The sequence below is a fragment of the Primulina eburnea genome, chromosome 1, assembly GCF_022965805.1.
Source record: "Primulina eburnea isolate SZY01 chromosome 1, ASM2296580v1, whole genome shotgun sequence".
In the NCBI taxonomy this organism is placed as follows: Eukaryota; Viridiplantae; Streptophyta; class Magnoliopsida; order Lamiales; family Gesneriaceae; genus Primulina; species Primulina eburnea.
Genome location: NC_133101.1, coordinates 15,446,659 through 15,518,747, shown reverse-complemented (window position 1 = coordinate 15,518,747; position 72,089 = coordinate 15,446,659). Strand labels below are relative to the sequence as shown.

The 72,089-nt window shown below is 37.1% G+C and overlaps 2 protein-coding genes across 2 annotated transcripts; one reads left to right on the top strand and one right to left on the bottom strand.

Moving 5' to 3' along the window:
* Positions 1-26,820: 26,820 nt before the first annotated feature.
* On the bottom strand, positions 26,821-29,110 carry LOC140828305 (probable indole-3-acetic acid-amido synthetase GH3.1). The gene is made up of 3 exons (XM_073191296.1): positions 28,673-29,110; positions 28,469-28,570; positions 26,821-28,357 (listed from the first exon to the last, which is right to left on the bottom strand). The coding sequence occupies exons 1-3, from the start codon at positions 28,990-28,992 to the stop codon at positions 26,977-26,979; spliced, it is 1,803 nt and encodes a 600-aa protein (XP_073047397.1). The 5' UTR covers positions 28,993-29,110; the 3' UTR covers positions 26,821-26,976.
* Positions 29,111-52,067: 22,957 nt separating this feature from the next.
* On the top strand, positions 52,068-52,457 carry LOC140804880 (uncharacterized mitochondrial protein AtMg00300-like). Its single transcript, XM_073161040.1, has one exon. It carries the CDS (start codon positions 52,068-52,070, stop codon positions 52,455-52,457), a length of 390 nt encoding a protein of 129 aa, XP_073017141.1.
* Positions 52,458-72,089: the final 19,632 nt, after the last annotated feature.

Genomic DNA, 72,089 nt, shown 5'->3' with positions numbered 1-72,089 from the left:
TTTTTGTAACCTTGCTTTTGAGTAAGGTTTGTTACCCTTATATAAGAGCAACTGAGTTCAACGTCCATAAATCAGAATAGTCTTCAGATAGTCTGATAGAGTCAGCTATATTGCCAAAAGAAGTTCCTGCAACAAGACTGTAGAACAATCAGTTCTGTTTTATACCAAAATGGGTAAGGTGCATTAAATGATTCAGTATAGCAATTAATGCCGCAATTAATACTAGTACTTGGAACCCTTAACGGTAACATTAAAGAAGTAACGTTAGGCAACGTCTTCTACTGGTTTTGTATAACTATCTCTTCTATCTGATTTAGTTTTACTAGAACAGCAGCTAATGATAAATTAGACGTTTGATCTGGTCTGATGGTCTACTGGTTTTAGTTATCATCGCCACAATACAATTCATGTCTAACAATTTCCCCCTTTGTGGTGATGCCAAAACCTAATCAGTAGAAATTTGTTAAATAAAACAGATAATCATATAAATTGAATGATAATTGTCATTAAGGATTTAAAAGTATCAATTGATTCCAATATCCCTGAAAATAATTTCTTCAGACATCTTCTTCTTGATTTCCTCCTTGATCTCCTCTATCTGCCCTATGCCCTATCTTCCCCCTTTTTGGCATCAGCGGCAACCACATGAGCAAAGAGGTCATTCAATCGGCCTGAGATAATGTGAATGCCATCGGTTAGCATTTCCAGATACGGGGCCTGAGAAGAAATGCGATTATCCAGTGTAGCGATAGATTGATTTTGAGAATCAATCTTGGCATCCAAAAGTTCCACAGAAGTAGATAGAGATCGAAAGTGATCATCATGCTCAGTGAGTCGAGTAAGAATATTATTTTGATCACTGATGAGGGTGGCGTAAGATCTCGATATAGCTTGTCTGAAAATGGAAGTTTCAGCATACATCTTGTCTGTGGTCTCCTTAGTGAGATAGAGGTGTTTACCCATTGTTTCTCGGAAGGATTTAGCACCAGTAAATTCCGCAAGGTTTTCACAAGACATACGCTTCACTAACTCAGAGATGTTGTTGAGATCGTTTTGCAGACATAGAATTTGATGTTCGAGATTGAATGCATCGAATTCCGGGGAGGGAGTGCGTACAACCATGCGTTGTTTGATTTCAGAGACATTCAACGCAGTAGAAATGGGAGCAGCATCCAACAAAGCAGTAGTAGGATCAGGGTCTGCTGTGCTTTCTGCTGGAGTTGCAGAAAAAAGAGGAGCAACAACAACCAGAGGAGTAAATTCTGCAGTAGAAACGGCCAAGACAGAGGCCAACACTTCTTCCGGTGGTACAGAAACATCCTGTGAGACTGAGAGACCTTCAGTAGAAGGAGCAAGCTGCTGATTCAGAAGAGCTGTCATCTCGACTTGATGAGCAGCAGAGAATACCTCTAAATTCGGTAGCAAAGAGGGAGCATCTGAATCTACCAATTGTTGCCCTGGAGTAGGAAAGTCAGAAGGTGGCAACGAAGTAGCCGGTGCTGCTTCTTGAGTGGTTGAGACTGAAGGTATATTAGATTCAATGACTTCTTCAACCGAAGCCAATTCATGCACGGACAGCAGTGATGATGTCGGGATGTGTCGAGTCGGAGATGCAGGAGTACTGAGAGCAGAAGCCTTTGGTGAGGCTGTAGTCCTTTCCTCAACTGACTGTTGAAATACTGGAAAAATACCGACATGATAAACAGTGGGCTCTCCAAAGCCTTGTTCTTGAGCAAGAAGTTGCTCATTCATCTGCTTCAATTTGTCAGAGAGAATCATAATAACATTTTGATCCTGAACAGCGGTAGGAATAGCAGGATCAAAATTGGATTGAAGAATTTGCAGAACTGATTCTAACTTCTGACATTTCAGCTGAGCGAAGACAAAATCCCTTCTTCGCAAGGCCTCGATGATATTTTCTGTTTTGGCCAGCTGAAAAACCTTCCTTTCCGCATTCATCATTTTGGCAAAATTTCCTTTTGTCTTGAAGTAACTCAAGGAATGGAATAGTCTCACATGATGTCATTCATCACAAAAATTCATGTCATCATGAGCAGAGGTCTCAATCTCTGCGAGATGAAGATCAACGCCAGTAGCCACAGTGGTTTTGTGACTAATAACAGGTGGTTCTTCCACCATTTTTCCCTTGCCTTTGTCAGAAGATGACACAGGCACGATTGGTCGGAAAGCAGAAGACCCGCTTGCTGATTCCCGAAAAACAATTCCAGATGTTGGCTTAAAAACTGGAGCAGAAGGAGGTGCTGAAACGGACGTAGTAGCAAGTGCAGTTGAAGAAGCAGTGGTCCTAGCAGAAGGGACCGCTTCTGGAAAGACCTGTCGAATAGGTACTTTCTCAATCTCAGACAGTGCTGCTGTCTTCTTAATCTTAAGAATTGTGCGAGATTTCTTCTTAGCTGGGGTTGGCACTGCTGTTTGAACACCAGCAGCAGACTCTTCTGGTGCTGTGTCATCTGAATCCAACGAAATGATCAATCGTTTCTTTGATATTTTCTTCTGAGGTTTTGGAGCCTCAGAAGCAGTGTCCCCAATTTCCTTCTTCATCGCCACAAATTCTGCCACTGTTGGCTTAGGCCTTAAAGCCAACACATTCGCTGCATCAATCATGGTGATGGGAGTCGCATCTAGATCACTGGTGGATGCAAAGCCAGCATCCTTGAGCAAAACGCTAATTTGAACCGCGAAACCAGAACTTCGCCTGACAACCATGTCCTTCATGATTCTGAAAATAAAATGACTCCAATCCACCTTAATCCCCTTGGTGATGGCAGTCATAACTTGAACTTTTTCCTTAGTCAACTTATCGAATGTTCCAGCCTTGATCAAAATAGCTTTGGCCACAATATCGGCCAGAATCTGATACTCGATTTTTAGCAATTTCTTGTGACAGGAAGGAGACAGTTCTTCTCCAGAGGCTGAGAAAGAACTAAGCGCAATAGACATATCCAGCTTAGAAATGTCAGAGAGTTCAGAAACACCTGCAAGTGGAAGGAGGAAGACTGCTCCTAGATGAGCGGCATCAATGGAGATAGAAGCATCTCCTTGAGTATAAACAATCCTGCCTTCATGCACTGTGGCTTTAGCATAAAATTCCAGTAAATCATTTTTGTAGATGACTGCTGGTGCTTCCAGGAATTTGCGGAGTCCCGATTGCTCAAGATCCTGAAACATTTTCAAGAGATTCTCATCCTTGATGTTGTGAACCGAAGCAAAATTAACTTGATACGCGTTAAGAGTGTAAGCGTTAGCCATTCCTGTATGCAGATGAGATCAGACAAATTTGCAGTAGTTAGTGAAAGTAGAGAAAGCAGTAGCTGAATAGCGATAGATATGAAATAGTAAAGGTAAAAAGGTTAAATCTAAAAGAATATATACAGCCGTCACATAAACATAAAGACACGTGTCAGTATGTTCTTGGTTGAGTGTTCGAAAATTTTGCAGAAACTGTCAGATATTCAAATAATTTGAAAATTTTGAAAATGAGCGTGCTGTCCAGTTGGTTACTGAAAATCAGAAGGGGATTTGTCATTTTATGATAACGTCTGCTGGAAGTTTCAGGGTGCTGAGAATATTTCAGCACTTCAAAAAAAAAAAAGCAGACTCGAAGTTTTATCGAAAAGACAAACATCCTATCTGTTTTCTGAAAAGACGTCAAACTCTCAATCTGACTGAAAGACTGTTCCCCCTCGGTAACTGCAATTAATAAGTGGTCATAATTACGATAAGTGACGCTTGGCCATCTTTCAATCTGAGCCGTTGAAACTGAACAGTCGCAATCTTGCGATTCACAAGAGTCTTTGTTCCCTCTATAAATACCTGCACATCTGGAACGAAGCTAAACAAATGAATGTAAAATGAAAACTCAAGTAAAGAAAGAGTTAGGGTTTGATTCAGGAGTCGAAGCAAAGCTGTTCAGAGAGGAGTTTGAAGATGTCATTCTTCACGTAATGATCCTTGAAATACACTCCTGGATTTCCAGTATCCACCACCAGACGGATTTGATGCTTTCATTAGTATGGATATGTTGCATCCATTTCTTCCAGAAGCATGCTGATGCAATTTGTAGTAGCCCGAATTCCAAATTGGGTAATTAACGGAGTAATGGTGATTAAGAAGGTTTAAGGTGTAATTTTGGCTATGGTCATGATCGGACGGACCGAAGAGGGTTCGGAAGCACCGAAGAGTTCGGACGATCCGAAGTGTAGTTCGGTGAATCCGATCATAGGTGTCAAGTGTTGATCGACACGTCATTTTTTCCATGCATGTTCGGACGGTCCGAAGTGTATGATCGGAGGATCCGATCATGAGCTGTCAAGAGCCAATGGACACGTAGCGTTCGGACGTTCCGAAGTGTTGTTCGGAGGATCCGAACATGGCCTATAAATAGTGCTCGGATTTCTCATTTGTGACTTGCCAATTCATGATTTTGCCTCATAGTTGAGAGGATTTGGAAGGTTTCTAGGGTTAGTTGTTGGTCGAGCGATAGCCAAGAGCTGCCAGGAGTAGTAGCGTAGCGGCGCCTGAGTTTCAAGGCAATCGACATCAAAGGGCTGTCGACGGACGAAGGTAAACCCTAAACCTTTGGTAGTACTAGGGAGTACTGGTTTTGCTAGTCGAGCATGGTAGTATTGATTGAGTATGCTTTTGATGCGTAGGCTTGTTCTAGACCTGATTAGCGGTGTTGCGTAAGGCTAGGCTTGCTGTGATAGAGGTACGAAAGTACTATCCGAGATATCCTGGTTGAGTATACATTCATATATGTGTTGCATGAGTATTTGCTGCATTGTTATATGTCATATGATGCATGCTATTATGTCACGAGTTATGATGCATATTGCATATCATGTTGAGCCGTATCTCCTTCGAGATAGCCTTTACTGTTGAGCTGTATCTCTTTCGAGATAAGCTATATCTTGGGGCCGCTCAGCCCTGTCTTGTGGACGCATGGACACCGAGAGTACACAGTGGCCGACGGGTCGGGAGGGCTTCGGTGGTCCGGGACATTTTAGGTCCACGTCTGTCTTGTAGTGGATGCAGTGACCCAGAGGTTGGACCGCGCGGCACTATCCACTTGGCGCCTCTAGACTGAGCATTTTGAGATCCTTTGTGATTCCTGTTTCTTGACTACCCTGGTATCATATCATAGCATGTGCATTTCATATAGGTTTGTATACTCATACTTTTGTACTGGGCGTTCTTATCGCTCACGTCCTCGGTTTTGTTTATTCTTGGACACCCCATTCCCACGGGGCAGGCCTCAGGTTGGATGGCTCAGGAGGAGCAGGAGGAGGACGTTGAGTAGCTGGTTGGTTTAGTTTTCAGTGTTTTCCATTTGATTCGATATGGTTGTACTGGATATTTCATTTTGAGTTAGTCTAGACTTCGATTTCGATTGGGTTGTATAACTATTGTTGTTGGCCATATTTCCGCTGTTATCTCTGATTATAATTAATTAGGTTAATTGCATGCTTAGTTTTTGATTAGTAGGTGATTCTGGAACGGGTCACTACATTTATGGTATCAGAGCAAGTACCATCCAGGTTCTGCGAATCTCACAGCTGATGCGCTTAGTCGCAAGGTGAGAGCCTCTGCACTTCAGACTTGTGCTATGACTAGTGCCATCCAGGATAGTTGCTCGTTGGGGTTTAACTTCAAGCATCGGAAAGGTATGGAGAGCATTCGTGTTGCTACCATTTTATCTGAGCCCAATTTGTTCACTCGGATTCGAGAAGCTCAGATGTCTGATCTCAAGACTCAGAGATTAGCTCGGTTAGTTGGTGGTAATAGCAATTTTCATTATCAGTCCAATGGTCTTCTGTGCTTATCTAATCGGGTTGTAGTACCAGAGGATGACACTTTGAGGGACGAGATATTGTCTCAGGCGCATCGAAGCAAGTTAAGTGTTCATCCAGGAAGCAACAAGATGTATAGAGACTTGAGGATGCGGTTTTGGTGGAAAGGGATGAAGCGCAGCGTGTATCAGTTTGTCTCCAAGTGTCTAGTTTGCCAGCAGGTTAAGACAGAGCACCGTCGACCGGGAGGATTGTTGTTGAACTTACCTATTCCAGAATGGAAGTGGGAGCATATTACGATGGATTTCATTACTCACTTGCCATTATCTTCGAGGAACAGCGATGCTATCTGGGTAGTGGTGGATCGACTCACCAAGTCTGCTCATTTTCTGCCGTATAATCGTGATTTCACTTTCGATCGTATGGCTCGATTGTACATTCAGGAGATTGTACGGTTGCATGGAGTGCCTGTCAGTATTGTTAGTGACAGAGATCCTCGTTTTACCTCACGGTTTTGGGGTAGTTTCCAGTCAGCTTTGGGTACTACACTGAGTCTGAGTACTGCTTATCATCCGGAGACTGACGGTCAATCAGAGAGGACTATCCGTACGCTTGAGGATATGTTGCGAGCCTGTGTTATGGATTTCGGACCCGCTTGGCAGGATCATTTGCCTTTGATTGAGTTCGCGTACAACAACAGCTATCATCGTAGTATTGGTATGGCACCATTTGAGGCGTTGTACGGGCGACGTTGTCGTACTCCATTATTCTGGGATGAAGTCGGGGAACGACAGGTAGAGGGACCGGAGTTAGTCCAGCAGGCTATAGATAAGGTTGCAGTAATCAAGAAGCGGATTAAGACTGCTCAGGATCGACAGGCTAGTTATGCGAACACAAAGCGTCGACCTCTTCATTTTCAGCCAGGTGAGAAGGTGTTTCTCCGAGTTTCGCCTTTTCGCAGGATTTTGAGATTTGGTCTCAAGGGTAAGCTGTCTCCGAGATTTATTGGTCCATTCGAGATACTGGAATGTGTGGGAGATTTAGCTTACAGACTTGCGTTGCCGCCGTACCTATCAAGTATTCATGATGTGTTCCACGTATCCTTGTTGAGACGTTATGTAGCAGATGAGTCGCACATCTTACATCCATCTGAAGTTCAACTTGATACGGATTTGTCTTACGTGGAGCGACCAGTTCAGATTCTAGATCGCAAAGATAAGGTGTTGCGGAATAAGATCATTCCTCTTGTCTTAGTGCAGTGGCAGCGTCGAGGCACTGAAGAAGCCACTTGGGAGTTAGAGAGTCGTATGCGTTCGGAGCATCCAGAGCTCTTTTGAGTTGTGCTTTGTATAAGTTTGTGTTTTCAGTTGTAATCATAGTATCAGTTGTATTCAACAACAATTGAGATATATTAATGATGTTGTTATTTCGTTTTGTTCATTCTCTAAGCCTGATTTCGAGGACGAAATCTTTTAAGGGGGGGAGAATGTAGTAGCCCGAATTCCAAATTGGGTAATTAACGGAGTAATGGTGATTAAGAAGGTTTAAGGTGTAATTTTGGCTATGGTCATGATCGGACGGACCGAAGAGGGTTCGGAAGCACCGAAGAGTTCGGACGATCCGAAGTGTAGTTCGGTGAATCCGATCATAGGTGTCAAGTGTTGATCGACACGTCATTTTTTCCATGCATGTTCGGACGGTCCGAAGTGTATGATCGGAGGATCCGATCATGAGCTGTCAAGAGCCAATGGACACGTAGCGTTCGGACGTTCTGAAGTGTTGTTCGGAGGATCCGAACATGGCCTATAAATAGTGCTCGGATTTCTCATTTGTGACTTGCCAATTCATGATTTTGCCTCATAGTTGAGAGGATTTGGAAGGTTTCTAGGGTTAGTTGTTGGTCGAGCGATAGCCAAGAGCTGCCAGGAGTAGTAGCGTAGCGGCGCCTGAGTTTCAAGGCAATCGACATCAAAGGGCTGTCGACGGACGAAGGTAAACCCTAAACCTTTGGTAGTACTAGGGAGTACTGGTTTTGCTAGTCGAGCATGGTAGTATTGATTGAGTATGCTTTTGATGCGTAGGCTTGTTCTAGACCTGATTAGCGGTGTTGCGTAAGGCTAGGCTTGCTGTGATAGAGGTACGAAAGTACTATCCGAGATATCCTGGTTGAGTATACATTCATATATGTGTTGCATGAGTATTTGCTGCATTGTTATATGTCATATGATGCATGCTATTATGTCACGAGTTATGATGCATATTGCATATCATGTTGAGCCGTATCTCCTTCGAGATAGCCTTTACTGTTGAGCTGTATCTCTTTCGAGATAAGCTATATCTTGGGGCCGCTCAGCCCTGTCTTGTGGACGCATGGACACCGAGAGTACACAGTGGCCGACGGGTCGGGAGGGCTTCGGTGGTCCGGGACATTTTAGGTCCACGTCTGTCTTGTAGTGGATGCAGTGACCCAGAGGTTGGACCGCGCGGCACTATCCACTTGGCGCCTCTAGACTGAGCATTTTGAGATCCTTTGTGATTCCTGTTTCTTGACTACCCTGGTATCATATCATAGCATGTGCATTTCATATAGGTTTGTATACTCATACTTTTGTACTGGGCGTTCTTATCGCTCACGTCCTCGGTTTTGTTTATTCTTGGACACCCCATTCCCACGGGGCAGGCCTCAGGTTGGATGGCTCAGGAGGAGCAGGAGGAGGACGTTGAGTAGCTGGTTGGTTTAGTTTTCAGTGTTTTCCATTTGATTCGATATGGTTGTACTGGATATTTCATTTTGAGTTAGTCTAGACTTCGATTTCGATTGGGTTGTATAACTATTGTTGTTGGCCATATTTCCGCTGTTATCTCTGATTATAATTAATTAGGTTAATTGCATGCTTAGTTTTTGATTAGTAGGTGATTCTGGAACGGGTCACTACACAATTAGAGAGTGCTGGTGGATTGATGATGATGAAATCCCCTCTGATGCCCTGTAAGGCATCTAAAAAATAGATTAGTTCTAACAAGTCCCAAGCTTGTTAGATTCTTTCTAGGCCTTTCTTTGCTTAGAAAGTCTTGTTCGTGTTGAAGTGCTTATTAAGCAAATTACAGAGAACTTCTGAAGTCAAAAGCTAAAGATAACGCTACTGGATAAATAGCATTTAAGATCTACTGTTTTTACTTTTGCATGATGTAATGTACTGGAATGGTTTCTAATAAAATTTCATTTTCAGCACTTGACTATACTCTACTGCTTTTTTTCAAGTTCAGTACGATGAATAAGCGAATAATAAAAGTTAACCAAGATAATCAGAAAGTAATTAAGTTAAATCTATTAAACCAAGAGAGTTACGAAAGTAAGAAAACTTATTCTCTGGTAAGGGTTTCGTGAAGATATCTGCTGTTTGTTGATCAGTAGAGACATATTCCAGACGAATGTTCTTCTTCTGCACGTGATCTCTGATAAAATGATGTCTGATGTCTATGTGCTTCGTTCTGGAATGAAGTACTGGATTTTGAGTGATTGCAATTGCACTGGTATTGTCACAGAATATAGGTGATTCTGAGGCTTGAATCCCATAATCTCTCAACTGTTGTTGAATCCACAGTATCTGAGAGCAGCAGCTTCCAGCAGCCAGATATTCTGCTTCTGGAGTAAATGTGGCTATGGAAGTCTGTTTCTTGCTAAACCAGGATATCAGCCTATCACCAAGAAATTGACAAAAACCACTTGTGCTTTTTCGATCTAGTTTGCAACCTGCATAGTCAGCATCTGAATATCCAATAAGATTTAACGATGAGTCATTGGGATACCATAAACCAACATTTTGAGTTCCTTTTAAGTATTTCAAAATACGTTTAGCAGCAATATAATGAGATTGTTTGGGGTTAGATTGAAATCTAGCACAAATGCAAACAGCAAACATGATATCTGGTCTACTGGCAGTTAAATATAATAATGAACCAATAAGACCTCGATACTGAGTTACCTCTACTGGAATACCACTTTCATCTTTATCAAGCTTAATAGATGAGCTCATTGGAGTAGAAGCAGCAGAACATGCTTCCATTCCAAATTTTTTCAGAAGCTCCTTGGTATATTTGGCTTGATTTATAAAGATTCCAGTTTCTGATTGCTTGATTTGCAGTCCTAGGAAGAATGTTAATTCTCCCATCATACTCATCTCAAATTTATCATGCATCAATTTTCCAAACTTTGCACATAATTTGGGGTTAGTTGACCCAAAAATGATATCATCAACATAGATCTGTACTAAAAGAGTATGCTTATTCTTGACTAAAGTAAACAAGGTTTTATCTACTGCTCCAATGGTAAAATCATGATCAATAAGAAACTGTGATAGAGTGTCATAACAAGCTCTAGGTGCTTGTTTTAGACCTTATAGTGCTTTGTGTAATTTAAATACATGATGAGGAGAGAAATGATCGATAAAACCTGGAGGTTGTTCCACGTAAACTTCTTCTTGTAAAAGACCATTGAGAAATGCACTTTTCACATCCATTTGATATACTTTGAAATTTTTGAAAGCAGCAAAGGCTAAGAATATTCTGATTGCTTCGAGCCTTGCTACTGGTGCATAAGTCTCATCAAAGTCTATGCCTTCTTCTTGTCTGAAGCCTTGAGCCACCAATCTAGCTTTGTTTCTGACCACTGTGCCTTCTTCATTAAGTTTGTTTCTAAATACCCACCGAGTTCCAATGACAGCTTGGTGAGATGTTCTAGGTACTAGAAACCAAACATCATTACGCTTGAATTGATTCAGCTCTTCTTGCATGGCTTCAATCCAACTAGGATCCAGAAGAGCTTCTTCAATTTTCTTTGGTTCATCCTGAGATATAAAAGCAGCATGCATATATTCATTAAACATTTGCCTTCTGGTTCTTAAAGGCGCTGCTGGATTACCAATAACCAATGATGGAGGATGGGACTTTCTCCAGATAAACGGATTTAACTGAGCATCTTCCTGATTTGATACATTAAGATTGTTTTCCACAAAATCAGTAGTAGGCTCTAGAACATCTTCTGCTGGTATTGGTAGATCCAAAGTCTGTACTTCTGGTTCCACTAATGGAATGTCTGGTTCTGGATTTTGAAGATCCTTGGTATTAGCTTCTACATCATCTTCGCTGTCAATTTCCAGATGAATCCTGTCTAACCTGTTACTTAAATCAGATATGTTAGAGATTTCAGCACTGCTGTCTTCATCGAAGACAACATGAATCGATTCTTCAACATTAAGAGTTCTATTGTTGAATATTCTAAACGCTCTGCTTACAGCAGAGTAACCAAGGAATATCCCAGCATCTGATTTAGAATCAAATGCAGTCAAATGATTTTTGCCATTATTTAATACAAAACATTTGCAACCAAATACATGAAAGTAAGATATGTTAGGCTTCTTCCCTTTCCATATTTCATACGGAGTCTGGTTGTGTCTTTTGTTGACCATCGATCTGTTTTGCGTGTAACAAGCAGTATTGATAGCTTCAGCCCAGAAGCGCTGAGAGATGTCTGCATCTGCTAGCAATGTTCTAGCTGCTTCTTTTAGAGTTCTATTTCTCCTCTCAGCTACTCCGTTTTGTTGAGGAGTTCTGGCAGCTGAATATTCATGATGAATTCCCTGTTCATTCAAATATAGCTCAAGATACTTGTTAGTGAATTCAGTGCCCCGATCACTTCTGATTTTAATGATGGTGGTAGATTTTTCATTTTGAATCCTTTTCAGAAGCTTGATCAAGAGACTACTGGTCTGATCTTTTCCTGCGAGAAAGATTACCCAAGTAAATCTAGAAAAATCATCAATGACAACAAGAGTATACTTCATTCCCCCTAAGCTCATGATGGGAATTGGGCCAAATAGATCCATATGCAGTAGTTCCAGACATCTTGAAGTTGATTTGCTATCTTTGGTCTTGAAGCTAGATCTTATCTGTTTCCCAAGCTAACAAGCAGAACAAAACATGATTTTTAACAAAATTAATATCAGGTAATCCATCAACCATATTCTGCTTTTTGAGATAATTGATTGACTTGAAATTCAGATGATTCAATTTCTTGTGCCATAGCCAATGTTTATTGCTAAGAGAAGCAACTAGGCATGTAGGAGTATTGACATGATTTGAGTTCCAGGAGACTCTGTAAGTGTTGCCTTCTCTCTTTCCAGTTAACACAGCAGTTTCAGCAGAATCTTTAATTATGCATGAATGCTTCTGGAAAGCTACAGAATAACCATTATCACACAGTTGACTAATGCTGATAAGATTGTAACAGAGGTTGTCAACTAGTAACACGTCATTTATAGTGATGTTACCATGGATAATCTTACCCTTACCCATGGTTCTACCTTTTGAGTTGTCTCCAAAAGTTATCTTTGGTCCAGTACAACTCACTATCTCAGAGAGTAGGTTTTTCTGTCCAGTCATGTGTCTGGAACATCCACTATCCAGATACCATGTAGAGTTACTGATTTCTGCTTCCTTCTTCTGTTCCTGCAAACACAAATTTTAGTAACTGGTACCCAAATCTATTTGGGTCCAAGCTTTATCAGTCCTTTGGGAACCCACATTTGTACAACTCTTGGGGACTTTGTACTTCGGATATCCAAAGATGTGTGTGCAACGAAGATCTGTTATTTCTAACGTTATGCATATCAAAATGGTGTTCTTCCCTTCTGTTTCTGTTTTCCAGTCTGTATCTCTTCTGAACAGGCTTAGAGTTGTAGTACTGGTAGTTTTTAACCTTCATAGGATGTTGTCTTCCAGAGTTGAATTCTCTTCTGAATCTGTAACTCTGGTCAACTTTTTCCTTAGGTTTAACGTAACCCAGACCATAGTGCGTTCTTCTGTTCGTTAGATTTACATTCCTTTCAACTGAAGCAGTAGATACTACTGGTTCCTGTACCATGCTGGATTTCACAAAATGAATATATTTCCCTTTGCACATATCCAGTTTTGGCTTGGTATTCGTTTCAGAAGATCCTTCATCATTACAAAATCCGAGACCACTCCTGTCTCCAGACTGTTTTTGTAATTCTTGCATCTTTTCCAATGAAACAGAAGACTTATTCCAAGCATTTACCAGTAGCGACAACTTCTGGTTCTCAGAAAGCACCTTCTGGTAATCTGCTTTGGCTCTTTCATTCTCAGTTATCAATTTACTCATCTCAACTTGTAAATCATTACAGCTGTCTACTTGCACGCAAGTTAACTTACTGTTCTGATTCTTTAAGTCCTGATTTTCGATCTTAACTTCCTCGAATGATTGAGAAAGTCTAGAATACTCTTCTACCATATCATGTAAAGCATTAATCAGATCAGTTCGTGTAAATTCGTCGGAGTCAAAATCAAATACCTCTCCAGATGTCGAGGTTGAGTCAGTGTCTGCCATGAGACATTTTACTTCTTCTGAATCACTGTCACTGGAATGGCTTTCTGAGTCAGATGACTCAGAGCTAGAGTCCGCCCACTTGGATTTGCTTTCTTCTGCAATCATCGCTTTTCGATCTCTTCTGGACTTTTTGTCATTCCTTTTGTGATCCTTTCTCTTTTGGTCATCCTTCTTTGGTTTAGGACAATCTGCAATGAAATGACCTATCTTTCCACAGTTAAAGCATCCCATATCACCAGATGGTGAGTCTTTCTTGAAGTTGCGATTGGGACCCTGATAAGTTCGATGGTTCTTCTTCATGAACCTGGAGAATTTCTTTACAAACAGAGACATAGCATCACTACTGATTTGTTCAGCAGTCTTCTCCAGAGTATTGTCAGTGATCACAGTCGGTAATGCCTGAGGTACAACTGCAGCAGCAGTAGAAGAGGTAGAGGCAGTAGCAGTAGCAGTAGCAGTAGCAGCAAGAGCCTTGGTTGGTAGGCTTGAAGGCTTTTCTCCACTTCTCACTTCCAATTCGAACTCGTAGGCTTTCAGATCTGCAAATAAATCGTTCAGCTCCAATTTGTTCAAGTCTTTGGATACTCTCATAGCCATTGTTTTAACATCCCATTCTCTAGGTAATGCTCTCATCACCTTGAGGGCTATTTCCCTGTTGCTATGCTCTTTACCCAGAGCAGCTATCTCATTGACCAGGCTACTGAATCTTTCATCGAACTCATTTAGAGTTTCACCAGCTCTCATTTTTAGATTTTCAAACTTCTGCATGGCTACAGACAGTTTGTTTTCTTTTGTTTGCTCATTCCCTTCGCATATCTGGATGAGCTTTTCCCAAATATCCTTTGCAGTAGAACACATCTTTATCTTGACGAAGGTGTTCTTGTCTAGAGTTTTATACAATATATCTTTCGCCACATTATCAAGATTGGCCTTTTTCTTATCTTCACTGGTCCATTCACTTCTTGATTTTTCGACCATCTGTGGTGTTCCGTCAGTGACAGCAATAGCTGTATTAGGCTTTAAGATTCTCAGTGGACCATCTGTGATGACATACCACATGTCATCGTCTTGTGCTGCAAGATGTGCTTGCATTCTTATCTTCCAGTCATCAAAATCTTCCTTAGAGAACATAGGGATCTTGCTAAAATGTGCCATTTGTTGTAGTTTTTCACAAACAAGAATAACCTGCTCTGATACCAATTGTTGAGGATCGAAGTTGAGTTTAGAAGGGGGGTGAATAAACTCAACTCGTTTTTCGTTCTAATGAAGTACTAGAATCCTGTTAAGAATAGTAGTTGATCTTGTGCGTGTACTTTCACCTGATTACAATGAAAATGTGCGGAAACAATCTGATGAAGTAGTAGAAAAACAGTAAAACAGTAGGCAGCAGTTGTTTATGGAAGTTCGAAGATAAACTCTTCTACGTCTCCCCTTCTTCTGTTTCCAGAAGGTATAACTAAAAGACTTTGGATATTACAGTACAACTCTTGTACACACCCACTTCAGAAGGACTTACACTTCAGCCTACTGAAACTCTTAGTTTCTCAACTCACAAATGTGCGTAACACAAGGTTCTGAAAAGACTCTTTTCAGATTACAAACTCTTCTTGATGAAGTAAAGATAGTGTAGTGATAGTGAAGAGTGTGATGATCAGTAGCACAAGATGATCTTCAAATGATCAGATAATTGCTATGAAGCGTGTGCTACTTTTCTTTTTGTTGAACTTTAAGAGTGATTTCGATGTAAAAGCTTTGATCCTTGAAAATCTGTTTTTGTAACCTTGCTTTTGAGTAAGGTTTGTTACCCTTATATAAGAGCAACTGAGTTCAACGTCCATAAATCAGAATAGTCTTCAGATAGTCTGATAGAGTCAGCTATATTGCCAAAAGAAGTTCCTGCAACAAGACTGTAGAACAATCAGTTCTGTTTTATACCAAAATGGGTAAGGTGCATTAAATGATTCAGTATAGCAATTAATGCCGCAATTAATACTAGTACTTGGAACCCTTAACGGTAACATTAAAGAAGTAACGTTAGGCAACGTCTTCTACTGGTTTTGTATAACTATCTCTTCTATCTGATTTAGTTTTACTAGAACAGCAGCTAATGATAAATTAGACGTTTGATCTGGTCTGCTGGTCTACTGGTTTTAGTTATCATCGCCACAATAGAATTCATGTCTAACAATGTTGTTCCAGATGTTACAACATCTCGGACAACATGAAGCGGAAAATTAACTTTTATAACACAAATTGACTTAAAATAAATAAATGGACGAGATTAAATATGCACAAGTATAAATACTTGTGCGGTGCCTTATGGCAAAAATTAATCACTAGAAAAACCAAATCGTTTACACAAAAACCTATCACTAGTGATTTTCACAAAAATCAATTTCCTCAACAAGTTGAGAAAACAAATGATTTCTAAAAACAAATAACCGGAATAAAAACTAAAACAAGAAAGCAAAACGCGATGCCAAAAGGGAATCCACGACAACAGTCTTCAGCCAACTTCTTCACAGATGTTGTCTGCAGATGTTCCCAACATTCACGGCAACACGCGATCACCACTCTTCAAAACAGCACGATCCTTGATGACTTATTTCTCTGATATTCACGACGTGCAAAGTGCACACAATATGCAGCAACGAAAACTTTCAAGTGAAGATTGAAAAACACACGATCAATAGATCGAAAAAGCTCCTACGAAAATCTCTCCTCCATGAAATACTCTTCCACGAAAAACACTCTCACAAAAACTCACACAAAAATCTCCACGAAAATTTCTTCCAAGTAAAAAAAAAAAAATCATCCACTAAAACTCTCTAAATTTCTCTCTCTTCTTTAATCTCCATCTCTCTTGTTTATAATTCACTTCATCTCACAAGGAAATCTACAAAATAAAGAAATCAAGAGTTAAACCAATAATATCATATCTTCAAGATCTTTATCATAAATATAATATCTAGAAAAATCAAACCCAATATTCCACACAATCTTATCATGAATGAAATTAGATTTAAGGAAGATATTATATCACAATAAAATCTTAACATAATTATCTAGAAAGGCAAAACCATAATTAAATATTATAGTTAATCAAATCAACAAGAAAAAGATAATATTAGGGAAATCAATTTACTATGGAAATTATATTTTCCTTCAATCTCCCCTTTTTTGTCTTTCTGGACAAAATCAAACTCAATTTCTCAGTTAAACTCCAGTTAAATCCCCCTCAATATGAGAATTTTTCTCCTCTTGAATAAAATCAAGTTAGTACGGGTGTTGTTCGTTGTGTTGGCAACACCTGAGACAACACCTACAAAAATCATTAACAGTTCACTAAAAAAAACACATCAGGGAAGCAGAACCTTTAACAGAGAAGAACATTAAAAGAAATCAAGAAAAGGTATCAGATAGATGGTATCATGTAATCCTTTCAATTCACAGTCCCTTGAGTTTGAGTCGCATCTTCTCCCCCCATTTTGTCCAGAATGGACATCACCTCCATAGCTAGACGATAGTCAGAAACTAAGTTCTCATAGGAGACAAGATCAGCTTTAGTCCGTAATCATTATCAAAAATTACTGAGATAATTGCGTCAAAATCATTTGAAAAAAAATTCCAGAATTAAAACTCACACCGAATTATCACCACTGAAATATCGAAGATCACACATATTCAATTTTTCGTAAAATCTGGATTTTTAACGAATTTTCTCTGTTGAAATACTCATACCTCATGACACAACAATATTCACAATGGTATGTTTATGCATGACATATTTATGCCTAATAACAGAATGTAACAGAAATAGAAACATGAAAACAAATATGATATATGTTCACAAATGAAATGTTTTAACAAATGTTGGCAACATTTTCTGACAACACGCACAATTCCAGAAAAAACAATTTTGATTTTTCTTCATACTTGGTGACTTAACAACTATCTGATCATAGAAGTGGTAGCTCCCACACTAGAAGAACGGACTTCTTTAGGACTCCTCTAGGTAGCTTTTTCCAATTTCTTCTATTTTACCTTCTGTATGAAATTCAGAAGAGGTAGCTCCCACACTAAAAGCACAGTCTTCATTGGACTCTTTTATGTAGCTTTTTCCGATCTTTTCTTCTGATACAGAGCATATGCATAATTAATTTGTCTTTTTACTCGATCTTTCCAAGTCACTTTTCGTATGGGACAATGTCATGGAGTACATGATCATCCTTCAACTACTTTGTGATTTAATCAGATTGTTAAGCATATCCAAGTGTGTTAAGATTAGATAGAACAAGAAATTATAAGTGCACCAGAAGATTATGCAACATTGTGATAACACATCATATAACAGTATGAATGCAAATGCAGTATGTCTAAGTCCTAGAAATGCACATGCATGTTAGGTATTGTCCGAGATGTTGTAACATCTGAGACAACATCTATGTATGTTTATACAGAACACATGCTGAGAGATTTCCTAAGGTTGGAGAATCTCTCAAAATCTAATGCTTTTGTGAATATGTCAGCCAGTTGGTTATTTGTACCAAAAATTCAATTCAAATCAATCATTTTCCTACTAAATCTCGAATAAAGTGATGTCTAATGTCAATGTGTTTTGTTCGAGAGTGTTTTACTGGATTTGTTGAAATATCAATTGTACTAGAATTATCACAGTACACAACTAAAGTTTCACTTTTAAGCCCATAGTCTTCTACCATTTGATTCATCCACAAAAGTTGAGTGCAACCACTTCTTGCTGCCACATATTCGGATTCAGCCGTTGAAAGAGACACAAAAAGATGTCATCATGCATTTGTTTTATTTGTAAACCAAGAAAGAAACTTAATTCACCAACCACGCTCATTTCAAATGTAGATGACATGCACTCAACAAAATTATCAGCATGCTTTTGAGATGAGGAACCAAAGATTATATCAACAACACAAACTTGAAAAATAAGAATCTCACCTTTGGACTTTTGAATAAAAAGAGTTTTGTCTACCTCACCTCGTTTGAAGCCGATTTCAAGTAGATATTCTGTTAATCTCCCATACCATGTACGTGGTGCTTGCTTCAAACCATAAAGTGTCTTCTTCAATTTGTAGACATGATCCAAATGGTGTGGATCCTCAAAACCCTTATGTTGTCTTACATACACTTCCTCACTCAAAAACCCATTTAAAAACGCACTTTTGACATCCATTTGAAAAGGTTTGATTTTCATATAGCATGCAATAGCTAGCAATAGTCTGACTGACTAAATGCGGTCAACAAGAGCAAATGTCTCATCAAAATCAACCCCTTCAACCTGTGTGTACTCTTGAGCAACCAACCTTGCTTTGTTTCGAATGATGTTTCCCGACTCATCAGTTTTATTCTTGAAAATCTATTTTGTACCAATTATGTTACCATAGTCAGGAGGTGGAACCAAAGTCCAAACATCATTTCGAACAAATTGCTCAAGCTCCTCATGCATTGCATTAACCCAAAATTCATCTTTTAACGCCTCATCAACATTTTTGGGTTCGAAATTAGATAGAAAACATGAAAATCTAACATTTGAGTACGTAGAGATCATGCAAATAAATCCAGCCAACTTGCGGTAATCCACTTTCTCTTTCTTTCGAATTTGAACTTCTCCATGCACACTTCCAATTATTTGGGATGATGGATGATTTTTCTGGATTTTAGTTTGAATGTTCTGTCCACCATTTACTGCATCATCACTGTTTGTCACTTCTTCAGATCCAGTTACTTCAGTGTCACATGTTGTGCTAGATGTTGCAACATCTGGGGCAACATCTGTATTTTACATTGATATAGAAATTTCCAGAAGCTCATCCACATCATCCTCAACAGTTCTCTTTTTCAGATCTGTATAATCATCAAAAACAACATTAATAGATTCCATAATAATCCTAAATCTAAGATTAAACATCCGATAAGCACGACTATTAGTGGCATATCCCAAAAACAAACACTTATCACTCTTTGAGTCAAATTTGGCAAGTTGATTCATGTCATTCAAAACACAGCACACACAGCCAAAAACATGAAAATATTTAAGGTTAGGCTTCTTTCCCATAATTATCTCATACGATGTCATAGTCAAACCACTTCTCAAATACACCCTATTTGAAATGTGGCAAGCGGTGTTAAGGGCTTCTGCCCAAAGACGCTTTGAAATTCACTTTGAAGTCAACATCACCCTTGTCATTTCTTGAAGTGTTCTATTCTTGCGTTCGGCAATGCCATTCTGCTGTGGAGTTTTTGGTGCCGAAAATTCATGTGAAATTCCTTTCCTGTCACAAAGTGATGAGATTGAAGAATTTTTAAATTCTTTACCATGATTAGTCCTGATCCTTCTCACCTTCAAATTATGGAAGTTTGTGATCCTTCTGACCAATCGTTTAAACACATCGAAAGTGTCCGATTTCTCCCTAACGAAACTTATACATGAAAACCGTGAGAAATCATCAACACACACAAAAGAATACTTCTTACCTCTATAGCTTTCCACTTCCATATGACCCATAAGATCCATGTGCAGTAATTCCAGAAAGCATGTTGTCCCAGATGTTGGCAACACTGGGTGCGACACGCGCGTCTGTTTTCCTTTTTAACAATCTCCGCACACATATGATATTCCAGATGAAAGATTAGGCATACCTCGTACTGCATCGTACTTACTCAAGTTCTTCAAGGTTTTGAAATTTGCATGTCCGAGTTTTTTATGCTAAAGGTCAAGTTCGGTGATTTGCACATGTGTGCACGAAAGTTCCTCACCTATTTGATAGCAGTTATCCGAAGATATTGTACCCATCATAATACACATGTTCGCTTCATCAAAAACTTCACAGTTATGTTTATCAAATTTAACAAGCAAATTATCATCACACGATTGGCTTATGCTTATAAGATTTGAATTCAATCCTTCAACATAAAGCACATTGTGGAGCTTTGGCAATCCTTCAACATTCAAAGTACCCTTTCCAACAATTTTTCCTTTAACTCCCCCTCCATATGTCACTCTGCCACATTTTTGTTCAACATAATCGGTGAGATATTCTCGTGATCCAGTCATGTGGCGTGAGCTTTCACTATCAATGTACCAATGACCTGCAGTGTTAGTTTTTAACGAAGTATAGACAACTTTACAGTGCGTTTTTACCTTTGGTACCCAAATTTGTCTTATTGTATGTCGATGATGGGAAGTGTTGCAGGAAGTGTTGGACAACATTCGGGGCAACATCCGACTCGACTTTCGATTCATACGATCATCCCTGAGTTTAAAACAGTAAGGCCTGATATGTCATGGCTTAAAACAGTAATGGAATACATACCTTCATTTTCTATTCTTAGTAATAGATGCAGTGGTTTGTCTTTTCGGTGAAAAGCTTTTGGTTGAAGATGTAGGTTGTGGCGGTTTGAATGTTTCAGTTTTTCCTTTCACAAAGACAATGGATTTTGAAGATTCACCAGTTTCATATACACTGTCTTTAAATCCCAAACCCTTCTTGTCATCTCTTCCCATTGAAAGAATGGTTTCAAGCTTTGATGTGCTCGAATTAAACTTGGACAAGGTTTCAGTTGCTTTTTGAAGTTCTTCTTTGATCTTTCCAAGTTCCAAATCATTTTTGCTCAAAATTACCTCAAGTTTTGCAACTACGGCTTTTAGATCAGTGTTCTCCTTCACAAGACTTGAGTTCAACTTGTTTCTTTTGGTCCAGTCTTCAAATGACTCTTCATAAAACTTTTGCACACTTTCAAGAGTGATTTTTATCATCAGCTTCTGATTCATCATCTCCACTCAAATTTCCAGAAGTTGTGGATTTCAGACATACTGAATTTTTGCATATGTTGCGGCCAGGTGTGGCAACACCTAAAGGATTCACCTGCAACCAGCGATTTTCTGTCAACAGTGCAGTCAAGGATGTGTCCATTAGATATTTCTGTCAAACAAAACAAAACCAGAATCAACACTTAGTATATCAAGAGTAGGCTCTGATACCTCTTGTTAGAATATATTGTCCGAAAGATAACAATAAATAATAAGACTTTCAGTATAGGATGTAAAAACAAAGAATTTGTGTTTTATCAGAATTAAATGTTGTTCTAAATGTTACAACATCTCAGACAACATGCAGCGGAAAATTAATTTTTATAACACAAATTGACTTAAAATAAATAAATGGACGAGATTAAATATGCACAAGTATAAATACTTGTGTGGTGCCTTATGGCAAAAATTAATCACTAGAAAAACCAAATCGTTTACACAAAAGCCTATCACTAGTGATTTTCACAAAAATCAATTTCCTCAACAAGTTGGAAAACAAATGCTTTCTAAAAACAAATAACCAGAATAAAAACTAAAACAAGAAAGCAAAACGTGATGCCAAAGGGAATCCACGAAAACAGTCTTCAGCCAACTTCTTCACAGATGTTGTCTGCAGATGTTCTCAACATTCACGGCAACACGCGATCACCACTCTTCAAAACAGCACGATCCTTGATGACTTATTTCTCTGATATTCACGACGTGCAAAGTGCACACAATATGCAGCAACGAAAACTTTCAAGTGAAGATTGAAAAACACACGATCAATAGATCGAAAAAGCTCCTACGAAAATCTCTCCTCCATGAAATACTCTTCCACGAAAAACACTCTCACAAAAACTCACACAAAAATCTCCACGAAAATTTCTTCCAAGTAAAAAAAAACCCATCCACTAAAACTCTCTAAGTTTCTCTCTCTTCTCTCTCTCTTCTTTAATCTCCATCTCTCTTATTTATAATTCACTTCATCTCACAAAGAAATCTACAAAATAAAGAAATTAAGAGTTAAACCAATAATATCATATCTTCAAGATCTTTATCTTAAATATAATATCTAGAAAAGGCAAACCCAATATTCCACACAATCTTATCATGAATAAAATTATATTTAAGGAAGTTATTATATCACAATAAAATATTAACATAATTATCTAGAAAGGCAAAACCATAATTAAATATTATAGTCAATCAAATCAATAAGGAAAAGATAATACAACATCCACAAATCACACTTCATTATCGTCTATTGGTTGGTTTATTGTCATATGTTATGAAATTATAAAACTTTGAGATAAAATGCAACTCTTATAAAAATATGTAGAATATTTGGTTGTGATTATTTAATTTGCGATAAAATTGACTTATGATGTATATGAATTTTCAGATTTGGATTTTACCTTCAAAATATATTGTTGCGAATTTTGAGAAAAATAATCAATTGATTGAAATATTTGACAATTATTTATGCTTGTATTACGATTTTCTAGTTAGAATAATCAAAAATTAAATAATAATAATAATAAGATTTGAAAAATAACTCTTTGTTGAAATGATTGCATTTTTCTAATTAGGTAACTCGGAGAATGAACAAAATAAAAACTGTTGCAGGGCATAGCCAACCATATATACTTTTAGAATCCTTAACTACCCCATAATATGGTTCTAAAACCATGAATATTGGGTATAATATGTTTGTGTATATGATTAAGGATTGACCATTAAGTTCAGAATGTGAGCCAGCAAGTCAGTACATGCAAATAATTGGTGTCTCAATCAAAACAAAGCTAACGTGGAACGATCACATAAAACTATTGGTAAAAAGATATGAGAGAATTATTATTTTTTTTTTTTATGTACGTGTTGCGATATTGATTCTCATCTATATTTTCAAATTTCAGTTTTTCTTCATCATATTTTTTTTTGTCAATTTTTTTGTGATTTTTCCAATATAGCACTGATGTGACATCACTGTTATTATGATATTGTCAAAAATCGAAAGATGTGTAATTAAAACTTCAATTTGATAACATAAAAGACTAAAATCGTAAAACGACAAATACACAAGACCAGAAAACGGTTTGAAGAAATCTTTTCTCAAAACATTTCAAATTTTGAGCTCTTGCATTCATACCTGGTTGAAGATCGCTAAAATTCGACATGTTCGGACTTCAATTACAGTTCGAATTCATCGTTGCTTGATCAAACTGAATCTGTCTGATTTCTTTTAAAGTCAAACTTGACTTGGTTCCCCTCAAATGCCAACTATCAAACTCGTTCATATAATCATATTCGAGAAAAGACGTGAAAGATAAGGAAAAGGAGAAATGTGTGTGAGTCAATAGGTCGAACATGTGGTGGGTGCATGGTAGGTCATGTGCCGTCACCTCGCACATTTGACTGATGGGCCACTCGTTCTGTCGGCTGCACATGTGCCCACTTTGGGCCTCAGGTGGGGCTTATTTTTATGTGTGTGTGAGCTTTACAGTGGGCTAATTGTTGCTATATCTCCTTTTTTGGGTACAATGGACTAGTCTCAATAATTTTTTCCACATCTTTTTTAAAAATATATAACACACACACACACACACACACATATATACATCCACATCTTCAAAATATCCAATTTTGGGATAATTTCTGATAGTAGATTATTTTAAAATTATTAACTCCAAAAGATAATTTTAGTGTATTTTTCAGATAATTAATTAAAACAATTATTTAATAAGGATTATATTTTGTTATTCTTCAACCTAGTACTTTTTGCAAGTGTTACATGTTTATGCAGTTGAAAATTTAGCTAATAATAATAATTTTTTGTTTTTATTAAATTTTAATTAAGAGTAATATTGTAATCTAAAAGTTTACAAACATACATAAATATATGATTGGATAAAAAAATAAAATAAAGATAGGATTGCAATATTTAAGAAGAAAGACTATTTTAGAAAAATAAAACAAAAATTTTATCAATAAAGTTATATAATGAATGTATAATTATAATTTTAAATAATGTTTCACCAAATAAATTAACACAAAAACTTTAATAAGTCCGTCTCACGAGTCAATTTTGTCAGATTGATAATGAAAACATATTATTTTTGTGTCAAGAATGTTAATATTTGTTCCATATATAGATCTGTTAGATTGTCTCACAAAAGTCATATTCATCAAATAAATCGTTATTTCTCAATAAGACGTGCGTGTGTGTGTGTGTGAGATAGAAATATTGCACAAAATAAAGCAGACAATTTCATTCCTAGCAAAGATAATATTGGCCTTCGATGAGACCATACTTCAATCTTGTCTCTTGTAGTCTTATTTATAAGCACAAGATGTATACCAAAATTGTTTCCATAATTTTCTTGTCTCTATTTTATGAAAAGAAATATCATTCTTGGCATAAAGACCCTACCAAAATTATTGTGTTTTTTAATTAATTATGTGTTAATTGGAATTCGCTATTTATTTGATTTGGTGAGATTTTTAATTGCATTATTATTTGGCTGGCCTGTGTTTAAATTTGTTAATACTTGGCACATCCCTCCCCAAAGACTTCAAATTAAAATGTGTTCCAATTTTTTTCAGTTATGTAAGTTGCATTTTTATATGACGATGAAACTTCGGTTGCTACATTTCAGTGTGCATTAACTAAACTTCGAGTTAACGCGATAGCTCGCAAACTACCCTTGTCTTGTATATCGCAATAGACAAATTATGTGCGACATGCTCGACCGAAAATATGTTTGTAAGGAATAAAATTTTTAACAATTGATCAACAGCTAACAAAGTCCACCAACTCGGGGAACCCCTGACAGGGATGGAGCCAAAAAATTCGATTAGGGAGGCGAAATATTTTTTTTTTAATAATTATATATAGAAAATATAAAAGTTGATAGTAACTACTATTATGTTTCTGGAAAAAACGTGATTATAAAAAATTATTTAGTACAATAAAAAAAACTTTAGTTTTGAAATAAATTGTCTAGAGAAATGAGTTATAAGATATAATACCAAAGTTTTCAATGTTAATTGTATCCATGACATGTTTTACAATATTCAAGTATGAGTAAAAATAAATAATAATATTTTAACAATTACAATCGAGAAAATAATATTTGAAACCTGAGAAGATAGCAAGTGGTCGGTATGCACGGTTCGTACAATACGTGATATCTAGTGACACAACATCACCAAAATACTCATAATCGATTAGCATTCTCGCATCAGCCCAAAAGACATTTGTTATCTGTTCCTCCACATCCATCTGATTAGCATGGTAAAATGATGGATTTTTAGATAATTGTTGTTGAAAATATCGCAGCAGACAACCAACTTCCCCATATACCATACTTCTTTGTTTTTTGGATCGAATATAATTTTTAGCATCCAACCTTGTATAACCAAGACCATCTATTCCCCCTGCATGCTTACTCATCAACTGAAAATTTGATTTTTGTTTAAGCCCAACATCCTCTGCCAAATCAATCTCATAGGCTTGAACTTCTGTAATTTTACGTTGGGAAGACAATATATGAATTGTTTCTTGAATATGGAGTGAGTGATTATGCTCTTCGATAAACTCATTAACTTTATATTTACTATCCACAAATGTGACACCCATTCTTACTTTACAATTTGTTCGAGTCTCAAGCCGAGGATTGAGTGTCGATGATTCTCTTTTGTCATTTTTACGAACACCCTCCTTGCAACAAACATATTTATAAGAAGTTATAAATCCGGTGTTCTTGTTCTTGTTAAAATAATGCTTCCTAACTCCAAATCCAGTTTTTCCACCATATTCAACCCAAAACTTCCAAGACTCGTCTAGACTATCAAATTCCAACCAATCTTAGGCTTGAATTCGATATTTGAATTATAATCCATCAAGAATCTGAAAGTATCAATAAAATTTTTGGCTTGTTTCAGATCAATAGCAACATAAAAATAGAAACCAATAAAATCAAATAAAAAAATCGATAGCTAAACAATTAGACATTTAAAAGAAGAAAAAATCGAACCTGGTATGTTATAGTATTTCCTGCAAAAAAATAATAATAAAATTGAGTTAGAGGAAAAACGAGAAAAAGAAGAAAATGGACAAAAGAAGACGAGATGAAAACAAATGTTTATACTATTTTCATATAAAAGTGTGTGAATAATGTTTGTGGAAGAGAGAAAAATGGAGGGAAAAAAAGTAGAAAAAGAGAGAGAAAAAAAGAGAAAAGAGAAAAGAAAAATTAAAAAAAAAATAAAAAAAAATCAATTTGTGCACAGCATCATGCTGTGCACAGCAGGGGATCGGGTTCCATACAGAAGTTACGTTTTCACATGGTATGCACGATGTACACACATGCGTGCGTGTGACTTTGTCACTGTTTTCGGCCCACGAAACTCTGATTTTCCATGCTCGAAATGCATAGATAAGCTATGGTCTCACGAACAAATATTTGGCAACAATGTAAATATCTCACCAGTGAAATGAAAAACACTTTTTAATGTTTAATTTTTAGTTTATTTTTGGAAATCGGAACCGGAACTAAAAAACGCTGCGATTTCGGTATGCTATGTTGGTTTCACGGATCCTGGGAACCGTGGTGTGAGTATGAAAATAATCGTCAATTATTTAGTTTGCCGATCGACATCAAATAGGTCATCATTTTGCTAACGTAAAGCGAGAAATAGACCTGCAGAAAATGGAAATAATCAACAATCACATAATTATGAGTTGAGATATGTTTGCTTGAGAGAAAGAACAAAAGGAAGAAAAAAGAGCAATTCATTAAACCAAATACGAGCCTAACTTTTAGATGTCCCTTTCTACTTTACATCGTACCTAATTACATATATAACAAAAATGAAAAGAAACAACAAAATAAGTAACATTTCTTGGTCGGTCATTTTTTTTTCGGGTGGCTCTTTCAACGACGTCGTTCTGGGGTCCAATGGGGCAATGATGGGCTAAAATGTGTAGACACTACTCTTGAGTCGAGGAGTTCCATTATTGGTGTGAAACTCACACACCTTGGCACCTTGTATTGGTTTATGGAAGCTCCCCTGGAAATGGCATAGTCCATCAGCTCCTCGAAGGTTCCGTTTTTCACGACTCGGATCTCCAGCGGGCCAATGGAGTTGTCCGCTACACGACACTGGCGGTACACAGAGTTTAGTGACTCCTCCATGGCTAGGCAGCATTGGCGCAGGGCGAGGTCGGTGGGGGAGTTGGCTGAGTCCTTTGCTAGCAACTCCCAATATATCACGTAATGTCCCGGGATAGAGTTCGTGTCCGCATAGCTCGTGTACTCGACCACTGACGTGTTGAATTCGCGCAACAGCTGTGATGCTTTGGCCACGGAAGCTTGTAGCTCGGCCTCGTCGGTCTTGTCCGAGTCGATGCTGAGTAGCACGTTCTTTCGCCTCACGAAGTGGAATTGCGGGGCAGAGTTGTGGAAGCCGGTGACGCGCAGGATGTCGCCTACTCGGTACCTGTATAGGCCGGCGTAGGTGGTGATCACGAGTTCATATTCCTTGCCGATTTCTAGGTCGGCGAGGTCGACAAGTTTGGGTGGCGAGCGGCGGGAGGAGACGGTTGAGTTTGAGCTTGGCTCGTTCGGCAAGAACTCGAAGTAGGCCATGTTCGGCATGATGGTGTAGGAAACTTCCGAAGGATTGCACATGGGATTGAGATTGAGCCCAAAATAGCACTCGGAAGACGCGTACATCGTGCAGGCCTTCGGCAATCCTCCGCTGTAGTAATCAAGAGTTGGGATATATTGAGCCATCGCGCCGGTAACAATCACGTCAAGATACTTAGTATTTGGCCAAATCCTGGTAATAATTCTTTCCCAATTATCATCACCGCACTCCTTGCAAATGAAGTCAGCCAAACATGAGTCGGGTCTCAAAATCCCGGCCATGCATTCGCGGATCGAAGCGTCGGTAACTTTCGGGTTGAGCGTCCCCGTTCGGATATCCCTGGCCAATTGCTGCCAATTCAGCTGGAGGAACCGGATGGCCCGGAGAAGACCCGACGCGAACACCGCACCGACACGGAGGACTTGCTCCCGCTCGTAAAGGCCGCAAAGCATTTGGGTGTACATGCTTTGAAACGAGTCGGGACAAAGGATGGCCTCGTTCGGGCTCGTGTACACGTTGTACGGGTCGTAGGGCCGTCTCTTGAATTGTTCGCTTTTGTAGTAGCTGGTGAGTACGGGTCGCGCCACTAGCCCGCCAGGAGTTTTCGTCTCAGATTTTATGAACAAGAAGTACAATCCTTTCCCTTTGTCCAGTCCTCGAACGTAACTGTTCCATACAAGACACGAAAGCCCATCATCAGAAAACAAGATTTCAAGCCAATTTTGATATTAAAAAAAATCCAATTTTTGCAAAAAAATAAGAAGTTATTATACTTACAGGTTCATAACAGGCATGAGAAGGCTGTAAAGAAGCTGGCGACGATCTAATTCTTCTTGAATAGTGGGCATGAGTTTTCTCTCACCAGCTGAAGTTCCCGAGCTGAAAAACATTTAAAAAAAAATCAGTTTCTTCATCGAATGTTGCATGATTCGATTTCAGTAATATTTATAATCATAGCCTATATCTGACAATAACAATTACCTGGTGAGGAATTCAGAGACGGGGTGAGCGGACAGAATCGGAGAGCGATCACCATCAGCAATTCTTTGGATCAAAGGATGGAGATCCTCATACGTGACCACCGGGATTTTCGACTTAAAAGTCTCGCGGTCGGTGGCTCCGCCGAGCTTGTACCCTTCCAGATACTCTGTGTTCGCATTCCGGGCCAGGATTTCGGCCAAGACATTCTCCTGTACCGAGTCCGCGTAGCGTGTCATTTCTTCGATGAACTGAAGGGCTTTGGCATCCTTCTCGCAAGCCGGAGGGCCTAGTGGAGATGACAAGATCGAATCAACCGCCATTTCTGCAAGCAGATTAAGAATAATTATGTGGTTGTCGAAGAGTTTTCGTTATTAGTTTAATGATTGGGAGAGAGTAGGGAGAAGGATAGAGGAATATTGGGAAGAAGATGGTGAAATGAGGATGGGGCGTTTGTGGTATATATAGTGGAGGAGAGAGGCTTGGAATGGAATGACTCGTCACTCTAAATTGTTTGAATTTCTTGTTATGTTGGGTAGGAAATGGAATTATGGAAAATATTATATTTTTATTATTTATAATTGAGAATGGGTTGTATTATATAGTGAAAATTCATTTTTATATATTATTTATTAGATATTTATAGTGTATCTTGAGTATAATTGAAGCTAGTAGAAATGATATAAGATATTTAACTTACACGCAAATTAATGGGATATTTTTTTTAATTTTGATCAACTTTTTTTTTTTGAAAAGATCATTTTTTTAAAAGAGTTGATCATTCATTTGGAGAGGTATTTTTTTAAAAAAAAAAATCAACCGAAATTATTTAACTAATTTCTCTCCAGTTAATTTAATATTAGATTATATATATTTGTTACAGCTTCCACTCAAATAGACGGCTGCTTCTAAGAAAGTGGTAAACCGACGAGGGGTAATCTCGTCAATGTGGCTGTGTATGGTGAGAGGGAGACAATGTGGGGCCCAGACACGTCTGAGATCCTCTGCAGCGGGGTGCAAATGGGACCATGGGGCCACGTCATCATCCCTAGGCAAGGGTATAGGCGTGGACTGTGGCTGGTGTCAACCAACCAAGCGGCCTATTTCCGGTAAAGATGTTGGTCCACGACAGCGACCGGTGGCCGCCGGGGTAGGCAAATTGCACTGTTGCAGGACAAGCTAGCTACATGACATGGGGAGTTTGCGACACCACGTAATGCACATCATATGCATGTTGTGTTATATATATATATTTTTTTGTTCATGTGCATGGAAGTTCTAAAAAAACATTTAGAATTTTTTGGTATATATGACAGAAATTTAATCAAGATACGTCGAAATGCCATTTTTTGGGGATACAGCGTGTGTGTGTGTGTATGTGTTTTAATAACTGACTTTGCTAAGAGAGCGATCTGAACGTCTTTTCATTTTTTAAATATGGATTACGTCAATGCCAATATATATAAGTTTTGGTGAGATAAAAATGTTCTATTAGAGATTTAATCCCTACCAATGGTTCTTTAATGAAACCCACCTAGCTTTTACCGAATGAATCCACGTGTGATTTAATGATTTAATCCCTACCAATCTCGTCCATATCGTTTATTCATCCAGACCAAATCCACCGAACTATTATTTTTGCGATGAAAGGTGTCTGAGTTGTATTCGTTTAATCAATATTTAGAATTTCGATTTTTTTTCATCATTATTTTTTTATATAAATTTACTATATAGAGATGATTTAGTATGATATATCGAATTACGTGGTTTTTAACCTACTCCGTTCAAAAAAAAAAGTGAAAAAAAAGGCATTCCTCTGAATTATATTATATATAATGATGTCAATCTGAGTTAAATAAATGATAATTAAGTATGTTACTTGTCGGATCAGTGTTTAGATCAACGTTAAATATTTATTTATAGAAGAAGTTGGTGAAAAATCGTCAATCAAAACATTTTTTGAGTTCACTCCCTACCTTCAAAATTGTGGTATTATGTCATACAAAATGTGGTATACTTCATGTGGAAATGTGGTACACTTCATGTGAAAATGTTGTATTAAAAAAATATCCAGGGACTGAACACAAAAAAATCGACGACTGAGGACTGAAAGTCAATTTCCCGTTATCCCAAATCTCTAATCGAACTACCCTTAAGTACTTAGTTTGCTATTTATTTATTGGCCGCTTGCTTTTATCGAGGAATTATAATATATATGTGGTCCAAAATCAATTGATCAATTTAAGCATACGATTTAGGGATGAAGGGAGGCGGTGTTTCTTTCGGTCTGAAAATTTTTAATTTTTATCGAAGATCAAATTTTAGTTGCGTTCACGTTTTAACTTTAAGATGTAATTACTCGAATTAGAACTCGAACTTGGTTTAATGGCGATATATCGACCCTGATTAGTTTATTTCTAGCCCGATTAAAGTGGTTATAATTTATCGATTAAGATATACATAAATAAATATTTTGTATGCCTAATATTTACATATTAAATGCTATCCATTTCCTCCCGGACATTGCCTATATTTGATAGAACAAAACAAGAGTACTGTATTCATCCATTTGTGCTCTTTTCTAAAACCCTAAACGTAGGGCATATCCTTTTGTTTACAACTACAACAACTTGTATTAATTATGCAGATACATCCACATTAACCAACTTATTAAATTAATTAATTGAATAATCCTCATATGTCGTGCAAGAAAATACGACAAGTTTTTTTACATTTTTTTACAGTGAGAGGAAACAATTATTTCAATAATTTACTTACGTGCCCCGAATACGTTAATACGATAAATAAAAAATTATTTGGTTTAACATAATTGATTATTTGAATATTATTCAATATATTAAGGGATAGTTCTTTAATTACTATAATTATCAAGACTACTACCTAACTCGAACGAAAAATATGTTTCTCCAACAGAAAATAAATTATAAGATATGCATCAGTAAAACTTTTGAATTTGGTTTGAATACAATTAAATCTTGATTTTCTAATTACATAGGAATATTGCTCCAAAAGGTGAAATCGCTCACCTTAGGCGCCTCTCACCCCCAGCCCGACAGGATTGTGAGAGGAGGTAAATCATGGTGACTCAGCCAATCAACAGCAGCTAGACCTTATGCTACGCCGCGCACAAGGAGCTCCCCCTCATTGGAGGGAATTTAACTCCCATATTTACATAGGAATATGATGTCCTTGAAATTGACACATCGTGACGAATCCAAACCCCTCTCAAAATTGACCATAGCCTCTTAAAGCCGAGGCCTTGTTATGGGTCAAGAGCCCAATCGTCCAAGCTCAATAGTCCGAGCTTATATGAGCCCGTGAATTTTAGTCAGGCCGATTTCCTCAGCGTTGATCCCCAGATGCCCGAGCTCATCAGTGTGGTCGAGAAGTCCGAGCCCCAACAACGTTAGATAATAGGAGAAGATCCGATAAATATGAGATTCGATAAAATCTCATTGAGATAAGATAAGAGTCCTAGCCATTATGGTTAAGGAGTTCTATTGTCTGTTGATTTCTATCTCATGTAGGATTCTATCATAGTAAGAATTATACTCCAACGAAGTAACTTGTATCTCACGCTTCTATAAATATTAGGTATTGGTCACGATTTTGACAAAAAATATCTTCCCAACTTAGTATTATCATATTTCTCTCTTAAGTTTTGATCTCTGGACTGATTTAAGCATCAGAGAGATCACATCGAGAAACTCTTTGGTACCCCTTAACCCTATTTGTTGGTACAGAGCCCCGACCCGAACCGACCCACTCATATGCGAAATTTTGAAGATTCGCTCTCTACATCAAACCCGATATAAAATTTTGGTATCATCAGAATCGAAATCGACATGATATATTAAAAAACTATGTGGTGAGAGCATATAGAACCATGATTATCATGTTGATTCACACGAAATAGTCAGCAAAATCTCGAAAATGTAGCAACACTCGAGTAAATGTTTGTTCAAAATCAAATATTTTTTATTAATCAAACTACGTCCATATTTATGGAAGAAACTACATCCACAAAAATTTGAAAAATAGATGTTGTTACAACTTCCTGCGGGACCGGATTGCCGATATCGACCTAATTTGTACTAACATAAGAAGAAAAAAGAGCTTGGAGCTTAAGCTTGAAGCTCGACAAAAACGCCATCGGAGAAAAGCGGAAAAAAACGGTTAAACTGTCGTTTGACCGAATTAAGCGTAATTAAGACGTTTAATTAAGTGTGCTTAAGCACAATTAATCGCATTTATTTATTTTTAATTTTTTTTATATGGTATGTATTTTTATTTTAAAATAATAAATTAGATTTATATTTAGATGTTTATTTTTTAATTTTAAATATTGTTAAGCATGTCCGATAATGATTTGACAAATATTTAACATTTTTAATGTGATTTAGTTGCAAAAACAAATAAAGATTGTAAGTTTGAGATTTTAATACCTTTATAAATATGAGAATTAATGTATCAAACTTAAATTTATAATATTTATGTATTATTTTATCTATTTATTGGTTTGATATAATTACAACTACACTAAAGATAAAAAAAACGTTTTTTCACGCTTAAGTCTGTGCTAATCTCGTTTAAGCTTGAAAAGCTTGGAACTCGATATCCGTGCTTCGGGGCGCTTCACGTTTTTTAGAACCTTGGTTACAACTAAGACACGAGAAAATAAATTGGAACCAAATTTTTAGTTTCTAATAATTAAATCAATTTAGTTGTCTAAAACATGGAATATATGTATGTGACAACCAAAATTTACATGTTTTTGTCTAAATCCAATATCACTCGAATTTTTTTTTTTAAAAAAAACCATCTTGCTTATTCTTATTTTATCTTAAGATGGTTCCATCACTTCAAAAAGGATTGTTTCACTGCATCATTAACAAACCAGTTTCTTGGTATATATTTATTTATTTATTTATTTAATGGGAAAGATGGGGACTGTCTAAATTAGTTAAATAAATTAAATGAAAGAGTAGTGCCAAATTCATGTAAAATACAGAGTAAAAAAATGGGATTGAACGTGGTTGCTCATTTTTGAATTGGTGTGGAGCTCTCACACAAATCTTAGAAATAGATTGTTGCCGGAATTATTTAGTACATTTTCACCCGATGGAATGGATTCTTGTCTGGCGTTCCTCTAATTTCTAGTATAGTAGTTACTCTTTGAAATGAATTTATATTAAAAAATTTCAACTATTGTCCCCATTGGATATATATATTGTTCGAAGAAAGGGTCTCATGTGAGATCGTCTCACAGAGCTTAATCCGTCTCTTAATCCGTGAGACGGATCAACCCTACCCATATTCACAATAAAAAGTAATACTCTTAGCATAAAAAGTAATACTTTTTCATGGGTGACCCAAATCGGAGATCCGTCTCACAAATATGATCCGTGAGACCATCTCACATAAATTTTTGCCTTGTTCGAAATATAATACTTGAGTTGTTGTATAATTGATTATACAATTTGACGGTAAAATATTAAGTGATACATCCTACTATATCTTTTTTAGAAAATGTAAACCTACGTCCAAATAAACTAATTTTTCATAATTTTTGTCGAAAACACAAAAGTCATAGGCAAAAATTTGTGTGAGACGGTCTCACGGGTCGTATTTGTGAGACGGATCTCTTATTTGGGTTATCCATGAAAATGTATTATTTTTTATGCTAAGAGTATTACTTTTTATTGTGAATATGGGTAGGGTTGACCCTTCTCACAAATTAAAATCCTTGAGACGATATCACATGAGATCCACTCAAAGTCATAACCCTTCCCCCCTCTCATACAAAATCAATATTTCTTTGAGATTATGTCTTTTTGTGTTCAAAAAAGGTCAAAGAACCCAAAAAGAATATATTTAATTGGGTCAAATATCCAACTACCCCTTTGAATATTATATAATTAATATTATCTGAAGAATATTTTTTTTTATTAAAAAAAGTAATATTAGATTCCATGTATACCATATATTGATAATTCCCACGTAACAAAAATCAATATCCACTCCAACAAGCAAGTTTAACGTTTCAAATTTTAGTTCTTTAAAATTTTAACCTGAAGCATTTATTTCAAGAAAATTAAGTACACGGAATGTATTTTGCTTCAAAAGGAAACATTATTATAATTTATAAACAACTTTTTTTAACTAAGTAAGCACACATATATCCATATTAATAATTTTTTTCAATCATTATTTTTCTTCTGTCTCATTTTTAATTGAATAGCTTTTATGTTTTTATTTTAAATAAACTTTTTTTTATGTTTATTTTGTTTTTTCATATTTTATAATATAGGAATCATGATTTTTTTTATTTAATTAGATAATTTTGTTTTAAAAAAAAGTATTGGTGAATTCTACCTCAGTCTTGGTAAATAACATTTTATGTGAATCTCATTAATTGTTTTCCGGTTAATTAACAATCCACAAAAGAACCTTGCTCTCTAGAAATTACATTTTTTTTAATTAACTGACCATTGATAATAATTAATAAATTATTTGAGGTTTGAAAATATAGTTTTGTTTATATTCAACTAGTGTAACTAATTAAGACATGATTATTTAATTTAACAACCGTCTTAATAATGCAACCTAGGGAACAAAATTACGACATGTATGTATATATTTTAGTTATCCAACAAATAAAGTTTAATTTAATATATATATTAGTTATCCAACGAATAAAGTTTAATTTAATTCTAAAACATTTGATACATAATGTTCCGAAACCAACATTTTCAAAGTCAAATTACACCTAGTAAAATGTGACTTCTCCACCTTGAAAACGACAATAAATTATCAAGTATGCGTCGACCCCGACACAGTTATATATAAATGGAATTTAAAAAATATATATACAATTTTATGAGAAACTATTGGCCAAAAAACCATTGGAAAAAGTTTTTTTTAACAGTTTATCATAAAATCGAGTGTGTGTGTGTGTGTATATATATATATATATATTACAATCATCATAACTTAATTTTTAATATTTTAAAAGATCAGAATATCCGAACAAATTTTATTATTCCCTAAATATACATTTTCCAAAATTAAGTCACAAAAAACCCCATATATATAAGGCAAAAACTTGTGTGAGACGGTCTCACGGGTCGTATTTTGTGAGACGGATCTTTATTTGGATAATCCGTGAAAAAGTATTACTTTTTATACTAAGAGTATTACTTTTTATTGTGAATATGGGTAGGGTTGACCCGTTTCACGGATTGTGATCCGTGAGACGGTCTCACAAGAGACCTACTCTATATATAATTATTTATGAGTATGTATGAAGATCATGGTATTGTACTTAACTCCACCTCAATAGTTGTCTCAGAAAAGATGATTATTTAAGTCCATATATACAACTCTCAAACAAGCCACTCACACCAAAAAATGGATAACCAGATCGTGACATTTACAAGATATTAGCGAATGACCCATAGAGAAAGTGCAACATATAACAGTAAACTTGAACCCTGATATCATGTTAAGATCGGGGAGCACGAAAAAATTATGTCGTTTTAATCTTATAATACAAAATATCATCATCTTTAAAACATGATCTATATATTTTTTTTATCCAGAACTGTTGGGTGCAATAATTGTCCTTGTTTGGTAGAGCGGTCGAAACGTGGTGCTTGAGCTGCTGTGTAATTTAAAAGATTTGAGTTGCACCATTATTACTAGCTATAGCTTTTGGTAAATCGGCAATCGCTCGGTCCTACAATTTGTATCAGACCCAAGGTCACGGGTTCGATTCCCATTGATTGAAAGGAGTGTAATTATTGGGAGAGAGATTGTTGGGTACAATAATTGTCCCTGCTTGGTAGAGCGATCGAAACGTAGTGCTTGAGCTGCTGTGAGATTTAAAATATTTGAGTTGCACCATTACTACAAGCAATATCTTTTGGTAAAGCGACAAGCGCTCGATCCTACAAAAACTTTTAACAATTAATTTTACATTAAGAGCTCATAAAATAATTTATAAAATATGACAAAATATAATTTTTTTTTTTTTTTACAAATATTAAATCCTTTTTCAGTCAATTTTTTTTGGTAGCCACCCCCCAACTACGTCGTGAAATTTAATTGACCCACGAATTCAACTTTAAAAAAACGTGTACAAGTTACTCAACATTCTCAGCACAACTTCAATGGATATGTGTCATCCATCACATTGGATAATATCTTAAATTCTTGGGAGATCATCACGAATACAGGTATTACGTGAACAAAATAATAAACTGTACGTGACTTTATCACATAAGAACAACAAAAGAAGTGGCCCCGGCCCCGCTCTGAAAATAATCAAGCGACAATTGTTCAATCTTACAATCGATTATATCAGAATTAAGAGCGTGTGTTTGATTATTGCAAGTTGCCAAATGGTACAATTATTGGGAGCACATTATCAGAAAAAGACACTCGGGTCGCTTCATTGTTTTTTTTTTTTAAAAAAAATTGATTAATATCTTACCACCAACTGCATGTTTGGTGAAATAATAAACTTTAGATCGTAAAGTTTATCGATATTTTGTGAGAGGTCAGTGATTTAAAATTGAAGTATGTCTCTTGTGAGATCGTCTCACGAATCTTTATCTATGAGACGATTCAAACCTACCGATATTCACAATAAAAAATAATACTCTTAGCATAAAAAGTAATATTTTTCACGGATGACCTAAATAAGATATTCGTCTCACAAAATACGACCGTGAGACCGTCTCACATAAGTTTTTGCCTTAAAATTGTATTATGTAAAACTTGAGATTATTTATCTTCTATTTCTTTTTAATAATATAAACTTACAGATTATGTATTGAAATTGAAATTTACAGATAAAAAATCAATCCAGAAATTAAATTAAATTTTTAGATGCTTTTAATTTGAGGGAAGGTATAAATAAAGCTCAATGCTTGTACCATCTAAATTCCTAAGTTTGAAAATATCTCATGGAATTAATGTTTGGTTTTATAACACAATTAATTAGGCTTTATTTGACTTGAATTTTGTCAATGATTTGCCCCAATTTCAAAGTAAACTCATTTGATTGAAATGGTGACATTGTAGATATCTCGGGCGTGTTGTTTGGGGGAAAAAATCTAAAATTCAGCCTGTATTTGACCAGAATTTTGGTATATATATATATTTTAAAAATATATACTTTGTTTGACATTTTTATTACTAAATAAATATAAATATTTGAAATTTAATTTGACCATGTGGGCTATATTTCGAATGGAGGAAGTTGCCTAATGATTTAAATCCACAAGTAAAAGTATTGTTACAACGTATCCCATCATGCACGTAACAGTGCATACTTTCTTGATAATATCAAACACTTCCTAATTTTGGCAGACAATTTTAAGATTATATTCTATTTTCAGTTCATAAGTTAACAAGTCAAATGATAATTGTCAATTTTAGGTAGTGTTTGGTTGGAATTTTTATTAAATTATGTAGATTGGATACTAATGTCATATTTTCTCGAAAATTAATAATATATATATATATATAATATTATTTTATTTATTAATACTAGATATATCATTTTATCTGTTTAAAACTTCTTTAATTTCTACATATTAAGTAGGGAAAATTGCAGTTCTTTTATCTTCTATGTTTGTCTTTTTGTAATTTTGGTCATATATATATTGTCAAATTTCAATTTAATTAGTTGTCTTTGTTTTCATGTGACAATTTTAGTTCTTTTTTGACGTAGTACTATTGTATCGATGATGTTTGTAGTTTCACATCAACATTCTGAATGAATAATATCTGAACTTTCCAAAAATTGAAAATACATTTTTAAAACAGAAATTTGGTAATATAAAACCACAAAAAAAAAAAAAACATACAAAAGCTAAATTACAATTTTCCCTATTAAATATCTTACGAAAAAAAATCGTTACATTAGAAATTGACATATAATTTATTAATGTGGGGGAAAAACACCAAAATCTGGAGGAATTTGATTGCTGAATTATATTTATTTGGGACCGCATATTTTTTTAGATTAATCAAAATCCAAGTTGAACACTTTTAGGATCGTGTCACTTTCATTGCCACTTGTATTTGATATTTCAAAATTTAAATTACAACTACACTATCTATATTAAAAGTAAAAATTTACGGTAAAAAGTTAAAATTTCAAACTCTCAAAATATATTAAACTACACCATTTATAAAACAATTTCTACTCAATTGTGGAATACCCCAGTGAAATGAAATGTTTTATCACACGTAATGAATACCCCAGTGAAATGAAATGTTTATTGTATATGCGTACATTGTGGGTCTTATTAGTAATGTACACGATAGTCGAGTTTAAGATTCTGTGGGAGGAACTGGAATGACATGAGATGTAAGTTGAACTTGAATGAATTTTGTTGACAGTCGCGACCGACCAATGACATGAAATAGCATAGATCATTTGAACCCACCGGAATAACTTTCGTCCCAATTGTGCATAAAACCTCAAGAGTTATCCCTAAGCCAACTAAACAAACATTCCATATACTCAAAATTTAGGGAGTACACTTGAGAAAATTATGCACCAAAAAAAAAAAAATGGTATCAGAGAAGTATTACAACAAGAGTGTTGTAAATGAAAAAAGGGGATGTAAGGTGTGGGGGAGCAAAAAGGGATGAAATCCTATCCCAAGGCTAAATAGATGGAAAAGTAAGGCGTTGAGGAATGTCAGATAAAAATTCTGACAAGTACATAATGAAAATGATCAGTGTACGTCCCATCTTCTTTAGCCGTTCGAAACCTCATGATATTGATTCCCTAATTCCTGGTATACAACCTTGAAAATTAGCCGCTTTGTGTTCACTTGTTGGTCACGACTAGAAACAGAACTCGGGATAGGGAAACTTGCATTGAACTGTTGATTTGGTGACTCGCATGATTTGCAAATGAAACTGTCTGAAGCACGAGCTAGTGAGACCCATAGCACACACACGACCACACTTTCTGGTAAATTCAAAAGGTTATAAGGTGTTTTAAAAGGGATATTGATGAATGTTGGGGGTTTGGCTAAGGGGATGTGGATTAAACACCCGCTGAGGCAGGAGATACCGGTTCGCTACTTCACCATCATTTTAGTTGTTTCGGTACCCTCACCTTTGTGTTTGTTTCGTGTTTGATTGCGGTCTATAACCTATTTTCCTTGAGCGCAAGCAAAAGGTTAGTATGAGGGGGTTGATATGTGTCGTTTTTACGTGTTTTATTGTATTAGTTTTAGTTGTGTTTGCATTGTGCATGCATGCATTTCATTTACATTCTGTTCATTTTAGAGTAATCAATTGCATATTATCATATCTCACTATTAGGTGATTAATTTGCAGGAAACACGACCAGAAGAACCAAAATCGGAGCCAAGTGCCAAGTCAAGACAAAAAGGGCAGAGGAGTTGGCGCTCGGGCGGTAAAATTGTACCGCCCGAGCGCGAGAAGAGAAATGCCGAAGCATCTTTACAGAAGGTTTGGCGCTCGGGCGGTGAAATTCTACCGCCCGAGCGCGAGAAGAGATCCCCAAAGGAAAAATCACAGAAGAGTTGGCGCTCGGGCGGTGAAATTCTACCGCCCGAGCGCGAATGCCGCACTTCCCAAGGAGATTTACAGAAGGTGTGGCGCTCGAGCGGTACTTTTCTACCGCCCGAGCGCCACCTACTTTTGGAAAAATTTCATGCTCGATTTCTTACCTTAGTTTGGGAGGATGGCTGGAATGGAAAGGTCTCTTAGACGTTTGTGGGCGAGATTCAGACATTCTTCTTCAGCCGTCACTAGTTTGGAGAGCACTTTTGCGCTTGGATTGAAGATTTGAAGAGTCCGGGCATCGTTATTCACAGATTTCGTCTCGCCTAGTATTTCTAATCTAGTTTCTTTCATTTTAAACATTTTTGCATTTATTTTTACTATGAATTCTAGTAGCTAACTTTATTATTTGTTGGGATTAAAGGGGATCCTACCCCGAACGTTGATTTGAATTAATTTATATTTCGGTTGTGCGTTATACTTGATTTTACTACTGTTTTGTCGTGTCATTAAAGCGTAGCTAACTTTAACGACGTTTTCATATCACGAGTGAGTTCGAGAGAATAACGAGTGATAGGATCGAGTAGTATAATTCGCGGATCTAAAATTTACATAGATATATGAAATTGGATACGTGCCGATAGTCATAGTCCTTAGGGTCGAAAATTAGGGGATTTCATAGATCGAAATGCGATTTGCTCTTGATAAACAATTAAAGATATTTAATTACTTCATTGAGTAGAATTAGTTTGGCATAGCTCGAGAGAGTGTGTTCAATAGATTAGGAAATCCTGTCGGAAGCGTAGATCACGATCGAACGGATTAATTAATTAACGAGGGGTAGGTGAACCGAGATTCCCAACAAATCCATTTTTCATTGAATTTTACTCAACCATTTTAGACATTATATCTCATTACTTGATTTTGAATCTTTTTATTTGCATTCTTATTTGATTTTAGTAGTAATAAAACAATCAAATCACTTTTCGTTGCTAAATGTTCAAATAGCTGAAAATAACAATTGTAAAACACAGTCTTCAGTGGAACAATACTCGTACTCACGTACACTATATTATAACTTGACATCGTGCACTTGCGATTAATTTTGAGCATACAAAATCATATTTTTATTGGGGATTTTACTGTGCAAGTTTTGCTCGATCAGTGTTCTTATTATTTTAATAAAAAAAACAGTGTAAAACCGTGAGGCTTCCGCCCGGGTGCACATTTATGTCCGCCCGGGCAAGCTGATTTCCCCAAAAATTTTCAAGAAAGCCGTGAAGCTTCCGCCCGGGCGGACATTTTCATCCGCCCGGGCGCGTCCCTTTTTTCAAATAATTTTCAAAAATCGTGAAACTTCAGCTCGGGTGCATATTTACATCCGCCCGGGCGCACCCTTTTCAAAAAAAAAATTTAAGCCGAGAGTTATCCGCCCGGGCGGAAACTTACATCCGCCCGGGCGGATCGCGCATATTTTAAAATCTGCAGCCTTCTTTTTTTTCTCCCCCATTCGAAACCCTCGCCTCCCTCTTCCAAATTTCGTCCATCCTCTCTAAATCTCATGCAAATTACTTGTTTGTGTACAAATTACAGGTACCATCTTGCATCACCACGTTTCCCAAGCGTCAAGATTTAATTTTTCCGGTCAAGAAAGGAATTTTTCCGACCACCTCTGAAAAACTCCGGCCACCGCTGCGTTATTCTGGCCGCCGCCTCCGAGTTCCGACGAGCATTCTCTCGGCGACACACCCTCATACTCCGGGCTTATTGTTCTTCAGAAATCATCTTCAATGATGGCACCAAAAAAGGCTCGGGTTAGTCACACCACCTCTTCATCTTCATCCCGTAACTCTCAGTTGTTTGTTAATGATAACGCTAGGGAACGCTACGAAAATGCAAAAATACATAGAGCTCCGCTTCGCGAATGTGGTTTCCAGCTTGAGCAATACATATTTATTATAATCAAATTAATAGTAGAAGCTGGGGAAAATTTGTCGCCAACCGCAAGCCGCGGTGGTACTAGTGGTGAGGGAATTCTATGCCAATGCAGCTGAGAGGAGCGATGGTAAGGCATTTGTGATAGGGAAGTTGGTCGATTTTAGTTCAGCGGAGATTGATAGGGTGCTTGAGACACCGGCGGTGGATGACTCGGTGTATGCGGCATGGGTAGCAGAACCCAACTAGGACTTAATGATGCAAAGAATATGCTATCCGGGGTCTCTGTGGAAGACACCTGGCTCGTGCACTTGTTTTGCAGAGAAATGTTTGTTAGTCCCGGCTGTGCTGTGGTATGCATTTCTGGCCACTCGTTTGATGTCAGTCAGGCACACTAGTGAAGTCCAGAGGGAGAGGGGGCTGCTGCTCTACGCACTGATCACTCACATGCCACTCAATATGGGTAGGATAATTCATTCGCAGATCCAGCTGAGCATTCATAATCCGAATGTGGCATTGTTCTTCCCCCACATTATCACAGTAGCTATGTGCGGGCGCTGAGGTCATCTTTCAAGATGATGATGAGTGGTTGCCACCGACCAAGGCCTTCGATGACTCTAGCTGGATACAGAAAATAGCAGTGCGGCGGAAGGCTTTACCGCAGTTTGGCCCCATCTGGGACGGTTTTACTTTTGATCCCGTGCCACAGCAGCACCCACCACCGACCTCGCGACCTCGACGTTGCCTTCTTCAGGACCGGATGGACGAATTTGCTGCCTTTGCAGACCATCAGTTACAGTGGCAGGCTGTGAGTCAGACGTATCAAACGGCTACTGATGCCATGCTTCGCCCATCCCTGAGCCACAGTGGTATCGACCCAGCTCTTCTACCACCACCTATGCCAGCTTTCCCGCCATCATTTCAGTTCCACTATGCCGATGCCCCAGAGCCAGATGCTGGTGTCATTCCCCCAGAGGCACACGAGGAGGATGATCTTTGAGAGGGGTGTCACTTCTGTCCCTTCCTTTTATTTCGCACATTTAGTTTAGATCATTTTGTTTATTTTTATTTCTGTTGCATGTTTAGGTCATACTGCATATGTTTTGTTATGCACTATCTGTGTCTTTTCTATCGTCTGTTGCATTGGGAACACTGCTCGACTTTAGTATTGGGGGGTGGATGGGTGTTGTTTTATGTGTTCATTTTGGTGTTTTGTTGGTTATATTTATTGGAATTTAGTGTTCGTCTTTTTTTTTTTTACATTGGTATATATCAGCCGACATTGTTTGAAGTAGTACTTGTTAGCCAAGGATGATTAGGAAGTGATGAGACATGCTCTGTCTGTCATCTATTCGCACACTTTTAGCACATACTGTGGTACAGACATGAAGTTTTATTTAAAACATTGAATTCTCTTTGCACAAATGTTAGAACTAGAAGCATGCATGATAAGATGGTGAAAATTTAAAACTAAAGTGGGGAACGAAGATGTTTGAAGGTGTGAATTAAGCTTGGATATATTCCCTCAAATCGAGGTAGTTATCAACAGCGGAAAAAAAGAGAGATAGATGGAGATGTAAGGTGTGGGGGAGCCGACTAAAGGAATGAAATCCTATTCCTGGCTAAAGTTGGAGGTGTAAGGTGTTGAAGAGCCGAATAAAGGAATGAAATCCTATTCCTGGCTAAAAATTTAAAACACATGGATTTGAATCTGAGATGAAAGGTTTTAATATAGTCCTTTTATTACTGTATTCCAATTCAATCAAAAAAATAAAATGATAGAAAAATGGGCGCTGCTGGTGATTACTGAGTGCAGAGGAATAAATGAGAGTAAGATTTACACTAACAGACTGATTTAAATATCTGACAATGGGTGAGAATGGACCCTCTGTCATTTATGATGCTAGGACTAACGACACACACATACACGTTCAGGTTTTATTTGAAACAATGTCTAGACCAAGGAAAGTGCGAAGAATTGTGCGTTTACATTGATCGACAAGAGAATATGTTGAGTTTCGTTGAGGCTAGTTGATGACTATGAATTCACTGTCGAGCTACTTTGTGTCATGTTCTATTTTTTTCTTGTCACCTATTTTGCTCGAGGGCGAGCAAAAGGTTAGTATTGGGGGCTTGATATAGGTGGATTTTACTTGTTTTTCATATCATGTTATGTCTTGTTGTGTTGCATTTATCATTTAGATTGCATTCATTTTGTGTTATTTTAGAGTAATTTATATCTTCGAGTTGCTCATTTGTTTAGTTGGTGAAAATGCAGGAGATTCGTGCAAAACTGAAAATCAAAAGGAGAAATTCGAGAGACCTCCGCCCGGGCGCACATTTATTTCAGCTCAGACGCCTCCAAGATGTGAGAAAAAGAATTTGTGCGAGAGTCGTCCGCCCGGGCGGAAACTTACGTCCGCCCGGGCGCGTAAAAATAAATGGGAAAAATAAAATTTGCGCAAGCCATCCGCCCGGGCGGAAACTTATGTCCGCCCGGGTGCGCTCTGTAATTTTGGAAAAAAAAATTACGATTCCTTTCCTTAGTTCTAGATATGGGCAATATGGTAAGGAGGGGTGGACGTTTTTGGAGCATTCAGAATTCATTGGAGAGCCGCCACAAGCTTTGGAGAGAATTTTGTGCTTGGATTGAAGATTTGAAGATTTCCGGGCATCGCTCTTCGTGTTTTTCGTCAATTCTAGTATTTCTAATCTAGTTTTTATCTTTTAAACTTAATATTGTTTATTTCTAACATGAATTCGAGTAGCTTACTTTACATATTTGTTGGAATTTAAGGGGATCCTACCCTGAACTTTGATTTGAATTAATTCACATTTCGATTGTTGCGTTATTCTTGAGTATACTACTGTTTTATCGTGTTGTTAGAGCGTAGCTAACTTTAACAACGTTTTTATATTGCGAGTGAGTTCGAGAGAATAACTTGTGATAGGAACGAGTAGTATAATCCGTGGATCTACAATTTACATAGATATATGAAATTGGATATGCGCCGATAGTCATAGTCCTAATGGTTGAAAACTAGGGGATTTCATAAATCGACATGCAATTCACTCTTGATAAATAATTAAAGATATTTAATTACTTCATTGAGTAGAATTAGTTTGGCATAGCTCGAGAGAGTGTGTTCAATTGAATAGAAAATCCTGTCGGAAGCATACAATCACGATCGAACGAATTAATTAATTAACGAGGGGTACGTGAACCGATTTTCCCAACAAATTCATTTATCATTGAATTTTAATCAATCATTTTAGATATTATATTTCATTATTCCATTCTTGAATCATTTTATTTGCATATTTATTTGAGCATAGTAGTAATAGTCAATCAACAAATTGTTGTTGCTAAAGATTTAATAATTGAAAAAAATAATTGTTAAATACAGTTTTCAGAGGAACGATACTCGTACACACGTACATTATAATATTACTTGACATTGTGCACTTGCGATTAATTTTGAGCACAAAACCATATTTTAATTAAGGATTCCACAGTGCAAGTTTTGCTCGATAAGTGAGTAACACCCATATCGACCTACCATGCACTAGGTCATCCACCATGTTTGTATCAAAGATGACTGTAAATAAATCAAGTTCAGAAAATCAAATGGTATTGACCTTTCTTGAACTATATTTTCTTCCTCTTTCTCTTTCATTGGTTTTTTAGTCATTTGTGTTCGGTGCAATAATTGTCCCTACGGGAAAAGCGATCGAACCATGATACTTGAGCTACTATGCGGTTTAAAAGATTTGAGTTGTACGGTTACCACCAATTATAGCTTTTGGTAAAACGGCAACCGTTCGGTCCTAAAATTTGCCTATGTGGTTGGGTTTATCACAATTGTAGCAAGTTCCCTCGAAATTTTCTGACTTGAACGTCTTTGGTTTTTCTCCTTGTTTTATTGGAACAATTGTTGTTGCAGTAGATGAAGAGACCACATTCACAATTTAGAATCTCACGTAGTAAAAATTTCTTCTTGAGATTGTTGTTTGTTATACCTTGAAATGCTTGAAGATGTCCATTGAATTCTTCAGTAACTTAGGAGTTGAGACAAATGATGAACACTTTTTTTAAAGAAGAAATTTTTCCCTCCACGGTGCTCAGGTTTATGGAAATTATTCGCTAAGATACAACAATTTATTTTGCGCTTACGCGCCAGCGCCTAGATTATTACAGGCCCTGAAAATTTCATAAGACATACAGAAGCGCTTACGCGCCAGCGCCTAGGTGCCTTGTCACTTCCCTGCGACCTAGATTATTACAGACCACACATGGGGGCCGGGAGATGAGGCGCCTCTCCTTATGCATGAAATAATCTTTTGAGATTTACTTTTATTTTTTTTTTTACTTAATTTCTATTCATTAAGCTTGAAAACATTCCAAGAGAATATATACAAGTAATATTAATACATCACATTCGTTGTTATATCGAAGTATATAAATTGTATACGTTAGGTGTATCGTGAAGATATTTTCTTTATTAACTCATCCCACTTGTAGAAATTTCACATTAGGTGTGAACCTTATATATTTAAGTCGATAATAAAATTGAAAAAATATCTCATCGTGACATCTGATTTCTGAAGTTTAACCGACTAACTTTTTGTAATGGTTTTCCATCCTCCCTCTTTTTCTAGCTAATAAATTTATTTATTTTTTATCTCACACACTAACAAGCTTTTTTTAGATTTTTCTCATGATAATAAAGAATACCAAAAAGTTTGATAACTTTCTCTAAACTTATTACTCTTATTTGCATTGTAATAGAAGTTTCAAGATTGTAGTGATCAATCAATGTTAGATTTTTTTTATTGATCTACTAAATCATTTTTTTAATTATACATAGGTATGTATACATATATAAATATTCAAAAAAATTTATGGAAAATTGAAAATAATATAAACCAACTAAAAAACTACCAAAAACTAAAAGGTAGGAGTTTGTATAGATAAAAAATTTAATAAAAATATTAATATATTTTATAATAATGATATTTGAAAATTTATACATACAATATATATTACACACATACATAGTGTGTTTTCGGACTACTAGTATGTATAAATATTACATGTGTCTCAAATAATTTTGTGGGCAACACCTTGATTTTTAAAAAAACTAAATTTTAATATATGATATTGTTAATGCAATATAAAATGATTATTTTTAAAATTTATACTTTTTTTTTATAAATTTATTATTTTTTTTTAAAAAAAAAAAATCAAATATCCTGAAACCGACAAGTAGGTTCGTTGATATTGACACCCACACGAGTCTTTGCCGGGAAATGTGGCAGATGTATGGGACAAAAACGTGTTTGCAGAGGCAAAAGGGGTCCTCCAATTTCAAAAGAAAGCGCACTTTTATCCTTACCGATTTGTACCCACAGAAATGGTCCACATTTTACTCAAAAAAAAAAAAAAAAGGACAAACGTGGAAATGAAGGGGAAGTTTGATGGAAACTTCAAAACTCTGTCTCACGTTTTTCTCTTCGCATAAAATTTCTTCTGGTCAATGGTCAATATAAGATATAACAATACTTTTGCACGTGAAATATTTTTTTGGACAGCCACGAAATTCTATAAAATTTATCCCAAGAGTACTCGTTATTACATGCAATATTCGACTACATGTGATTTGTGTGTATAAGAATTTCACATGGTAAGAAATGATTGATATATGTAATTAGAAGAACGATCACAACGTTATACTTGGTATGTTATATGATTTAACTTAAAAGGTTTGAGTAACAATATTTTAGCAAAAATTATACATTTTGTTAAAATGATAAACGCTCGATTATTTGATTGATATCAGATTCATGATCAACACACGTTCGATGATCATGGGTTGCAACTTAGTAATGCAACTTTCAGAAGGATAATTGTTGAGAAGCAACACCTATCTTTGTCGGAAGAACGATTAAAACTTGACGTTTGAGATGATGTTTTGAAAAATTTTGAGTTGGAATGTTATTGTAAACTGTAACTTCGATAGAATGAGCACTATTATGATATGTGTGGCGTATAAAAGAATTGTGGGTTTTCACACAATTTCACCGGATTCAGGAATCTTGATTAGGTAATGAATGTGACATTAGTCATCCCATTCTAGAAAATTTTCCGGTATTTGTCAAATTTCGAATGTTAGGCACCTCAAATAATTGGGCGTGTTCAATTTTTCCCCTTTTGCGAGAGTGATTAAAAAACTAATTTTATGGAGTATACACACCAGTATAAATATAATAAAGATATTTATAATGTAATAAAATATTTAAATTAAAATATTGTAAACGATCATTTAAATAATACTTGTATTCGTTTCAGTAAAAGTAATAATTAAGGATGACAATGGGGCGGGAGCAAGTTTGTCATCCACATCTCCTTCTCTGAATTTTATCCCTATCTATACTGTCATACACGCTTCGATCCTCGTTTTTTCAGATTCGGAGAATCCCCAAACCTGAAACTGTGGGGATCAAATCTCATCCTCGTCGCAAAAAAATTAACGAGGCAAGTGAGGGCAGGTATGAAGATTCCTCAAACCAATACTTATTTTTATCTATTATTATTAGTGATAATATTATATTAATATCAATACTAATATTATTAATATTTAAAAAAATATTATTATTATTATATTATTAATACCAATAACATTATGATTAATATTATTTTCGAAACTGGTTCGGGGATAGGGATAATATCCATGTACCCATCTCGCATTATTTCGGAGATTTTAAAACCCAAACTCGAAAAAATCGAAGACCTCCGTCTCAATTTTGGGTTTTCCCGTAGGAAAAATTGACATCTCTTGTATCGATTAAATTTATATAACTATATAGTTAACATAACTAATGTTTTTTAATATTTTATATGACATTTGATCGGAGATAAATTTTTAATATCTCATAATTAGGTCTCAAGAGAGCGTCCTTTAGACCTTACATCAAAGTAAAATACCATGTTCCGGTATTTTCACAGTCACCCACATTTTAAATTAAATTAAATTAAATTCACCAAATTGACAAGCAAATATTTTTTTGTAGCTAGTATACAAGACATGTCAAATTACCTTTTTTCCAACAAAAACTTTTTTGGTCAAAAGGAAGAAAAAAAACATGGCTAGTGATGAGGAAACATTTTACACTCAATGTCTCTTCTTTTTCCTTAGAAACTTCACCCCTAACCTCTCTAAATGTATTCTCTTTTTTCCTTTTATGAACTTCACAATGTGACTTCTCAATTATTTACACTTTTTAACATCTTTTACTCGACAATTTCTCTGAATTTTCTCCTTTTTTTAGTCTCCGGTCCACTTTATATGCCGTTCTAATTAAAGACCATAGGGTTAGAACAATTATTTTTCCGAAATTAAAAATAGTATTGTTTTTGTGAGACGGTTCCACGGATGTTTGTCAATGAGACATGTGAATCCTATCCATATCTATAACAATTAGTAATATTTTTGGTACAAAAAATAATATTTTTTCTTAAGTGACCCAAATAGGATATTCGTCTCAAAAAAATAACTCGTGAAACCGTCTCATGAAAATTTATTATGTTCCGAAAAATATAGAAAAAATAATTTAACGTAGTTTGTTGAAAGACAAAAACTTGTGTGAGTCGGTCTTACAGATCGTATTTTATGAGATAGATCTTTTATTTGGGTCATCCATGAAAAAATATTACTTTTTATGCTAAGAGTATTACTTTTTACTGTGCATATATGTACGGTTGACTCGATAAAGATTCGTGAGACCGTCTCACAAAAGATATCCTCTTGTTGAAATTATTTTGTTCGAATTCTTAACCGTTAACCATTCGTTCATATCTGTAATATTATTTTATCAGGAAATTTCGGAGAATAAGATTTTTCAAACGTGTTTTTAAAAATAACACTTGTGATATATATGAAATGCATTTAATACATTTTAGAGGATTATTTTCTTTATAAAAAAAAAAAACTTTTGAGCAATGTCATTAAAAGAGACTATTGCAAATTAAATATTATTATTATATAATGATGGACAAGCGCTCGTTTTATTAAAAAAATTATAACTGATGTTAATAGAATAATTTAACATATAATATGCACCATTAATTTAATTAATTAATTTTTTTTTTTTACAAAAACATAGATATATCCAAAATATTACATGGAAATTATCTTTATTTATTACAATTACGGAGGAAAATAAAAAAAAATCAAAATCAATATAATAAACATTATTATAATTTATCATTAATTTTCTTTTACTCCTTATTTATTAGAAATCATTTTGTAGAAACAAAATTTGAATAATTTATAACAAATTTTGTAACTAAAAACGACAATAATCTTTTAGGTATATATAAATCAAACTGATTCAATATCGAGTTAGCAAGCTTAAAGAAAATATGTTACTTTAATTAGAACACGAGTGATCTTCATTACACATCGGCCCATTATCACATATTGATTCGATCCAAGATCCAATAATTGCAAGCTGTTATCAGTTGTGGGCCATTACAGTAAACTCTAGTTTTATGAAATTTATTATTATTATTATTATTATTATTATTTTTAAAAAAATAGCTTGGGCAAATATTTGTTACAACTGGGATTTTAACATTTCAAACTTGAGATATTAATATCATATTAGTTATGAGTTACTGACTTGTTGAAGTTATGTGAGGCTCATTACTCTAATAACAATTAATTATCAACAATAATTATTTGATTTAAAGCAGCAACGGAAAAAAGTGTTTAAAATACTTTAAAATGGACTTCAGGGTCTAAAAAAATTTCGACATGACCTCCCCACAAATAGAACATTCGAAAAGCTTAAGCGGCAGTTTTTATCAAAATATACTCCGAATAGAGTAATTTAAAACAAACACCGAAGTCAAACAACATATAGCAGTTTATATCAAAATATATTACGATTGACCCTAACGAAGAACATGACACATAACGTGGCGGAGGCAAAAACAACGGAGGAGATGATGTCTATTTTGTCAGACATGTACGAAAAGCCATCGGCAAATAATAAAGTACATCTCATGAAGAAGTTATTTAACTTGAAGATGAGAGGAGATGCATCGGTGGCTAAACACATCAATGAATTCAACACGATTGTTTCACAGCTAACATCGGTTGAAATTAAATTTGATGATGAGATTCGGGCACTTATTCTTTTGGCGACTTTACCAGACATTTGGGAACCAATGCAGGCAGCAGTTAGCAACTCTGTTGGAAAAAGAAAGCTACAATTCAATGATGTAAGAGATCCAATTCTTGCTGAAGAGGTTCGCAGGATCGATTCGGGTGAAAGAACATTATCGAGTTCTGCTCTAAATATCGAAACTAGAGGAATGGGCAGGAGTGACGAAAAGAGTTTTAACCAATGGCATGGTAGATCCAATTCAAGAAATGAAAAAGACAGTAACACATTTGAAAAGAATGTGAAATGCTGGAGCTGTGGTGAAGCGGGTCACTTGAAAAAGAATTTCAAATCAACAAAGAACAACGCTATTGTTGTTACTGAGGAAGTACATGATGCTCTACTATTATCCATGGAAATCCCTGTTGATTCTTGTGTTATGGACTCGGGAGCTTCGTTTCATACCACTGGTAATCGTGATGTATTCGATAATTACATTGTGCGAGATTATGGAAAAGTTTTCCTGGTTGATGGAAAATCTTTGGAAATAATTGGTATGGGTGAAATCCGGATGAAGATGACAATGGATCTGTCTGGAAAATCAACAAAGTAAGACATGTACCAAAGTTGCACACAATCTGATTTCAGTGGGACAGCTTAACGACAAAGGTCATAAGATGACCTTGGTGATGGTTCTTGGAAAGTGAAAAAGGGAGCCATGATTGTTGCTCGAGGAAACAAAACTGGAACACTTTATATGAGTTCCAGTTTGAGAAATAAATTAGCGGATGTGGATGCTGGAGCTAATTCAAGTCTATGGCATAGTAGGCTTGGGGATACGAGTAAGAAGGGAATGAAAATGCTTGTTCCAAACGGAAAGCTACCGGAATTAAAGATCGTTGAACACAAGTTCTGTGAAACTGTATTTTTTGGAAATCAGAAAAAGGTGAACTTTTCAAAAGAGGTTAGAGAACCGAAATCGACGGATTTGGAGCTGGTACATACTGATGTATGTGGATTATCTCCTGTGACATCCCTTGGAGATCACTCAAGATATTATGGCCTACTGTTGACGATTCGAGCAGGAAATTTTAGGTATATTTTTTAAAAAATAAATCGGATTTTTATGAGACCTTTAAACAATGGGAGTTAGCCATGGAAGATGTGATGGATTCACTGTCATCCAATCACATGTGGGAGTTGTCAGAACTTTCTGAAGGTAAAAAAGTTTTACATAGCAAGTGGGAGTACCGGTTAGAACACGACGATAGCAAGCAGTACAAAGAAATACTTGTTGTAAAATGTGAAAAGGAAGTCGTTGTTTACACTGATATTTTCTCTCTGGTGGTAAAGTTAACTACTATCATGACTGTACTTGGATTGATGGTAAAAGAAGATTTACATCTTGAACAGTTAGATGTAAAGACGACGTTTCTTCATGATTAGCTAGATGAAGAAATGAATCAATCACAGGGATTTGAAGTACGAGTGAAAGAGAAAATGATGTGCAAACTTCAGAAGAGCTTGTATGGTCTCAAACAAACTCCAAGACAGTGATACAAGAAGTTTGATGGTGTAATGAATAATGATGGTTTTCTGATGTATCACGCTGATCACTGTTGTTATGTGAAGCTTGATGGTTATTACATCATACTACTGATATATGTAGATGATATGTTGATAGCAGGAGCTTGTCTGGAGGAGATTGATAAACTCGAGAAAGAGTTATCAAAGGAATTTGCTTTGAAGAATTTGGGTGCAGCAAAACAAATCATTGGAATGGGGATCCTTAGAGATCTGGTGAATGGAGTCTTGAAGCTTGAGAAGATTCCTGGAAGCAAGAATCCAGCTGATATGCTCACGAAGGCTGTTATCATTGAAAAACTGAAGTTGTGTTTGACTTCAGCTGGTCTCCTGGACTAACAAAGGAGATATGAGCTGATGTACTGATGGTGTGAAGACATGATTGAAATCAAGTATTAAAGTGGAAGAATTGTCAGGTAAGATTTATTTAATGAGGTGGGGCCCACATTAAACAAAATAATAATAAAAAACATATCCCACATCGGAAATTCATTCAATGTTGGCTTATAAGTTTGTTATAAATTGTGCCTTCTTTGTTTGCTTTTAGTATCCCAAAATCAAAAGCTTTCCAGCTTTGATAAAAAGAGAGTGCAAAAAAAAAAGTGTGTATTTTTTTCTTGAGTGTAAGAATTCTCTTGTGTGAGTTAGAGAAAATAGTTTCTCGGTATACTCGGGTTGGGTGTGAGAGATCTTTAGTGTATTGGTGTATATAATTGTTGTAATATTTCTTCCAGTTATAAAAGTTGCAGTGCTCTGTGGACGTAGCCTATATTGGGTGAACCACGTAAATATTTGTGTTCTTGTTGGTTATTTTATTCCGTAATTTGGGTACAATATTATCATCGTGGTCGACATCGCTTAGGTGTAATTTCCCAACACTAAATGCCATTAATATGTCACAAAATAAACATATACCACAACGAAGGCATTTAACAACTTACAGTAGTCAACAATTCATAAATACGATCAGTGCAACATAGAATAACAATTAAAACATAATTTATATTTTACCGCCGTATGTTACTGAACTGTAACATACCTATACCAACTTGAAAAATCCAAATGTCGAATTTACTTCAAGATCCTCGGCCAAACAAAACAACAATAAGCCGATAATGAAAACTACATTCTATTTCAATGTCCGATTTGACACTAAAGAGCATAAAATTTATATCTCGGTCAATATTAACTCAAATCAATATCCACCAATTGGAAACGAAAGAAAACTCAATTATCTAGGTTTTTCCGGTTGAAACTATTTCCCAATCATTTGAACCCAACATTACATTGAACTCAAGACATCAAATCTGTTCTCCGACAAAATTCCAACTACTGAGCAGTGTCAGTAAAATGAGCACAACTCTCTCCATTCTTGATATAATTTAACGCGTCTGGTACCGTTTTGAAGATAACTCCAATATCTCCAATATCTACAACTTTCGTTGGAACCAAAATTCTAAATTCCAACTGCAAAGAGGTCATATTCTCAAATTACAAAAGCATTTCTACTAAGCTCAATTGCAGAATTAGGTTTTGACATATTTGATAGAAAAATCATAACAAATCCGTTTCTAAATGGAATTCTATTTTTCCAGCGGCTATAGAAAGCTAACAAATAGCTCTACATGTTCTATTTGAACAAAAAATAGATATTCTTAGTGTACAGTACATAAAAACCCGAAATCAAAAGCAAAAGATGGAATTTATGGACCCGGAAAACACAAGATTTGAAGCTTACTCTAGTTGCTAGCGGTCTCAAGGTGAAGCTTGCAGGAGATGACGCCGAAAAACACTATACAAGACCAAAAATCGAACTGAAAACTAGCTGGAAAACGCATGAAACACATTGTAATAGCCGAGCCCGGTGTACGGTACGGTTTAAGTTTTGTATGTTTATTTGGGTTATGTGATTAGATGTTTAGAGTTGTGTTTGGGCCATAGTATTATTGGTTATTGTTTATTGAGGTGTTAGTTGGTGTTGATTGTTCGTTTCAGCATTTCGGATCGATTTTTGTTGATTGAGTACTGTTCATTGCCGTGGCTTGAGTGCACCCGCGCTCTCAGAGGAGTGCCCCCGCTGTGTACTATTCATCATTTTGGATTTGGAAGGCCGTAGCATCACCGCACCCGCGGTAGTGCAAGGACCGCACCCGCGGTGTGCACCGCACCCGCGTTGCTTGCAGCGCCGCACCCGCGGTGTTAGTGGTTCAGGAATTGTTTGGATTGCCGTAAGCTCAGCGCACCCGCGGCCCTTGTGTTGTCGCACCCGTGGTATAAGTATGGGCGAGATATTTAGTTGCTTTTTGGGAGTTGTTGGCCATACCTTATCCTATCTATTCCTCCATTTCCGATTTTTCTCTCCTTTTTTCAAGGGTTTTCTCCATTTTCTTTTGCTTCCTATCTTCGATTCGTGGACCTAGTTCGATTTTCGACTTGAGATCGAGGTTCTCCGTGGTATAAGGAAGCTTAGGTAAGTTTTTGGTTGAGTTCTATCATGGTTTTTGGTAATGAGATGCTATAGGTTGATGTATTGGTTGGTTTAATGGATTATTTGAGTTGTATTTATGGATATAGAGTTGATATTGGTGTTATTTATGGATTATTGTTGTAGGTGGTGTACCAAGAGTTTAGTTGGAGGTGTTCTATTGGTTTGTAAGTGGAATTTCATCCCTTTGCTCACATGATGTTATATGTATTGTGTTTTAAAGATTTTAAAGTGATATTCCCTTCAATTGATTCATTGTTATGTATTGATCCCATTGATTATCTATTGGAGGCATTGATGTCTCACTATTGTTAAAAGGGAATACAAGAGAAAATAAGAGATTGTGAAACGACGGCTTTAAATGCTATTCAGAGTTCAAATGTTTTATTGGATTGATTGAATCATAGTCAGAGCATTGCATGCAATTAGTTGATCAACAACCATAGGCTTTTATCCCTCACAGTTATCGATTTATATCGATGGGATATTTGCAACCACAGTCAGAGATACTATTGATATCAATCCAACCAGAGAAAAGAGAAATACCATCGTATTGCTATCTATTGCTATTGCTATTGCTACAGTTATTGCTATATTATTCATGTTTCAGAGTTGACGGTATTTATGATTTCAAAGTCATGTTTTACAGAGTATATTGTATCATTGCTATGTTAGAGTTCCACTTGCTGAGATTTATTCTCATTTCAGTTATTTTCATGTGATGCAGATAAGAGTGACCGACCAGGACAGTGATCGTGGATGGGGGGTCATATGCATACACCGTTGGAAGGAAGATTATTTTGTACCTTTTGGGACATGATCATAAGAATGATTATTTTGTATTTTGTATATCATTTGAATGATCATGTATTTATTTTGTAAACATTTTTATGAAATGTATTTTGAAACTCCTTCCATATTTTAAAGAAAATTTTATTTTCGCTGCGTATTTTTATTGTTACGGGTCAGGGTGTCACATTTAGTGGTATCAGAGCGGTGTTCTTCGGACCAATGCATATGACTTCGTCTACTTTCAACTGTCCGGGTATGTTTTCTTTGCATCTATTTATTCATTGTTATATATTGATTGGTGTCTTGTGAGCAATTGTAGAGTATGCCACCTAAGAGGAAAGCAGTAGAGGGTGAGGATAGTTCTTCCTCTAGAGTTGTCGATGAGTTCGGCAAGTTGCTTAAGGAGCAGGCTAAGGTGCATAGCGAGCAGATTCAGCAGCTCATTCGTATGCAAGGTACAGGACAGGGTAGAGGCCAAGTGAGAGGCCAAGTAGCTCAGGCAGTTGGCACTGATGCCATCTTTTCTGCTTTCAAGAGGATGGATCCACCGGAATTCGCAGGTAGCACCGATCCTTTAGTTGTTGTCGAGTGGGTCAAGGCTTTTGAGGCGATCTTCGATCATCTCCAGTACGAGGACAAAGACAGGATCAGTTGTGCCGTTTTCATGTTGGTTAAGGCTGCCCGCATTTGGTGGAATGCAACCAAGGTTGGTGTGACTGTTGCGACATTGAAGTGGTCAGAGTTCACAGACTTGTTCTACGACAAGTACTTTCCCGATGCACTTCGAGCGAGGAAGGTTACGGAGTTCTTGGAGCTTCGACAGGGGAGCTTGGATGTTGGTCAGTATATTCTCAAGTTTGAGGAGGGTTGCTTGTTTGCTCCTTACATTGCTTCCAATGACAAAGATAAAGGCGCTCATTTCATTCGAGGCCTTAGAGCTGAGATTCGTTGTGATATCAACATGTCCAAGGCTGTTACTTTCAAGGAGATCGTGTCCAAGGCTTTGTTGGCCGAGCAAGATGAGAAGGATATCACCAGAGAGAGGCAGGAGAGGCACCAAGCTGTTACTCAGAGAGGCCAGAGTTCGAATCAGAGGGGCAGGGATCGTTTCAAGGGCAAGGGCAAGATGGAGTCGAGTCCTAGACCACCGCCAGTTCCAGTTGATCCCGAGAAGCCACTTTGCCCTAAGTGTGGCAAGCATCATCGAGGAGAGTGCAGATATGGCACTCATTCCTGTTATCGTTGTGGCACGGCAGGCCACGTTGCCAGAGATTGTCCACGAGGAGCTAGCCAAGGGAAGGTTGAGGGTCGTATCTTTTCGATGACCAAGGAAGGTATTAATCATGATTCTTCATTGATCTCTAGTACTATTTTGATTTCAGGCAAAGTAGCTACGACTTTGATAGATACTGGTGCTACTCATTCTTTTATGTCTGAATTGTTTTTGAGATCTTTGGGTATAGTTCCTTCTGTTCTTTCCCTCCAGCTTAGTGTTGTTTTGCCTTCGGGGGACGTGTTGTGCCCGACATCGATTGTGTTTGCTTGCCCCGTTCATATTGTTGATAGGGAGGTTTTTGCTGATTTGATTGTCATCCCGATGGTTGCCTTTGATGTTATTCTTGGCATGGATTGGCTTTCGACTTACCGTGCAGTTATCGATTGTGTTGCTAAGAAGGTGACTTTTGCAGATGATGGCCAGGGAGGAGTTCTCGCCAGCACAGGTACTTCGCTGGTCCTTCCTTTTATTTCTTGTCTTGAGGCTGAGAAGTTGATATGTAGAGGTAGTGATGTGTTTCTGGATTCTATTGTGGATGTGGATAGACTGATTAAGTTGAATATTGATGATATCGATGTTGTGAGGGAGTTTGCTGATGTGTTTGAGGATGATGTTCCGGGTTTGCCGCCGGACAGAGATGTTGAGTTCGTTATTGATTTAGCTCCAGGTACGGTTCCTATTTCTAAGGCTCCGTACAGGATGGCCCCTACCGAGATGAAGGAGTTGAAGGTGCAGTTGCAGGATCTAGTGGACAAGGGTTTCATTCGACCGAGTTCTTCGCCTTGGGGAACTCCGGTTCTTTTTGTCAAGAAGAAGGATGGTTCTTTGCGACTGTGTATCGACTACAGGGAGCTCAACAAAGTGACTGTCAAGAACAAGTATCCGTTGCCACGGATTGACGACCTATTTGACCAGCTCCATGGTGCCACTGTCTTTTCGAAGATTGATCTTCGGTCTGGCTACTATCAGTTGAAGGTTAGGGAGTCCGATATCCCTAAGACAGCGTTCCGGACCAGGTACGGTCACTATGAGTTTATGGTTATGTCTTTTGGTCTGACCAATGCCCCTTCAGTCTTTATGGATCTGATGAACCGTGTGTTCAAGCCTTATCTGGATAGCTTCGTCATTGTCTTTATCGACGATATCTTGATCTATTCCAAGACCAGAGAGCTTCATGCAGAGCATCTCAGAGTGGTTCTTCAGTTGTTGCGAGAGAAGAGGTTGTTTGCCAAGCTGAAGAAGTGTGAGTTTTGGTTGGATCAGATTTCTTTCCTAGGCCATGTTGTTTCGAGGGATGGCATTGCTGTTGATCCATTGAAGATAGAGGCGATTCAGAATTGGCCTATTCCTACTTCTGTTTCAGAGGTACGCAGTTTCCTTGGTTTGGCGGGTTACTATCGTCGTTTCATTTCAGATTTTTCCAAGATTGCCCTGCCATTGTCCAATCTGACGAGGAAGACTGTGAAGTTCGAGTGGTCTTTTGATTGCCAGAGTGCATTCCAAGAGCTGAAGGATAGATTGACGACAGCTCCTGTTCTTTCATTGCCCAGTGGTTCTGAGGATTTTGTTGTCTTTACCGATGCGTCGAAGAGAGGCCTTGGTGCAGTGCTGATGCAGCGAGGTAAGGTTATTGCCTATGATTCTCGCCAGTTGAAAGACTATGAGAAGAATTATCCGACGCACGATTTAGAGCTAGCAGCTGTGGTTTTCGCCCTGAAGATTTGGAGACATTACTTGTATGGCGAAAAGTGTGAGATCTTCACAGACAACAAGAGTTTGAAGTATCTGTTTTCGCAGAAAGAGCTCAATATGCGACAGAGGAGGTGGTTAGAGCTTGTCAAAGATTATGATGTGACTATCAGTTACCACCCAGGGAAGGCGAACGTTGTGGCAGATGCGTTGAGTCGCAAATCGAGTGCTTCTTTGAGTTCTTTGATTCAGAGGCCATTGTTGATGGATTTGCAGCGAGAGGATATTTCTTTGGTAATTCCGGGAACCATTGCTCGCCTTTCAGCGTTGGTCATTCGGGCTACATTGACGGACAGGATCCGTAGAGAGCAGTCGACTGATGTTCAGTTGACAGAGTTGAGAGCTAGAGCAGAGGAGAGAGGGAACTCAGAGTTTGGTTCGAATGGTGACGGTTTGGTGACTTTCAGAGGCCGTATTTGTGTTCCTATTGGCGATGATATTCGACGAGACATTCTGACAGAGGCTCATACCGCGCCATATTCTATTCATCCAGGCAGTACGAAGATGTATCAGGATCTTCGTCGACTCTACTGGTGACCAGGTATGAAGAAAGATATTGCTTTGTTCATTTCTCAGTGCCTTACTTGTCAGCAGGTGAAGATTGAGCACCAGAGACCTGCTGGGACATTGCTATCATTGCCGATTCCTCAGTGGAAGTGGGAGCACATTACGATGGATTTCGTGACTGGTCTTCCCAGAGTGCAGAAAGGTTATAATTCCATTTGGGTCATTGTTGATAGGTTGACCAAGTCAGCGCACTTTCTCCCAGTCAAGACGACGTACTCCATGAATCAGTATGCCGAGGATTATATTGCAGAGATTGTTAGACTTCATGGTGTGCCTGTGTCGATTGTGTCTGATCGTGATCCTAGATTTACCTCCGAGTTTTGGAAGAGTCTGCACAGAGCTATGGGTTCACGGTTAGCGTTCAGTACAGCTTATCACCCTCAGAGCGACGGTCAGTCAGAGAGAGTCATTCAGATTCTTGAGGATATGCTCAGAGCTTGTACTATTGATTATTCTGGTAGCTGGGATTCTAAATTGCCACTTGTGGAGTTCACGTACAACAATAGCTACCAGGCGTCGATTGGGATGGCACCGTATGAGGCACTTTATGGCAGGAAGTGCAGATCGCCTTTATTTTGGGATGAGGTTGGCGAGAGGAAGATGTTGGGACCAGAGTTGGTCCAGCAGACTGCCGATGTTGTTGCTGTGATCCGAGAGAGGATGAAGACTGCACAGTCGAGACAGAAGAGCTATGCAGATGTTCGTCGTAGACCTTTGCAGTTCGAGGTTGGCGACCATGTGTTCCTTAAAATTGCACCTCTCAAGGGTGTGATGAGGTTTGGCAAGAAGGGCAAGTTGAGTCCGAGGTTTATTGGTCCATTCGAGATCTTGGACAGAGTTGGTGACAGAGCTTACAGATTAGCCCTACCGCCCGATCTTGACAGAGTCCATAATGTGTTTCACGTATCGATGCTCAGGAAGTATATTGCAGATCCTTCCCATGTCCTTCACCACGAGCCATTGGACTTGACGCCGAATTTGACGTACCAAGAGATTCCGGTCCAGATTTTGGATCGCACAGTTAGAGTTTTGAGGAACAAAGAGATCGGCATCGTTAAAGTCCTTTGGAGGAACCATTTGATCGAAGAGGCTACGTGGGAACCAGAGGATGAGATGAGAGAGAAGTATCCTGAGTTGTTCGTGCAGTGACGTCAATTTCGCGGACGAAATTCCTCTAAGGAGGGGAGATTGTAATAGCCGAGCCCGGTGTACGGTACGGTTTAAGTTTTGTATGTTTATTTGGGTTATGTGATTAGATGTTTAGAGTTGTGTTTGGGCCATAGTATTATTGGTTATTGTTTATTGAGGTGTTAGTTGGTGTTGATTGTTCGTTTCAGCATTTCGGATCGATTTTTGTTGATTGAGTACTGTTCATTGCCGTGGCTTGAGTGCACCCGCGCTCTCAGAGGAGTGCCCCCGCGGTGTACTATTCATCATTTTGGATTTGGAAGGCCGTAGCATCACCGCACCCGCGGTAGTGCAAGGACCGCACCCGCGGTGTGCACGGCACCCGCGTTGCTTGCAGCGCCGCACCCGCGGTGTTAGTGGTTCAGGAATTGTTTGGATTGCCGTGAGCTCAGCGCACCCGCGGCCCTTGTGTTGTCGCACCCGCGGTATAAGTATGGACGAGATATTTAGTTGCTTTTTGGGAGTTGTTGGCCATACCTTATCCTATCTATTCCTCCATTTCCGATTTTTCTCTCCTTTTTGCAAGGGTTTTCTCCATTTTCTTTTGCTTCCTATCTTCGATTCGTGGACCTAGTTCGATTTTCGACTTGAGATCGAGGTTCTCCGTGGTATAAGGAAGCTTAGGTAAGTTTTTGGTTGAGTTCTATCATGGTTTTTGGTAATGAGATGCTATAGGTTGATGTATTGGTTGGTTTAATGGATTATTTGACTTGTAGTTATGGATATAGAGTTGATATTGGTGTTATTTATGGATTATTGTTGTAGGTGGTGTACCAAGAGTTTAGTTGGAGGTGTTCTATTGGTTTGTAAGTGGAATTTCATTCCTTTGCTCACATGATGTTATATGTATTGTGTTTTAAAGATTTTAAAGTGATATTCCCTTCAATTGATTCATTGTTATGTATTGATCCCATTGATTATCTATTGGAGGCATTGATGTCTCACTATTGTTAAAAGGGAATACAAGAGAAAATAAGAGATTGTGAAACGACGGCTTTAAATGCTATTCAGAGTTCAAATGTTTTATTGGATTGATTGAATCATAGTCAGAGCATTGCATGCAATTAGTTGATCAACAACCATAGGCTTTATCCCTCACAGTTATCGATTTATATCGATGGGATATTTGCAACCACAGTCAGAGATACTATTGATATCAATCCAACCAGAGAAAAGAGAAATACCATCGTATTGCTATCTATTGCTATTGCTATTGCTACAGTTATTGCTATATTATTCATGTTTCAGAGTTGACGGTATTTATGATTTCAAAGTCATGTTTTACAGAGTATATTGTATCATTGCTATGTTAGAGTTCCACTTGCTGAGATTTATTCTCATTTCAGTTATTTTCATGTGATGCAGATAAGAGTGACCGACCAGGACAGTGATCGTGGATGGGGGGTCATATGCATACACCGTTGGAAGGAAGATTATTTTGTACCTTTTGGGACATGATCATAAGAATGATTATTTTGTATTTTGTATATCATTTGAATGATCATGTATTTATTTTGTAAACATTTTTATGAAATGTATTTTGAAACTCCTTCCATATTTTAAAGAAAATTTTATTTTCGCTGCGTATTTTTATTGTTACGGGTCAGGGTGTCACACACATGGTAAAATTTAAGCTTCAAATCCTTGCTCAATATACTAAAAAGAATGAAGAAAACTGAGCAATAGCTCACCTATGGTGGAACATGAAACTCACACAGAAGCAACCACAAACAGGGATCGAATGGGGTTGAAACGAGCATCAAATGTAGCGATTCATGGTTCAAAACGAAGCTACTTATGTAAGGAAGACAACCCCTCAAACTATTTGAGATTTCGACGCTGGACGGGAAAGTTATGGCGTTTTATCCCGGTTTTGCATTTATTTTCTCTCGCGTGTTATTTAAATCTCTATATATATTATATCTTTTTAACTCCGATACTCTAAAATACATATTTTTTTAACACACATTCAAAAATTATTTGTCATAAATAATTATTTTAATTTATCAACTCAATAATTATTCTGATTATGCCAAATAATTGGGTAATATATTTTAGGGCCTTACATTTCTCCACCCCTTAAAACAATTACGTCATCGAAATTTCTGTTTATACATTACTAAGAATCAAACAGATATAGATAAGATGCTCTCATCGTCTCTTCTGTTTACCACGTTGATTCTTCTACACCATGCCTCGACCACTGAACTCGAACAAGTGGTATAACTTTATTACATAAAACTTTATCTTTACGATCCAAGATACAAACGGGATACTCAGTATACGATAGAGAATGTTCAAGTTCAACCTCCTCAGGCTGAATCAAATGAGATGGATTGGGCTCATAATTACGCAACATAGAAACATGGAAAACATCGTGGATGCTAGAAAAAGACTGGGGAAAATCCAAACGATAAGCGTAAGTCTCAATAAGCTCAAAAATCTCATAGGGGCCAACGAAACGAGGTGACAACTTACCTCTCATACCAAAACAAAAAACACCTCTAAACGGAGAGATCCTCATAAACATGAAATCTCCAACATGAAATTCTAGAGGTTGACGACATTTGTTAGCAACTAGCTTGCCGTTACTGAGCAGCTTTATTTTCTGACGAATCAATTGGACTTTATCATGCATTTCCTGAAAAATTTCAGGTCCAGTCAATTGCTTTTCACCGAAAACATCCCAACAAAGAGGCGATCTACATCATCGTCCATACAAAGCCTCAAAAGGAGTCATACCAAACTGTTGTTGTAAGAAAACTCAACTAATGGTAAAGCTTCCTGCCATCTATTTTTAAAATCCATGACTACAGCTCGAAGTAGATCCTCGAGCGTTTGAATTGTACGCTCTGTCTGACTATCTGTCTGAGGATGGTAAGCAGTACTCATTGCAAGTCGTGTACTCATTTCTTTTTGGAAACTAGTCCAGTACTTCGAAGTAAATCGAGGGTCACGATATGAAACTATTGCGATTGGAACTCCATGAAGTCTCACAAAATTTTCAATATACAGACGACCCATCTTCTTGTACGAATACGTCCTCTCATATGGGATAAAGTGTGCCGATTTAGACAATCTATCGACCAATACCCAAATGGCCTCAAAGTGAAGAGAATTACGGGGCAAATGCGTGACAAAATCCATAGCCATGTGCTCCCAGTTCCACTGAGGAACCTCAAGGCTGTGCAATAATCCTCCCGGTCTCATTCGTTCCGCTTTGACTTGCTGACAGATCCTACAACGAGACACAAACTCAGCCATATCATTTTTCATATTCTTCCACCAAAACTGAGGCCATAGAATATGATACATCTTTCTACCCCAGGATGAATACTATAACGAGTACAATGAAATTTTTTGAGAATGGTTGTACGCAAGTCAGAAATATCTGGAACAACCAATCTACCATTCAACCGAAGAAAATCATTTGATTGAATCAAGAGCCCATATTGATGTCCTTTAGATACCAACTCATGAGATTTCAAAACTTGCACATCAGTTTTCTGAGTTTACAATCTGAATCAACTCTGGCTCAACAGAATTCTGAGATACACAAACAACATTACCTTGGATTTGAAAATCCACCCAAAAAGTGAAAATATCTTCTCGCAACTTAGAAACTTGCATTGATGATAAATTAACATCAACAAACTTACGACTCAAAGCATCAACGATCACAATCACTTTCCCCGGCTGATACTGGATCTCACAATCATAATCTTTCAAAATATCCATCCAACGTCTTTGTCTCATATTCAGATATGACTTAGAGAACTGATACATCAAGCTTTTGTGATCTGAATAGATTACAAATTGCTCACCAAACAAATAATGTCTCCAAATCTCGAGAGCAAAAACGATAGCAGCCAATTCCAAGTCATGTACAGGATACTTAGATTCACGCGGTTTCAATTGACGAGAACCATATGCCACAACTCTGCCATGCTTCATCAGTACACAACCTAGTCCTCGACTTGATGCGTCGGTACAAACAACGAATCCTCTAGAACCACTTGCAATGGAAATAACTGGTGCAGAAGTCAATCTCTTCTTCAAATCGACAACACTTGACTCACATTCATCAGACCAAAAGAATCTCTTATTTTTCTGAGTCAGTTGAGTGATAGGTCTAGCAATCTTTGAGAAATTTTCGATAAATCTCCGGTAATAACCAGCTAAACCCATGAAACTACGAATCTCTGGCACATTAGTCGGTTGTTCCAATTCAGAACTGCTTTCACTTTACTCGGATCGACATAAATACCATGTTGAGATTGACATGGCCAAGAAACACAACTCTATCTAACAAAAACTCACACTTGGACAGCTTGTCGTACAACTGATTTTTTTGAAGAATTCGAAGAACTGTCCTCAAGTGTTTGGCATGCTCTTCCTTGAACTTGGAATAAACTAGAATATCATCAATGAACACAATCACAAACCGATCTAGATACTTACGAAACACACAATTCATCAAGTCCATGAACACAGCAGGACCATTGGTCAACCCAAAAAATATAACCAAAAATTCAAAGTGTCTGTATCTCGTGCGAAAAGCTGTTTTTGGCACATCTTCTTGTCTAACTCGCACTTGATGGTACCCAGAGCAGATATCAATCTTAAAATACACCAAAGTACCTTGCAGCTAATCAAATAAGTCATCAATCCTATGGAGTTGATATTTATTCCTGACAGTAGACTTATTCAATTGTCGATAATCAATACACATCCGCATTGTACCATCTTTCTTCTTGATAAATAAAATCGGAGCAACTCGCGGTGAAAAACTCGGATGAATATAACATTTACTCAACAAATCATCTAATTTTTCTTTCAGCTCAACAAGAGCTAAACAATATGGTGCTCGAGATATAGGTTCAGTTCCTGGCATTAATTCGATACTGAACTCAACTTCTCATTCCGGTGGAAAACCAGGAATCTCTTCTGGAAACACATCAGGAAACTCACGAACGACTAGAATATCATAAATATGTTGCTCATCTTGTGATAAATCAACAGTATAAACTAGAAAACCTTCATGACCAGAATCTAACAATCTAGTCATTTCTATAAACGAAACTAAAGGAATTTCAGCTTGAGAACCATGGCCATAAAAATTCTATTTAGGAGCAAAGTTAGGCTTGAAACGAACTATTCCTTGATAACAGTCAACAGTGGCACGATTTGCAGTCAAAACATCCATACCAACGATACAATCAAATTCATGCATAGGTAGGACTATGAGATTCATATACAATACATTTTCATCATGAAACAACACTGCATTGAACACCACATTATCAGTAACAATCATTTTGCCCATCGGAGTAGCAACAGATAGATTGGAATTCATACTAGTGGTGCGAAGATCATGCGAAACAACGAATGCATGAGAAAAAAAAGAATGAGATGCTCCAGTATCAAATAACACTCGTGCTGTAAAACCACATAAAGTACAGTTACCGGTAATGATAGTACCTAGAGCTGCTTGAGCCTCATCCTAAGACAAGGCAAATACATGAACATATGACTGATTCAGCTTACCACCGGGCCCTCTAGAGTGATGTGAAAGGTGACTATGCTGGTGGGAAGAATGAGATGATGTTTGAAATCTATTACTTTGAGCTCCACTACCTGCCTGGGCTTATTTCCCCGTCTTACTAGGACAGACTCTAGCAAACTAACCTGGCCTACCACAATTATTACAAACCCCTTGAACTCCAACATACTGATTACTGGAATGCTTGACTCCACAGTGATCACACAAAAAACTAGAATAACGCTGACCACTTCGATTCTCAGAACTTCCTGAACTCGAAGAACTAGAACCAGGCTTCTTAAATTGCTTTCCACGTGGACAAAGATATGCAGAACTAGATGAACTGAATTGTTGTCTCCCCGAATGATAATGTTGGGTAGGCACTCGATTGCCACTCCTCTTTAGACTAGCCTCAGTCCTTTTTGCTATTTCCACTGTTTCAAGATAATTCAGTGGCTTACCGGTAGAAACAAAAGGGTGCAGACGATCGTTAAATCATTCAATGAAACCTTCAACAACAGTAACCTGACTTGCAGCAAAATGAGGAGCATATCACATCATAGCATAAAAAGTATCAGCATACTCCGCAACTGACATAATTCCCTGTTTCAAATTATGAAACTCCGAAGCCTTAGAGCTATAAAATGATGTAAGACAGTAACTCTCCTTAAAATTCAGCTTTAATATCTCCCACGATGGAAAAATCTTCTGAGCATCTAAGGTCATCAATGTAGTAGAACACCAAATTTTGGCACGATCTTTCAACTGATGAACATCTAATTTCAATCGATGCTCTGAAGGATATTCAATCAGATCAAACAATTCCTCAATCTCAGAAATCCATAGTTCAGCTTTCTCAACTCCCTTAGAACCACTGAATCGAGGTGGATGCATAGAGTGAAAACAAACAATTAACTCATTCATCCTAAGCTGCTCTGGCTTATCAGCAGCTTGCTCAACCAAAGTATCATCAACAACACGGACACGAGGTCTACCACATCCACGACCACACCTCTAACGACATGAATCCCACCAACAGGAATCTCACCATCTCCTTCCATTCTATAACATAAAAAATTTATAACAATTAGAATGGAAGTAAACAAACCATATAATCGCATAAGCACACTGTCAAGTAACAAACACATGCACAACAACCATTTTAGTGCCAAGACTCAAGTGTCCTAGACTCTAGTTCGAGCCCATCCCAGTTTACGCTCTGATACCAAGATGTCAGGCCCATTTACCCTAATGACAATTAATTATTAAACAATAATTATTTGATTTAAAGCAGCAGCGGAAAAAGAGTTTAAAATACTTTAAAATGGACCTTAGGGCCTAGAAAATTTCAGCATGACCTCCCCACAAACAGGATATCCAAAAAAATCAACGGCGGTTTATATCAAAATATACTCTGAATAGAGTCATTTAACACAACAACCGAAGTCGAACAACCTATAGCCGCACTGGTCAGGACTAGCAGAAATTAAAACTTACCAAGTACTCACCAGATCATAAAAACGACAGAGTCGACTCAGAACATCATAAAAACAAACAAATATCACTACAGATACACAGGACATCTCCTCGACAAATAAACTACAATACAAGACTTAAACAAACTTCAAGACATACATATAGACTAACTAGGAGACTCTATTGAACAGAACCAAGCAATCCAACCTCAATCTCGAGCTCCACTGACGAAACCTCGGCATGATGCTGCAAAACGACTCAGGAGATCTACCATGGTGCCCAATAGCAAACACAGCAGCCCCCCCACCCCCAGAAAACAAATGAGGTTAGGATTATGGTATGAGACAGTTCAAAAATAGCAACAATAAACATAAAATCATGCATAATCTTATAATAAAATGTAATATGCAATGAATGAACGACTCAACGATAATCGGGATAACATGAGCCAATAAATGGTACGATAACTACTGGAATAATGCTCAAGCAATAACTCAGGAGAGCTACATCGTCATGCAGCTAAACCGCTCTGCTAAGTATGTGAGGTATGCCAGGCTGTGCTGAATAACACCCCCGACTCGGCCTCCATACAGCTGATACGAGACAACATGATGTCACAACAGAACGAACTAGAGGACACAATCTCAGTGCTCACATCATAAAGGCTGAAATAGCCACGAGATTGTTCAATCATATCTACGGTCTCATCTGTATAAGTAACGCTCCGAAAATTTAAAGGTCCACGCGAACCACATTCATACGATTTATTAAATTCTCTTGTATTTTAGTTAATGATTTTAATTGCAGTGTTAGTTTCTCAACAAAAATACGAACTTTTTGACAACCCGGCTATTAAATTCACGAACTTATTTTTACCAAACCTATTTTAATATTTTAATTAAATCTTAATTAAGACTAATGGGCCTAATATTGTTGGCTTAATAGGCCTAAAGCCTTGTTAGTAATTAATTACTATTTAATATACAAAAGCACCCTAAACCACACACAAAAGCACACGCCTCAAATCAGAATTTTGTTCCCCCAAACACTTCGAGACACGAACACACAGATCAAATTAGAAGAGATTTTCGGTAAAAGCTTCAAGGAGATTTCAAGCCACGATCCTTGCTCCGTTCTTCGTCAATCGTCAACGAATAATCGTGCGTTTTAAACGCAAAGGCATGCCATATTCTCCTTTTACTCATCATCACACCATATTATATTTTTATGCATGAAAATTTTGGAAAACAAGTAACACCTTGAAGTAGTTTTGGAATTGTGGCATATGTTAAACTTGTTGCTTGGATTTTCCTTCAAAAAAACATGTGTTTGTATTGTTTAAGGGCTGCCATGATATAGGTTATGAATAAGCATGGTTTTATACAAAATATAGAGTCCTGGTAACCCACTAAAAACGTTATAAAGCTTGGTGCAATCAAATTGGAATCATAATGGTACTGGTGTGTTTCATGGCTCACTGTTTTGGGTGTGTGAGGGCTGGGCTTGGTGCGGCTGGGACCAGGGACTATCCAGGGCCGTGGGTGAATCCAGGGTGGAGTCCTAGCCATGCTAGGGCTCGAGTTAGTGGGCTGGGAGGAGTCCTTGCTAACTAGAGCCCTAGAGCTATGAGAGGTGCTCGCAGGAGTTGCGCAGCTTGTGTACGGGATGGTGCTCAGCCTGGGGTTCAAGGGCTGGGCTAGGGTGCGTCCATAGGGTCCTAGGTGAGTGAATATCAGCTGGTTGAGGGATTGGGCTCGCTGGTAGGGTCCTAGAGGCAAAAACAAAGAGTCCATCCAGTTATGTATTCTCGGCCACTTCTTGTGAAAATTGATGTAGTTTGGTGTTGGGGCTAGGGATGGTTTCCATGGGGGTCCTAAGGTTCAGTAGGGTGGCTAAGGGTGTGGGCCAGGGTTTGGTTCTTTATGGCTCGAGGGTGGCTCGGGGGAATCGAGACATGGCTCGGTGCTAACTAATAAGGGTCAAGTTAGGGTTTAAATTGCTAATTTAATTGAAAAACGGCTCACGGGGGTGGAGTCGTGGTTCATGGGGACTAAAATAATATAAAAAGACTAAATTTAGAATTTAAGAATTTTATATTGAAGTTTGGGATTTTTCGGAATTAAAACGCCTTCGAAACGTCATATTACGAATTAATTAAAAAGCCTAGTTTTTAAGCTAAATAAAATTATGGAAATTTTAATTTAGGCTTAAATAATTATTTGGGACATGTTAGAATCAAGAAAATCAATAAAACGTCAAAAACGTAAAATGTCAGGTCCATGGGTAAAACGGTCTTTTTGCACCGAAAAATTAGTAAACGTCACGACATTGCTCTATTTGCTGTTTTATATGCTAATATGATTATGTGGCATGTTTATGAATTTTTACATGTTGAAATATGATTTTTAAATGTTCATGGATTATCAAGGGTTAAATTGGACAATTAAAAGATATGGTGCATGCTTGGTTTCAAAATAAAAATGATATTAAGCATGTTTTATTAAGTGATGATAACATGTTTAAGGACGTGAAGGGATTGTGACTACTACATGTTGGAAATATCGTGAGGGTTATGGTCCTAGTGGGAGCCCGACGATCGTGTTTCCTTGGATACGGATACGAATACATGATACGAATACGAATATGTTAATACGTTGGCCAAGGCCCAGTGGACCGGTGAGAGTGTCGCTGGTGTCCCCGCAGCCCAGTACTGTGGTTTCTTTAGATGGATCCATCGCACAATACGATCAAGAATACGAGTCACAATCACGATCTGAATTCAACAAACACGAACATGAATATGAATATGGATACAAATATGAATATGAATATGGACACGAATATTGGTATGATATGAATATGTTTATGTGATATGTTTATGTTTTTGAAAATGTTTAAGTTTAAACTTTATGCATTATTAAGAAAATGATATTTTAAGTACAAGTATTTTTCACTGTTATATGTTAATTGTATTACGTATTACTTAGCTTGTTATCAAGGATATGACGTGTTGAGTCTTTAGAATCACTAGGTGTCATTGATGCAGGTGATTATGATAATAATGTTTATGGAGGTCTTGATGGTTGACTTTGCTGGACTGGAGGTGCACATAATCCGAGGACCGACACTAGTTTTCCGCACTAGATATGATTTATGATTTTAAGTTATTTTAAAGATATTTTTATGACTTTTATTTAGGTAATGAGAGATTTTTTAGAGGTTATACTATGAGCTATACTTTTCAAATAATGTTTTTAGGATGGTAAAACGTTTGATGATTTTATGCTTTAAAATATTTTCCTTTGGATTTTTAAATGGTAGTTGGATGTTTATTTTTAAAATGGTGATAAGATATTTTAAATATTTATATATATTTATATTTTTAATTATGGATATTAATGAGAAAAAAATTTATAACACGTTTTAAGAAAACGAGTAGCAGACGTTTCAGTATAGGCCTATCAGCCACACCATAATCTTGAGATAAACAACAATGCCAAATAACAACATATAGGGCTCAACATGGATGTCATAACAATATGTCCTATGCTAAATGTTAATAATATGTCACAAAATAAACATATACCACAACAAATGCATTTAACAACTTACAGCAGTCAACAAGTCATAGATACGATCAATACAACACAAAATGACGATTAACACATAATTTATGTTTTATCGTCGTATGTTACTGAGCTGTAACATACTTATACCAACTTGAAAAATCCAAATATCAACTTTACTTCAAGATCCTCGGCCTAAACAAAACAACAATAAGTCGATCATGAAACTACATTTTATTCTAATGTCCGATTTGTCACTAAAGAGCATAATATTTATATCTCTTTATCACATCCGTCCAAGTAAATAGACGTTAAACGTTAAACCAACCTTCTGTTTTACGATTTGCAGTGACGTCGTGGAGCCGTAGACAAACAGGATATCGTAGGGGATCGGAGTTGCTGCTTTGTTTGTTGGATTTTTTCACAAATATCAGATATATTGTTTGGATTTTGATTTCATGTCTAAATTCTTCGCCACATTTGAAATTAAATCTGTCGAGGTTTATGTTTAACAT

What these genes read in the sequence shown, in the direction of transcription:
- LOC140828305 (XM_073191296.1), bottom strand. Translation starts at nt 28,992, where the DNA reads ATGGCGGTTGATTCGATCTTGTCATCTCCACTAGGCCCTCCGGCTTGC. An exon ending in GTCTCTGAATTCCTCACCAG is followed by an intron (nt 28,571 to 28,672) that starts GTAATTGTTATT and finishes AATGTTTTTCAG; the next exon opens with CTCGGGAACTTCAGCTGGTG. An exon ending in CTCATGCCTGTTATGAACCT is followed by an intron (nt 28,358 to 28,468) that starts GTAAGTATAATA and finishes TGTATGGAACAG; the next exon opens with TTACGTTCGAGGACTGGACA.
- LOC140804880 (XM_073161040.1), top strand. Translation starts at nt 52,068, where the DNA reads ATGATTGTTGCTCGAGGAAACAAAACTGGAACACTTTATATGAGTTCC.